This window comes from Hetaerina americana, unplaced genomic scaffold (assembly GCF_022747635.1).
Source record: "Hetaerina americana unplaced genomic scaffold, ioHetAmer1.1.p SCAF_16, whole genome shotgun sequence".
Lineage (NCBI taxonomy): Eukaryota > Metazoa > Arthropoda > Insecta > Odonata > Calopterygidae > Hetaerina > Hetaerina americana.
The window spans coordinates 548,392-620,480 of NW_027286719.1; the positions used below are offsets into that span (position 1 = coordinate 548,392).

Sequence of the window (72,089 nt, forward strand, 5' to 3'; positions counted from 1 at the left end):
CTGTCAGCGATGCAATTGCTACAGATAATGCCATAGATGGACACCAGATATTGCATGAATACAGGATGAGTATACTGTCACACTAGCATGATGGGATCCATGCACTTTAATTCCCCTCATGCCTCTCTACATGCTTTATGCACCTATTCATAAGGCTCTCACAAAGTCATTGAATGGCAAGTATATATTATTGAGGAATTATTCCACGATTTCAAGTGTTGTTAAAGATGACACCAATGAAAGTTTGGACTGTTCTGAAGACAAATGTCACAATAATTCAGGTGAAAAAAATCATTTGTAAAAATACCTCTGTTTGGATTTTTTTCCATTTTCATTACATAACACGCATTGTCATTTTTTTGATCATCTGAACGTATTTGTATAGATAACGCGTGCGTTATCGATGGGAAAATACAGTCCTCGTGTGTATATTTTATTGACTTGTCTACATCATTTTGTGTCTCTCTCACAATGTGTTACTCTTTTGTCTGAAGGTATTTCTGAATTACTCACAGACTTACTTTTTGAGAATATCAGGGATACATTTTATTTCCATTATTTTTTCACTATTGAATGTGATTCTTTACGCTTTTGGGCTCTAATTCATCATTCGTAGTCATTGTAAGTCATCAGCTACTAGTAGGGCACAACATTAGAGGTGAAAAATGTTCCATTGTGTTAAGTGCAGTCTAGAATATATATTTAATGTGAACATATACTATGTCATATATTTATATTATGATCTCGTATTAACAGTTTTACAGATTAGGGTTTATATAATAATGTCAGATACTTGCAGCATTAGGTACTTAAAACACATGAGAGTAAACACATAATTGGGCAAAGGATGTTTCAAGAAGTGAACAACTAATACTTTAACTACACATCACTTTAAATGGACGCTCCTGTAATGCAGATACAGTTAAGTGTCCGGACAAATGACATGAATAAATCATTGAGGCACTGTTCATGATGAGAGCAATTCCAGGTTTAGTTACTCATGAAGAACAATGTTTAACTGTATCATGATAAAATATCGAGAGCCTCCTTTTTGTAATTTAGTATAGAAAAGGGGGTATTTCACAAATAATAAAGAGGAATCGATGAAAATATTTTCACATATACATTACCAGTACTTTTTTTCACCTTTAACTTCTGTGATCGGAGAAGTCTATAAGTCAACAACTGCATCACTTCTTGGGAGTTTTTAAAATTCACATTAAACCATGGATAAAATCGTAATTTCCAAAAAAATATTCAGTGGTTTGATGCATTTCACCATATGATAGTACTTTCCCACAAATGTCTCCTGGTACGATGCATTTCACACATTACAATACCATCAGGCACAGTGAATGAACATGGAGTATGGGTGAGTATTATTCATATACGTGTATATATTCACACATCAGGGTAGGGGGGCCAGTTCCTTTCCCTGTGCCGGTTATGTTTTGCCAGGAAGATCTGGTACCCGAAAAATCACGTAGCTTGGGTGGAGCTGCAGTTGCCCAGAGAGGCTTGCCCAGGAATCGAACCTGAGCCCTCTGGTCATTAGTCCAACTCTCTACCCCTGGACTACTGCAACCTACATACATACATATATATATGAAACATTGTGTATACATACATAACATTGGATATCTTCAAACAGAAATAGTTCGAGTTCCATCCAACTCAACTGTGACACACTGCAATGGGCACATTTTTCCTCATCCCGCCCCATTACTCACTCCACAGATTTGAATCCGAGAAATAACCAATGACCCCACCCCCCTGCAATTGCCTCATCATCCCACCACCCCTCATTCACCAACACTCCATTCCCCACATTTTACCGCCCCCTGATTCCATGCAGTCTTCCCATCGTCCACCCCTCCCTCTGAATCACGACAATTTTTCCTGCTTGGCCACTGGTTCCCATGAAATAACCAATACCATTTTTCAACCACTCCCACCCATCAAACTGTCTATGCATACCCAATTTTTATCATATTACAAATGTATACCTGATGATGCCATATCCAGTGAAACGCATGGTACCATACCAAAAAATTATGTGGAAAATTACACTCTTTTATTTGATGGATACTTAAATATTTCAACATTTTGAACATATTCAACGATATACCTTGTACAAACACTATGGTCGAGGGAATTACTAAAAGCCAGTCTCAATAAATGAGAAAATACTTGAATACTCTACTGATAAGTAGTCCCATGCTTCATAACTAAGATAAAAACCAAACCTCCATCCAGGAAAGGATTTGTTCTCTCAAATCTTATTTTAACAAATCCTTTCCTGGTCCCACCTCTGGCTTTCCCAGTAAATCAAGAGTCATCCAACAATTATGAAAATCATATTTGTATTATCACTATGTGGTCAGTAAATAGGTACTCCTAAAATTCCATACAATAGTTACTTAGCTACAGGGAGTTAGTACATCACAATGAAAATAGCACAAGTTTGTCGTCAACGTTTTGTTAAAAATATTCCTGAATTTTGGGAAGTTTGGCTGGGAGACACATACTAGCGCATTCCATATTACAGAGATGACAATAAATGTAATTAAATTTGTTGCTAATTAATTAGGCAAGAAGAGCTTTGAGGATCCAGTATCACCCATTGGTAAGGATCCAATGGCAAATACAATAAGGGGGCTTAGTGGTATTTCAGCTCCTCAAATCAGAAATATGTCCATTTTATACGACAGTAAGGCAGTAATGTCAACACAAAAATGATAAACATCCACACATTTGCATTTACTGGTGTATTACTCTTCAGTAGATGTAGTATTAGTCCTTGTAAGGATTGAACTGTTAACGCAATATTTATCACTTCTTAGGCACACGATTTCTTCAATTTCAGTATGTTTTAATGGCAAAAACTATCTCACAAAGAGGTATGCAACAGAAATGCCAAAAGGAAATAGGAATGAAATTAGTGCGCCTCTTAAGATTGAGTTTAATTCTCTTTCAGCCCAGGTGCTCGTTAATCCAATGGCAATACTAGTCAATCCCAAGAGGAAAGTTATCACTCCAAAGAATTTATGCATTCTCCTCAGTCTATAGGGCTTTATGACCTGAGTCAATTTTGCTTTATATAAGTTGACTATACCACCAAGTGTAGAACAGGCGACACATGCACAAGAGGCAACTCCGATAGTCCCATGCCATGTAGTAAAATGATTCTTTCCATTAGACACCTTGACTACGTAGATACAAATAAAACCTAACGCTACGGCCAGGCATGTAGCTACTTGTATAATGAAATGCAAATTTATCTTTCTTTCCCTAGGTAACGACTGGAAGTAGGTAACTGGACTGTGAAAAATTTGCATTCCTTCGGCCATCAAAACAACAAACTGAAATAAAGAAAAATCCATTGCATTTAATGACACCTATAACATGACACCATTTACCACTGTCTTATTAATAATGCCGTATTGACTTTTGAACACTTGCATACTCAAGTAATGCTAATTATCACTCAAATTCCGCACTATGGATGTAAATTATTCATGAATAGCCGAAACAAATGCATCCTTTTATAAACATAAGAATAATGGGGTGGAGTACGGCTACTTACGGCTATTGTCATCAGAAATGGGTGAAGAGCGAATAATGATGCATTGTATATTAGAATATAAACCGCGACAACGGAATAGAGGATGGAAAAAATGCGGGGTAAGAGTTGCCACGTCTCCATCTCGAACATATTAGACTACAATCTACGCACACAACATCAGAGGTTATCTGAAAGCCATGCACTCTGATGGCATTGACGAATTTCGATATTGCTCAGGATAAGGGGAACATGTACTTCTTTTGGTAAAAATATTGCTATCAGATATCTTATTCTGGTAAATAAAAAAAACTATTTTTTTCCTTAGGGAATTATACTTTCCGTGAAACTACCTTCCACGGTTGGCGATTTATGAGCATTTCCCTGAGTTATAGCCGCTAACTCCCGGGCTTCCATAAATCAAAACGTATCAACAAAGACATGAGGTTGACATTCTTTGGTATTACATTGAACCGCCCAGATGACGCCAATCACTTGAGGGTCATGTCAAGCGAGCGCGGTGTTTGTAGCGGTAGTGGATGTAACTAAGGTCCAAACGCAGAATCACCTCTCCTAAACCATTTCCCCTCCTCACTCCCGTAACTCATAAAATGCCGCACATTTGAAATGAAATAGGGATTCCTTTGAATGGAAACATATGAACGCACGCAAAATATTTCATTAAAGTCTATTGTGACACTACCGTATACCATAGATAAAAATGGTGACAAAAGCAATCAAACTGCCCCAAAAATGAAAAAAGAAGAGCCCTCTAAATTCTGTTTAGTTTGGAATTCCTAACGCCTAATGTTGAAATCAATTAACTTACCAATGTTTTACCGCTGAAATGGCTAGTGCAACTTTCTTCATTGACCCATATCTTGCTATCAAAACATGGTATATTGCACTCAAGTAGTGCACTCATCAAAAGGTCTCAAATGCATTACTTCCATTTTCTTCCTCAACTCCATTCCATTCAACTTCCATTAATATACATTTAAACTCCTCACTCTCAGCAAGAAATTACATTAAATCCAATTGGTACCAGGCTATCAAAACATATGTGTCTGCTTTATGACATGAAATTCATTCATTCTCTTAGATTTTTAAATACATTTAAAAAGTAGCTGGAGGATTGCCTTAAAATGTCCTAAATGATCATGTATTACACCTTGCGATGCACCATGTAAACCTCTCTTCAAAAGACTTGGTTTATTACCAGTCCCTTGCATATATATATTTAATGCCTCCTTGTCTGCAAAGGGTAATATTTCTCAGTATAAGTCCAGCCATAGTCACCATACAAGGACCTGTAGTGACCTTCACCAGCTATTTGTCAGAACACACAACACTGCTCATGGGCCCAAAGCAATGGCCCATGGTGGTTATTCAATAAACTTACCCATGAAATCAAATATGAAAGTTCCCATTTTCAAGAAAAAGCTGATCAGCAAATTAAGAAATGATATGCTTTATTCATATATTTCATATATATATATATATATATATATATATATATATATATATATATATATATATATATATATATATATATAGTATATATATATATATATATATAAACACACACACACATATATATATATATATATATATATAAATATATAAACACACACACACACACACACATATATATATATATATATGTGTGTGTGTACTACAGTAATAATATATATATAAGATACCGCCCACCGAGAAGAAGTCCAGGCCTTAAAGAATATGTCGGTTTAGGTTTATATAGGTTTGTTCGGTACAAGGTGTAAGGGGGGATAGAGTGTACTGGTGCCCCAACTGCAATGCAGGCCTATATTTAAAGGATTTTTTCAAATTATATCATACAAAACTGAAATTTTTGAACGGAGGTTCGAAACTTAAAGGTGAATGAAGCGCTGAAAATATGAAATATTACATACAAAAAGTTTTTACTAAATATAATAAGCAATTTAACACAAAGTTAATTGTTTTTTAAATTTTAGAATAAATATTTGAGAAGGATGTATTATTCTCTGCAATGCTGCAGACATAGAGATTTTAAAAAATAAATACCTCGAGTAGGGACCAAGCATTTAAATTCCTATATCGGCTTGAAGGGTTAAGGATGAATGCCTGTAGACTCCAAGTTTATCAGGTGAGATTCAATATATGCTTGCATATTTGTGTTTAGTAGAGGGGCAGTATCCTCGTTAGCCCAACATGCATTAAGTTTCACAGCAGCACCACATGTGAAATGAAATTAAATGCACTGCATTATTTAAATCTACATTTATTTGAAATTTTTTAAGGAAGTACTTTCAATGAAATATATAAACTCTATTTCTTACTACTGGCTGAAAACAACCCTGTTATCGAAATTTGCACCAAAACCAACCATTTTCTTTGGCTGATGTGGGGAAAAATACTTAATAGTAAGTAATTTCTAGTGAAAAGGCTGGCGCTTATATGTAACAGTTATACTCATCATTCCATGGCACATAAGATGCAGACTGATTTTAGAGCACATTTTGGAGCAGCAAGTACATCTAATGACCCTGGAATTATGGTAATTGTAGTAAGGCATTAAGGAGAGCATTATAGTCAGAACGTTGGAATATAAATCCAACAGCATCACTGGATACATTTCATTTTGGAAAAAATACTCTCTAGCCAAGTTATCTGTGACCCATATTATCTGAATATATAGTTTCTTTGCCATTCATATTAGCGATGCTGCACCACATTTTAACAATGCTTTGCACCACAACAGTACAGAGCATTGTTCTATATGTGGTAAGGTGGCCATAAAAACCCATTGACAATAAGCTAAAAGTGTTTTTCAATATACTTCTGTGGTGAGTCTCCAGACCTATTCCCCAGGATGATGAAGGCCAATTTTTTTTTTAAGCTTATGGATGTACTCAGGGAAATGTATGTGACCTACTTTCTGGAACATACCACTGCTCACTATGCTCTGACTTACATGCTAGCTAGTCCTTCATCTTGAAAGGATCTGATCTCCTTTAGTGCCTCAAGTTCATAATCCCCTGAAGCATTAAGGATCTCACATAGGTGAAGAGAAGGTGTGGTTCTCGATGAAAAAGGTTTAATTCGTTAGAAGGAACTATAATGTCCACATATTCCTCCCAGTTCAGCCCTAGTTCATAATGGAAAGTGTCTCACTATCGTTTACTTCTTCACCATCCATGGACTCCTGGAGTCTTACTTCCAAAGACTAGAACTCCATGCACCCAAAAGAAGATGTTGCAAAATGCAAGCAAAGCAAATGATATAAAATATTTATTAATATCAATTTATGCCAAAGTAAATAAATGTAAATTTGGTGCCACTGAAAGTATATTTTTTCTGGTCATTGACGATAATATGGAGGAAAGACGCATGGCTGAACACCTTGAGGAAGTACTTTAATCCTTCTTCATCTTTTCTGGGACAACTTGATATTTCATTACGTTAGCGGAGAAAATCTCTAATGAAGTGAAAATATATCTAATATAAATATTTTCCTGCCAATAATGAACAGAAGGTAGTTATGAATGAAACCACTAGAATAACTTATGCTTGATGGGAAAAATAAAATGGATGGATTGTACTAAGTCAATTAGAAAACAATATTTTCTAAGAGAATGAATATATGGTACTACTTAATTGAAAGCACAATCAAAGACAGGACAAATATTTGATCAAATGAGGTCATTGTGAACAGATTGAGGGAGGAGACTGAATTAGGAGGATGTTGATCTAAATTGATCTTTCTTCACATTCTACATTAGAAATAATCTTTAGACTAGTAGACAACCCAAAAACACACTAAAATGATCGTTACCGATGTACGTTAGCATCTTTTGTCATTAATAAGCGAATTACATTGAAAAGAATGCAAAAAACTGACATAAATAGGGGACAACACAGGTCCTCAGCATTACCTAAAGTTTCATTCCAAATACTGATGGCCTTTTTCTCAGGCATCACCCGAATTGAGGATACGGGGAAACGCATGTCATATGACAGTTTGTTTCACTTCGTAAAATGTAAATCATCCAATATCAATCAGTTCCTTTCTATGCACTCGATTCATTAAAAAATTTCGATATACGAAGCACCAAAGGGTGTGCAGAGAAAGTAAATACTTTCACCAAACTATTTTATATGTTTTCGAAGCAAAAATGACAGTATTCTTAAAATATGTTTCATTAATACTATGCTTAGTCAAAGACTTTGATTTGAAGATTATTTGTGCCTTCAAAATTTCAACTCGGCTGCCTATTGGTCGAATCACCTAACAGTGCCCCGCTTTGATTGGTCAATATAAAAAAAAGTTGATGTATATTTTATTTACCATAATTACAATCATGCAATCACTTAGTTTAATTTAATCATTTAAAATTTTTTAAATATTCAATAGAATATATTTGTCGATAATTAGAATTTTAAAAATAGTTTAGTTTACTACCGTTGCAATCGCTACATTCTAAAAGCGGGTATGGCAGTTCACTCTGTCCCGAGTCAAGTGCCAACCCTGACCAACGCTACTCAAAGGGAGATAAGTAAACTACATTTAAATTCGAGGCGTTTGGCAACACCTAGCGGGTTGTACTCAAACTTCATTATTTATAATCTTTGCGTCTTCGTATGGGAGTAGTTCATCGCATATTCTGAAGGAAGCTGGCGCTATTATTTAGAGAAGTTCAATCCAATTGCTGCCGTAATGATAACAATCGGGTCCTGAAGTATATTATGGTAAAATTAAAATATTGTGGTTCATTAAATATGGCGGGAATAATTACGTGTAGAAATTATTACACGCGTTGATCCTTAGTGGCTAAATGACGTGTGCTTACATCAAATGGCATTTTTGTAGAATGTCGTAAAATTTTTCCGGAAATGCGTTATTTATTTTTGGTTAACGTTTTTCCATTGTTAAAATGGTCGTTTTGTTTACCACCCCGGTAATGCTTACTGTCTGTTTGAGAAGTGATTTGGGTCGATGGAAGATTTTATCCATTTATCGGCCGTGCATATGTATTTTATGGAAGAATAGATTTTTAATTTGATAGATTGTTGCGACCTTTGTTATGACCTACATAGATTAAGTTATATTTCAGTAAACTATTTTGTACACTGGCGGACGATGCCGGAGTGAACCGATTGTTTACATTAAAACAATATGGGCCATTTCCCTAAGGTTCTGTGTAAATTTGCTGTGGTAAACGTCAAAAGTATATGTACCTTCCCATTGTAATTAATCAGTTAAACTACACCATGTTATTCCTAGGTTCCGTTTCGTCAATTTCGTCAGGTGTCAGTTAACATTATGCTTTGCGGGGATTTCAAACTGAAGTAATAATTGAAAGCATTTTCACCTGGTAACCTAATTGATGTAATCATAAGTTGTAGACATCAGTCGATATTTAGTTAGCGAGTGAAATTTTGAATGCAACTAAGTAATATTCCTATTTTTCAGAAAATGGTGCCTAACAAGGGAAAGCAGACATTGAGGAAGGCAAACGGAAAGCCTAAGGAGCAATCGAAAAACAGTCTTACCAAGCAGACTCCTGTTATGAAAAAAGAGGGGGCAGAACCAGTTGAAATTAAGGAAAACACGCTCACTTTTCCACTTCTTAAAACCGTAGATAATGGCCGGCTTATGCCTCGATATACATCAAGTAAGTTATGTACTTAGCAGTGCAGTGTTCAAGCGTTTCACTAACGTTTATCATTGGCATACCTGGCAAATTATGTATATTTTCAATTTAAATGAAACATCAGACAATACTTTAGAAAGGCTACTGTCAAACTTCTGTATTAAAACCCCTTTACGTGGGGATTATGTTCAGCTGGACAGCAGTACAGCACAAGTGTATCAAATGTTTATTCGATATGTATGCCACCTTGAATATTGAGATTTTATGTACTGTGTACCCACTTCATCCAAATGCCCTACTAATATTCAAGCATGGGTTTAAGTAAACTTGTAGATACGGTTGATATACATGATACCTCCTTTTAGAGCCAAATTGAATGCAATTATACATGCAATATTATAGGTTATTCCACAGTATCAATATTGATAAAAAAAAGTCATTCCCACCCCAGATTTTCATCTCTTGTACACCGTATTGTTTTTATGGTGTTCATGGCATGTACAAAATTTTACCAGCTCTGAGCAATTTGTTGTGGACACCTTTGCGACAATTCATTAAGCTTTCGTACTTAACCCATCCCCACTAATGTTTTCCATTTTGTGTTACCCATTTCCAAATGCCAGGGGATGTATGGTGATGTTGTCAATTCACCAGGATGCATTTGTTGGACCTTAAGTCAATAGGATTAGTGTTATACAATGAATTGTCACCGGCATATAAAAAACTTAGTAATATACTGAAATTTGAAAATGCTGTAAGGAAACGGTTTTGTTAATTCCACTTAATGTTTCAGTATTACAGCCTGGGTTTCAATATATGTATTGAAAGTCGTAAGATTAAAACATTAAGTGGAATGAATAAAGCTGTAGTTTTCTCTCTGTTATAGCTTTGTTCCATTAAGTCAAGTCTGAAACTACAATTTTTATGCTGTACAGATGTTTGTTGCTAAGAAAAATTACTGCATATTTATTTATATATAATAGTGCATTTAATTATGTATCATATAGTAATATATAATTATAAAAATCGGTTATCTTCTAGTCAAGGTAGGTTTTGGATGGACCCAAGCGATATTGTGACAATGTGGGAAGTGCCGAAGACTCATACTAGTTAAATGATTAAAGGTTGCCCCATTCTTGGCTGTGTTCGCCCGAGTTTCTACAATCTCATTGCCATCTGATGTCTTTCTGTTGTCGTTACTCATTTCCCATAATTATCATTTTCATTAATTACGTTTTCATTCCGTACCTACCCCTTTTCCTGTGTAATCACTGCACTTTCCGATTCCCATTGTATTAGCTTTGGTGGGTTCACATTGACCTCTAAGTCCACGTACTTTGATGGGAAATCTATTTGTCGGGTTTGGGCAATTTAGAGGAGTTTGCTCATTGAATAGAGAGATTGTGAGGAGCTTTGTTTGCGATGTGGACGATCCATTCGATTTCTTTCGGGACAGTGAGTTTCGGCAGTGATCCAAATTCCTGAAGGAAGTTGTGATGGGGCGAATGCTGCAATTTTTCAAACTCAACTGTTGAGAGGAATTCAGAATGAGGACCTGCATTGATACCACCAGTCATAGAGCTACTGATAGATTTGAGATATTTTGCTACCAGCTGTCATCAAGTGAGTATTTCCATTCTGTTAATTGTAATAATATCAGAAAATTTGCCTCATCATATTGTCTGTCTTGCTTGAGAATATTCTAATTTCACAATTTTCAATCCCATGCTACACACTAAAATCTATTAGGATGTGTCCAATATATATTTCTTTGTATGGTATAGTATACATAGTCTCACCGCACTTGACATTGGTGACAATGTTATCGAACCTTAACCTAATCTATTGCCTCTTGATAGTCGTTGAATAATTGCAGGATAAATGTTTTTACTTATCTTTTAAAGTACCTAACAATATTTGTTGTCCAGATTTTTTGAAAAAATTAACATTTATTACATGTACTTGAGCAACAGAAAAAATATTCACTCTATTCCTTTTGTACCATAGCAGTACATGATTTTAAGGCTACATTCATGTTTCTAATAACATTGAGTAACACCCAATGACTCCAAATAACACACTATCAAGTGGTTACTTGGAGAAGGCAATAGGTCATGCATTATGTTTTCCAATGCAAACTTTTTCTTTAGCATAGTTGATGCTCAGAATTAAAACGTGAACATATTTAAACTCGACAGTTTTAAAATTTGTGCATTTAAAACATTTCTCTGACATTGTTTATGTATGAAATATACAGTGGAACCTCATGCAACAAGCATAATTAATTTTTGGAACTTCCACATAAAGCGAAACACCCATAAAGTGAAACAATTTTTTCCTTATAAATTAATGTAAAATACGTTAATGCAATCCAGGCCAAAAAAGAATGTATAAGAAAAATTCGATGAAGTGTATATACAGGGTATGGCTGTTAAATGCGAACTAATAAAACTTTTGTTTAAAAGCAGATGTATTTTTAAAAATTACAAATAAAAATTAAAATCCTTGTGCATACAAGTAGTGGTATCTGTCAAGAATAATATTACTCAATGTAACCCCCTTCAGCTGCAATGACCACCGTCTTGTCCTGAATTGAAGGTGCACACTAAACAGCGCTGTCCATATTCGCAAATGCTGCTACAATAATGGTGCGTAGACATGCAACATTAGGGTGCCTCGTCTTATTGGTAACTCTGCCAACTACGCTACAAACATAATAGTCGTGGGGGTTCAAGTCCGGGCTATTCGGGGGCCAAAACTCCTTTGGCCAGAGCATGTCATTGTTATCTGAGAGCCAGTTTTGGACTAAATGACTCGTATGAGCTGGTGCACCATCCTGTTGAAAGATATATTGTCTCCCCGAGGCCAAAGATACCATCCATAGTTTCACGACATTCTTCAAAATTTGCAAAATTTCTCTGAAATCAGCACCTGAGTATTTCCTCGAATGTGGTTTCCTTGCTGGGTTAGGCAAACCCTCCTCAGATTTCTCGGAAGCATCATATTTAGCCACACTATCGTAAACAGTTGATCTGGGGTACCTGAGGAATCAAACTATTTTACTGGGCGAATACTCAGCACCAACACTTTCAATAATATCCGCTCTTTGATTTTACTCCGCACTCGTGCGGAACATCTTTGCCATTTTGTGGTCATGACTGTTTACTAGATGCCTATAGCTTTCAAGAACGTCAATCGCATCCTCCATGGGAACTGCAAGGGATCAAGATGGTGCGGGGGCTAACGTACTGGCTTCCCACCCTGAGGGCGTGGGTTCAAATCCCAGCGGTGTTGAATATTTTTCAGAGGTATCTCGATCCCTACTTGAGGTGCCTTGTGGAGGGCACTTTGAGTGAGTATGCCGTCTGTCGGATGGGACATTAAACTGCGGACCCCTTGGCACCTTTCTTCAAGAGTAGGCTAATGCCGATGCCGGGTATCCCTCCACCCTTCATCCTTTCCCGTCCATCCCCTATGGCACAAATGACCTTAGCTGTCGGTCGCCTCCCCTAAAAACTACTACTACATGGGAACTGCAGTATGGGCGGAAATTGAAATTTGTCCGGAGACAACCACCACACCCAGTACATTGTTTATGATCATAGACCATATATGTCTTTTCTTCTATTGTTGAATGAACCGACCTGATGGTCACTGACGAATTATGACAATGGTTTGTACACATGGAACAATGCAGCAGTTTCCCATGACCTCCCCACCTTATTTTGCCTGCCCTTCTAGACTTAATACTACCTGAAGACCCATAAGAGTTCCTGAATGGTAAACAAGGAGGGTTTTTTTTTAATTAATCTTTGTGTTGGAGTAAAATAGCAGCGTGAGACAGCCCTTCATTAGCTGTGGCCAGGCAATGCATTCTCCGCCATAGTTACATGAGAATAGAAAAGTTAAACTCTCCGCTTGCATTTGCACAAAGTAGCATTGTGAGATGGCCTTTCATTGACTTGTGGCTGGGCAATGCATTCTCTTCTACCGCTACGTGTATAAATATAGATTCATCTTTGTATCTTCTTCCAGAAGAGACCCATCTTGTTCCAATTAAATGGCAGCAGGTATCCCTGAAAATCTAGAAGCTTCTTGAAGTCACCAATGGTCTCTGTTGCATTCGATTACTGTTCTCCTCCTAAACTCTTCAATCCACTCATTTTTTCTGAAATCCTTCTTCGACCGCTAATAATCCTGGCATCTTCTTAATGAGGTTGCTGAAAATTACTTTTGCCTTCTCACAAATGAAATTCTTGTGAATAGCATGGCCTTGCAATTTCATTTATCCATAGGAGTCCTTAAAGGTTGTTGAGAGTATATAAATGTTGCATAGGTACTCTTGTCCCTCCTTTTGAAGCATATATTTACTTAAATTTGCCCTTGCACCTGAGGACAGTGCGAAATGCTGATGTAGACAGACCGTACGTATGTACATGCTAGATCAGACACACTCACACCTTACTCTCTCTCTTCAATGAATTTACTTGCCATTTCTACTGTTACGTTTATTCACTTATGGCTGTATTCTTTCAGCTTTGTCTTTGGAATATTTTCCAAACTATGTACAAAATATTATAATATAATGCAATAAGAAATCACAAATAATATGTTTGAACACAAGTTTGGAAAAATTTGAAATTCCCAGAAACTGCTGAAGATGTTGCAGCAGTAACTTTTAATGGAGTCATCCAATAATATGCATTATCGGAACCCAGATCCCTCGATGTAAGGTGAATGATTTGAAATTGTTGCATTAAAATGTGTGATGACTAAAAACCCTAAGATGCTAGCGGAATGAATGCTTGCCACAAGCAGAAGGAGCAGGCACTCAATTATTCCAGGGAATTCTCCTCTCCCCATCACTTATGTGAAAAGTCAGTCATTAAGTGCGTCCTTTTCGGGAAAATGTAGAATGTTTTCGCTTTTTAAAGGACTCCAGAAAAGGTGTAAAATGCAGGTAAATGCGAACAGTGGAATAAGGAGGATTTTCACTTTTATATGCTTTATCATTGTCTCTAGCCTCATCATAATCACCACAAATAACATCAATTGGAATGACTTCATTTCAGTCAACATAAAATCTACCTTTAAAAAGCAGTTATATAATGTAGAATCCTAAATTTACATCAGGGCTGATTATATGTAGTGTAAAGAATCCAGTACCAGTTGATACACCAACCTCTAGTGGCTGAAGCTTCTCACTTCCATCTGCATTTGTGATTAATAAGACAGTAAGCCTTTGTTTGCCAAGCACCCTTCTATAACATTGTTCGACTCTGAAGCACAGTGTTTTTGCTGGCTGTACATTAAAAAATAAACCTGTCTCATTTGCATTTAAAACATCTTTTGGGCTATTTCCCAAACAGGAAGTTTATTCAAATCTGACACCATCCATGGAGTGGTAGTCCTGACGTCAACGTTTCTGCTTTGATCAAACACAACCTTGTGCACAAGATTGTGCCCATTTTCAAGCCTATAAAGCCAACAATGGACTGAAAATCTTCAATCCCCGATATCATGGGAATTAGCAATACTGCTTCTCATATGATGACACCGTTCACTGTGATATTCAATGATTTATCAATTAAAAACCGCTCTTTCAGTAATTCTTCATACTTGGAATTCTTTACATATTTTTATCTTTTTTTAGAAATGTCCACCCTGGTTTGCATTTTTCAGAATCAAATCAATTGTTCACTATTTTATTTTGTATTGGGCCGGCAATGATAGATATTTTGCCAGAACAATATAGATTTGATCATGAGAATCAACTTGCTCAAGATTTTTTATTTGCTCTCAATTGAAAATGTTATTTTTCACCTTGCTTCTTATTGTCTAAGGGGATTTTGTCAACAATTTGCATTCCTCAGAAATTAAGGAAAACTTGACACATGAGAGTCTGAGTTACTTCTCCATTTCGCTGTTGCTAACAGTTGTCGAACTTTTAAATTGTTTGAAGAAAGTATAATTATTTTTGATTCAGTGTAGTTTTGATGCGATGGAACTAGTTTCAGTACTTTTTATTATTCAGGAGACCATCACTGTTTAATGTTTTACATCATGACAATACAAATGAACCAAATGATGCAAGTCAATAGTTATCGTGTTTTTCATGTTTCATCATGTTAAGGTAACAGTCATTTTCATCCCTCATATTTTCAACTTACATGTGATATGAATAGTTTCCCTGTGATATAATTACAATTCATAAATTGCATAGTTAACACCTAGTCAGGCAATATTCATTTCATTGCATGACTCTTTTCCTGGCAAACTGTGATTATGAGTTCAAGCAGTTCTCATTTTGTCACTAGTGCCACCATATTCACATTACTAAGGAAAATCATTCACAATGCTGCTCTCTCCCGTGATTTCAGCTGAATATGATTAAAAAACGTTTCTTTTACAAAGACTGATGCAAATAAGTTACTGTTTTAGGAAGTGAAATTTTTTATTCCGGCACGTTGTAATGCAAATAGTGGGAACCTGAAAATGAAATCACGTAGATACAGGGTTCTAGCGCCGAGGCATTGCAAATGATCCCAGTCGCCAGTTCTTGCATTGTTCTCGCTTCAATGTGTTGGCATCAGAAGTCATTTTGATTCCTCATAATTTCAACTTATATGAGAAATGAATTGTCTTCCATATGTGTCCCGATGTGTAAATTATGTTGTTAACTCCTAGGGTGTTATTCTGTGATTCGTAAGTTGCCCTTGCCATTCTTCAAACAGCATCTGAAAATGGCATTGGTAGTTATGTCATAAAAGCCACCAGCATTGGTGATGACTGATCCATGACTGATGCCACAGTGGAATTAGGGATAAGTTAATGCCTTATGCATGATGATTCAAGGTGATAGAAGGTTGACAAAAGAAAGCATATTCTTTCGCCATTGTTTGCAATGATAGTTCCCTGCAATCGAAAAACAGCAGGTTTGGATTGTTAATGTTCACTGAATAACTATGTAGTTCTGTTTGCGTATTCATGGGTTGGCAAATTTGTCTTATAACTTATCCTTATGTGGTATTTCATGATCAGTATTTTTATATCGTGAATAGCTTGTGGTAGGTAATACAGTCTGATATGAAATTGTGAAACGAGAAATCTTTGGTAATATTTTGTAAAGTATTGTTATCATTGGCAATTCATATCCAATTGCCTCTGCAAACGTCACTCGTGGTACAAGGAATTACAGAAATCATTACAGGAAACTGCGGGAGATGCCGCGACAGTAACTTTTTGACGGGAGTCATGCGCTAATATATTACAAAGCAACAATTGCAGAGTGTAAAAATCATTGGCCTTGACTGGGATCCCGGTCAAGGCGAATGATTTTTACACTCTGCAATTGTTTTGTTACAGAAATTATATTTAAATTCAGAATTGCATCAAAAAGTAAAAGCAACTGAAGTCAAACGTGAAGTATAGTGATTTTCTTTCCAATTGAAATTCCACAGCCTTCTAATGTTGTGTTGTTATTCATTGAATGAGTTTTTAAACCGTAAGCAATTGTAGTGTATTGTGTTTTTATTACTCTAATGTATGTGTTCTTTTTTAAGCATGTACATAGTGTTGAAATGCAGCTGTATTTTGTACTTTACTGTGTGGCTGATGACTCTTTTACCTGCATGATGCATATGATCAGTGGACAAAAAAAATATTATTAATATTATGGCTTTGAAAGTTAATGACTAGCTCCCTGCTACAGAAATTCTGTCCCAAAACTTGCTGGCAGCTATTTTCAGCCATAAATTTTAGTTTGCGCAATATCTATATTTTAAAAATTATCAAACGATATTGGAATTTGAAATGTATTCCGCAAAAATTTGAAATGGGTATGATATCAAGCTATATTTCAGTTAACATTGTAAACAAAGTTTGTTTAATTAAGATTTGTCTAATAATAATCTTATGTAGTGATAATGTTGCAAGTTGGCATGTGTGATGAAATTTCTTTATTAGGCGTGTTTTTGAGTTAAAAAGTTGAATTCAAGGTGTGCTTCAAATTGCTGATGGGGGTATATTGTTATACAGTGTGAGGATAGTTAATATTTATGATAATCCACCGGTAGAGTTTTGGATGGACTGCCTTGGTAACAGTAGAATGATATATTTATTTGCCTCTTTTACCAAAACAACCTCACATTTGACACAACAATAAGCACCTCTTCAATGATGCATACCTCATTCATTTCATCCAAAATCCCAATTCTTTTCATTTCCTTACTTTGTTTTCTTCACAGTCTTCAATATTTGTAGAGGACTCAAGAACAACGGACAAAATCTTGGTCACATAATGCAAATTTTTTTGATTGATCCCATTGCCCACACTTAAGAATTAACAGAACTCATAATTTAACAACCTGTTGCAAGCGGATAAAAATAGTCACATCAACTCCGTGAATTTAAAAAAAAAAATTTATGTTCACAGTGCGTATATGACAATTTTGACAAATTACTGCCACAAATAATGCATTTGACGATGATATTTCAGTGGCATCATTATTTCATGGGCTCTACAGCCTGACACTCAATTGGCATCCAGAAATGACATCTGCAACATTTACGGAATAGCTTCTGATGCCATAATGGCATCCTCGAACAAGTAGTAATGGGCACCGTCATGAGGGAGTACCCCCCTAGTCATGCAGACTGAGCGAATGATTTTAAGTTCCAATGTCCATCACTGTAGCCCTCGTACCAGTGCACACTGTCATTTTTAAATTATTCCCTAAAAATGTTCACATCCCTGCTCTCTATCATCATTTGTAAGTGTGTATGCAAAAAACAGAATGAATCAAGTTTTTAAGTTAAGACTCATGTGTATGAGTAACTGTTTTAGAATGTGAAATTGTTGTACTCTGGCACATGGTGATGCAAATATTGGGAAAACTGCAAATGAAATTGTGTAAATATAGGGTTTACCATGTTTGAATAATAGGAAATCATATGGGATGGGGTCAAAATGTTGTAAATTGTAGGGACATTTAAATTCCGATGAGGCAAATATGGGGTTTCACTGTAAATTGCTATACATTAGCAACTAATTTAACATTGCCATAGCAAAGTTGATGATTTCTTGAACATTTTTATTGTGTTTGTTCTTTCTGTTTCCTTGTCTTATTGTTACATCCTTTCTATATGTGAAACTAAACTTGTGATATTATAACTGTACAAATTTTTTCATGTTGTAAAGATTAATTATTTTATTATCTATGCAGGTTGTGTCTGTTATCGTCAGAGGACTCGCTTATGTTTGCCAGCCATTTGCAAAAATTCATCATGATGTCCACTGCTGAAATTGATGGAGCTGTTCATGGCATAGCAGATTTCCTTAGCGTTAAGGAGCAATTGATGGTACCTACGCCGTGTGGTTTATAAGTTCCCTGACTAAGGCAATGAAAATCAAAAATAGAAAGCATATGATTTTTGACTCTCTATGTAGGGGTCGCGATAGTTTAGGGGTATCGCTTTGGACTACTGACCATAGGGCCCAGGTTCGATTCCCGAGCAAGCCTCTCTGGGCACCCTCAGCTCCACCCATGCTCTATGATTTTTCGGGTTACAGATCTTCGTGGGAAACCACAACCGGCACAGGGAAAGGAACTGGCCCCCCTCCCCTGATGTGTGAATTTCACACATCACCGGGATTAGTACTGGGTGAACTCTACCATGACCTACCAAACCAACCTTCGAGTTGATTACTGTGTAAATGGTACTCAAATTAGGATCCATGTGACCCAGTGCATTGCCCAGTTTAAGTTATCAATCTCTTCGTGGCTTAAGAGAAGTCAGAATCGTCTTGAGTTGGCTGTTAATAACCTTCTGGATCTCCTTAGCCGAGCTGATTCTTCAACTCTCCCGGTGAATATTTGCTTTTGGGATGAGGGTATATGGTCAATAGGTGACAAATTTTGCGTTTAAGTAAGATTGTGCAAAATTGATACTTGCTTTTTGGTGAGGAACTGGTGGTTAATTGCTGCCAAGATGTGTGGTGTCATGCCTTAGGAAAGTATGATGAGAGTTTAGGGAGGGAATTGTCTGGGTGAACTTGTTTGATGTGAGCTGGCAAGCATTTCAACTCTTCCTAGTATCATTCCTTACTTACTGTTCTGTCTGGAGGTGCGAATTCCTTGTGAATGGCACCACTCACTATAATAACAAACACTATAAACATCAACTCCCCATGATTTTTGGGCACAGTTGTTTTTGTCTTGAGGAGGATACACCAACTCATTTGGATCTCTGTTTTGTGTCAGGATCTTAGGCAAAACAGTTTGTTGTTCACTGTTTGTTTAACAAGTTGTTGTTTTCTTCACTCATGATCTGCAAATCCACTGTTTTGGGGATGTTGGGCATTTCTTATATCATCTGGGATGTCACTTTCAGATCCTCTCTAATCAATACAGCACGCCCTGTAACGCTTTCATTTGTCTGAGTTATTATCAGTCGGCCACTGAGTTTGTCTTCCTTCTCTTCCTCCAAGCCCTCGCAAAGGTATCATGCCACTCAAAAACATTGCCCAAATCAATGTCTTATATGTTACTCAAGTGACCCTCCATACACTTAATGACATACATCTGAATACAGTCATCTGAATCAGTCCAAATTTCTTTTGTTGCTGAAATATCAGCTTTGCAGCAAAGTGCTGGTCCTCCTCAGCCATCTCCTGAGTCTGACACACAGCACCAGGTTATGTTAGACTCAATATTCACCACTGTGACTAGACCGTGCGACTCGACTCAAGTTTTAGAATGGGTTCAAACCGTGTGGTTCAGCAGTCATCTGCTGGTTGGGTGTCATTGGGAAGGTTGCGGGAACTTATGGTCCGTACTGTGAATGTGCTAATGAAAAATTAGTTATGTTTTCTGAAATAGAAAAGGCTACTTCTTGATAAGTGTATGGATTCGTCTTTGGAATATTGGTTTCGCTTCAAATTTGGCATGATACGATGGCGGTTCAATAAGTACCTGTGTTAGAAATGAAGAAACCATTTTTTCAAAAACATTTTTTTTATTTTTCAACATAGTCGTCCCCTATTAGAAACATGCACTTCTCCCAACGTTCCGACCATTTTTTTAACCCCTCCATAAAATAGGATTTGTCTAACTCTCCAAAATATGCCTCTGTCTCGGCGATAACTTCCTCGTTTGAGCTAAATTTTTTACCTGCGAGCCATTTCTTCATGTTAGGGAATAGTGAAAAGTCGCAGGGAGCCAGATCGGGTGAATACGGGGGTTGTGGGAATTCTTAACGTAGTTCATGCAGTTAGGCGGCGACAACTCCAGATCAGCCTGTTTTCCACGTGAGCAATCGCGGCACCCATCAGGCCGACAATTTTTTCATCGCTAACTTATCATGTAAAATATTAATTGCCATTCTGGTCGACACACCCACGGCCTCTGCTACTTCGCGCACTTTCGTTCGTCGGTCAGCGAGAATCATGGCAATGACTTTTTCAATGATTTCCTCGGAAACCACGTCTGCCAGGCATTCTGGTCACTCCTCATCAAAAACAGATGTTCGCCCACGTTTAAATTTGCTGAACCAGTATCTAACTGTGGTCATAGATGGCGAAGTATTCCCATAAACAGCATCCAATTTTGCTTGCTGTGGAATGAACATATTGCTAACATATTTTATCAATGCATTCTTCATTATAAAAATCATAACATTAATGATGTGCATTTTGTGTTAGATTTCTGAAGTCATCTGTTTTCATGAACACTTGGCTTTCTGTTTACTTCAGTTACTCTCAATATTTTACCAGGATCTCCTAGAACTTCGTGGTGGATGCTGCACTGATTTGATTATTATCTCACCAAGTATGTACGGTGTCATAAAAATGGATTTTAAAAATAAAATAATTTTTATGCACTCATTCTGTTTAAAATATCGGATTCAGGTTCAAATCCTGATAAAGGCGAATAATTTTTACACTCTGAAATTGTTGCATTGAATTGGGCCTTTTAGTAATTGTGTTTGGCAACACTAGACCTTTGGCATTTAATGTGATGATATTGAATGACACAAGGAAAACGTTTGTATAGTCCTCCAGTCCCTACTGTATTATATTGTTGGGGTTCACATCCTCATTATTTCACAAATTTTTCTTATTTCATTTATGTGGAAATTTCAGTGTGAAAATCATTTGCTTTTGAGTGAGCACCAGTTTCGGTGTAAAGAGAATGGTTGTTGGGCACTGAAATGGATGCATTTCAGTTCACATCAGTGGATGGCATGGTTAAAGGAACTGTCTTTGGCAATCATGCACAAGTCTTGGCTTTAATTTTGGTATTGTCTCATGTAATTTATGTACAGTAATGTAATTTTTAGTTCTGTGTATCCTATGTTTGTACACAAAAATAAATTGAGCAAAATAAAATATTATTATTAATAATTTAAAACTACGATTATTATTCTCATCTAGCATAGTCCATGCATATAAATGTTTTGTACAAGAACTATGTTTAGTGTGATTATGCATATTGTTATAAATTATGTGCATGGGATTGTGAATAAATTTTATCAACTGTCTGGTATTCAGTATTGATTTCACTCGACTGAATAAAATTCCGTTAATTAGCACATACAATGCATTTGACCGTAAATTGTTAGCACCACAACACTGGTGCTCTTGGTAGGATGCAAATGTCGAGTTGTATTTTTGAAAATTAGTTTCAAAGAAAGTGCTTCATAGTGACATTTAACCAGGTGCTATTGTAAGGGATTTTATTACGTATTATCCTAAAATTTCATTATTGTTTCTCATAAAGTCTAGGCCTAATTTTTTTTAGTTTAATGAAATTATAAATCAGAATGGTCATCTGAACTCAATCCATTGATAAAAGTGACTTCGTAGGAAGTGCACAATCCTGTATGTGGCTTCATGGAAACCACCTGCACATCAAGTTCAGGATGGCCAAAAGGTGGATTTTCCCTTGCTGTACTCTGAAACTTATGAAGTCTGGCTTCAGCAAGTTTCTACTTAACTACTGCTCATTGTACTTGCTGTGTAACTACATAACTCTTCATAAAAGATCCCTTCAACATCCTTTGTTGAATTTCAAAATTTTCATAATCGACAACCTTGCCTTTGGCACTCTTTAGCAACTCTTGATGCTTTGTCCAAACATTTAATAATGCCAAAGAAAGGAGGAAGTGGCTATTAAACTTTCCACAAGTTATAAAATATCAAATACTCCACTTTTCTAGCTGAAATTCATTACAAAATGAAAGGTGATAGCAATGGAGATGCAAAGTATTGAATGGGAAGGGCACATCTCAACCTTCATATCCATAAAATGACTAGTGCTCTACCAAATATAGATAAACATGTAGTTTTTGTGAGAACACTCGTCGAAACTTAATGCATGTGAAAACATAACATATTTTAGGCTAATAATGTCAACAGTTTTTTAAAACTGTGATGTATGCTTTTCTCTCAATTGCCAGAAAACTTTCCTATGTATGAGGGTGGCATCTTCTGCTGAGGCTGCAAGGGAAGGACAATTTGGAATGACTGAGGACGTGGTCCCAGGAGTGGGCGTGAGATGAAGCAAAAATTGGAATGGGAAGGGATAGGCATAGGTTCAGATGATGATGGGCAAGTTTCTTAAGGTTTCTTGTATCACTGTGTTCAAGCAGAGAACTTAGCATTTCCACTTGGGGATTCCTTCTTGACACTTCAATGGTAGCCTTCCTCCATCCTGTGGTGCAACTTCTCTCAGTCCTCCCTATCGTAATGTCCCCCTTCATCTTTTCATAGCGTCGATTTTAATATCCATGGCAATATTAATTAATTGTACCACTAGAAATCAATAATGTTCACTGTATTGCCATATATATATATATGTATATATATATATATATGTATATATATATGTATATATATATGTACATATATGTGTATATATATATATATATATATATATATATATGTATATAAAATAAAACCATAAACACAGCAATCACCCCGAAGATCGGTTGGTTTGGTAGGTGGTGATAGAGTTCACCCAGTACTAAGCCCCACTCTGTGTGAACTTCACACATCAGGAAAGAAACCTCTGTTGATGCATTTCTGTGCATGTCTTATATATACTCCTCCCAACGCTCACTTTCTGATGGGGTGGGGGGGCAACTTCTCACCTGCAGTTCCCAATTGGATTTCTTCATTCATCAAGGAGCACTATTCCGACACAAAATATGTAAAAAATACCCCCTGCAGTATTAGCAGAAGATTAATCGATTGGAAGGGTTTATTTTACATATTTTCTTTTTATATAGTTAAGTAATAATAATGTTGGCTCTGTTTTTAATTGCCATTTTTTTAGTTACATTGTGGTGGGCTCAAGAATGTGTTAATTTAAGTACATTGTCCTGGAGAAGCAACTACTAAATCTGATTTCCTTTTTGTAGTAATAAACCGCACTGAAGAGGAAGGAGTAAGGTTTGAAGACTTGGATATTCTGAAGATTGAGCTGAAGGGTTTACTTGCCAATGTGTCTGTACGGGTTAGAGTGTTGCAAGGGGAACTGAGGAACCTTGCCAATGCTGCTGAGGATAAGAAGGAAAAGAAACGCCAACTGTTGGACAAAGCGGTACGTATCAATGTTGAATATTGTTTTTTCTTGTGTATTCACAAGATACCACACAGTTTTATTATGTAATATTTAGTGAATTCCTCCCCATTGAACAACTTTTCAGTGACTGAATCAGTTCAATTCCCTAAATGTCTAATTTTGCTCCATAGCCAGCTTCGCCTGCAAAAAGAGGAAAATATGATGACAAGCCAATCAAAAAGCTGAAAGAGGCACCCGTAAGGGGTCGTGATATAATTTCATCACCACCTTCTATCAAAATCACCAGAGTAAAGAGTATAACTGTCCATGGGCCTGTGCCTCCATCTGTGGTAAGTATTTCTCGATGCATAATGGAGCAAATAGAATGACTAGGGGGCAGTTCATCTCTGTCATAACAAATAACAAAGTAATTGATTCAAATCTTTTCTACTTGTTCATCTAGCAGGCTCTTCCTCCAGAACCTGAGCCTCCTCGAATTGTTACACCCAGAAATGACAATCCTAGTAAATTCTGGCAAAGTTTGGAACAATATTGCAGTGACATTACACCTATGGATATTAAGGTATATGTTTTACTAATGATGCCACTAGAATGATATATGTGTGTATGTGAATATTATATACACACTTGGTGTTTTCTCAATTGGTTTTGTCTAACAATTGTGAATTGTCTCTCATGGGCCAAGATAATGTGTATTTATGGAATTTTTAAAATCTAGTATAGAATGTTGCATTCATATAATTCGATCTACTTGGTTTAATAGTTTCTGGAGGAATCCATAAAGTGCCGTGAGAAAGGCCCTGACCTGCCTCCAATCCCGCGAATAGGTGAACATTTTGCAAATCGTTGGGCAAAGGAGGACCTCAAATCGGAGCAGGAGGCCTCCAGTTCAAATGACAAGAAGTTGACCACGCCGAGCACCTCAGCACTCATGGGGAAGCGGGTGATGCCCAAGGGGTATGTGGAACCTCTCTGGTTCTCAGTCGCAGTCTTGGAGGAGCCTCAGTCAAAGTTTCCCCTGTTTGAAATTGAACCTGAATCAAATGCTGTCATTTCACCTTCGACTCTAGTGTTTATGGAGTAGAAACTTTTTGTTAAGTTTAATTTTGGAGGTGGGATCTGGATAATGCATTCACTGCCTGCCCCACGTGTATGAATTGACTATGTGTGGGTACCCACAATTGTTTATGCTTTGTCCTGTGAATTTTAAAAAATATTCATTAGTGAACATGTCATTGAATAATTATTTCAATTTTGAATGGCTTAAAAATTGAAAATGAATAATAATTATAACATGGAGTGCATTGTGGGTACCTGATGCTCAATGAATATATTCCTACAGATGGTAAGGGAAGATCAGGTGACATCTTCCAGGGGTGAGGAAGAGATGGTTAGAGAATCTCAAGTATGTAGAAGGGATGTAAACATGGCGAGGGAATACATGCAGAATTTGATGGGCTGGGGGAGGAGGATATGGTTGAGTTAGATGATCATGAAGGAAGAGGTAGGGTGTGAGAATCAGTTTCATGATTGGTTGATGAGATAGTTGGGCATTGTGAATGTCATAAAAACAATGTTACGTGTGTGTCATCCTCTTCTTCCCATCCCTGTCATATGTTTGGTTTCTTTATGTTCAAAGAGCAATAAACTAATCATTATTATGGCTAGTGAAAATTATGATGTTCACCCTTGTGATGAATTGAAAATTGTAATGTTTAGTTGTCAATGAAATAATCAGTTTCATTGAAAACTCTAATAATACCGTGATACAAAATTCACATCATTGGTGATCATTGGCCAGATCCACCATGCCATTTACTAGTTACCCATGTGTCATGATTCCATCAAAATTATTAGTTTAAAAATTAATACTTCCATACCGATACTATTTCAAGTTTCAGGTTGGTAGGAGACTTGTATCATCTGGGGCACTTTAAAAACAGGAAATCCTACAAGTAGCACTTAGGAAGTTAGATGCAAATAATCTACTTTGAGTACCTGCCACATTTAATATTTAAATTATTTTAATAACACTGCAATTATTTCTGCATACATTTTTAATGTATTTATACACATTTATGATACATTATGTATCATAAATACCATATATATATATATATATATATATATATATATATATATATATACATATATATATACATATATATATACATATATATATACATATATATATACATATATATATACATATATATATACATATATATATACATATATATATATATATATATATATATATATATATATATATATATATATATATGTATGTATATATATGTATATAAATGTGTGTGTATATATATATATATATATAGGTGTATATTTATATATATATTTTTCCCGCTATTTTTGTAATTTTTGACAGTAAACTGTAGGCATCTGTTACTCCAGAATGAGGGGATTGCATTTTTTCTCCTTTAATTATTGTTCACATGTACACAGAACAGGTACTATTCTAGTATTTACCTATTGGCATTTCAAAGTTATAAAATTGTTGGCATTGGATATTAAACTGCAAGGGAATTCTTGCTATAATTAGTCTTGTGTCTGTTCACAAGTTCCTACTTTATTTTGTTTTAAATGCTGGTACTTTTTAAAATTTAAAATGTAAATTTTCTTATTATATTCATTTTAGATTATTTTTCAATTATGACATGTGTGATGCAGTTATTTTTGGTGTTTTTTTTTCATTCTTAGTCTTTCTTCTAGGTCGGATGCCAATGGACCATTTACTCAGAGATTGGTGTCTGCCTTGATAGAGGAGAACATTTTATCCCCCAAAGAAATGAAAACAGATTCATTGAGCAAAGGTAAATTTGTAGATTATTCCATGCTGTTGGCAGTAATTTATAAATATTCATTGCAAATGTCATGTACTTGTTTAGTAAAGAAAATGTTAATGAAAATATTGCTTTTATGATGTTAACCAAATCAATTTACCCTTTGTTGTTGTGGGGATAAAATTTATTATCTTATTGATCAAACTTTGATCATTTGAAATCAAATTCAATTCAAATTATTTGAAAAACCCTAACCCCCTCATCCCTTACTCTTTCCTCATTGTGCTGCACCCCCTGCCACACACCTTTTTGGTAGCTCTGAGGGTATTGATGTAGAATGTTGCAACTCATTATATTGGTGGAATAAATAAATTAATTCAGGTGAAATGAAAAGGGACACGTACAAGTAGAAAGTGGTGTTTACTTCTTTTGCATTACGTACTTGCCATTTACAAAAATGAAAATGTGGTTTGTTTTAAGGAAGCTCTCACATTGTATCCCTCCCGAATTGCGCCCCAGTGTTGTCAACATCCTCTGAGCTTGAGGAAAATGTTCCCTTTCCCTAGCATGAGGGAGGGAGTAAGCAGTTGAAATATGGTCTCCGTTGTCTTTGCTTTGGTTTGACTGCTAGAGGAGGGGAGAGACTTGCTCATTAATAACGAGAAAGGGTAACTAAGGCTTGGGACGTTCCATTGACTGTATATCAATGATGCTATAATGCAAACTCCACTTCAGCCTGAAGGGCAGAAATTTTTAGGGAGAGCTTGTCTAATAATAAACATAAAAATCAGATAAGCAAATATTTCTCCTCATTGATATCATACTATTGTGAAAATGGAAGAATTTCTGGTTGACAGTGGAATAAAAATAAACATTATTTAATTTTTGCTGTTTTCAGTTTTTGGAATATTGTTGTAATAATATATTTTATATATTTATTTATGGGTATTAAGTCCATTTAAAAATATTATTCATTAGTCTTGCAACTAAATTACTCAGTTAAAAAGGTAAAACAATATTACATTTTTTTAAATGATTAACATTATTTCATACCTAGATTCAAATTCCACTCAGAAAATAGTAAAAAATTGAAATAGCAGCAATATACTAGCAACTAGTCCAAAATCAGACCTTTTAATTTAGATCTAACATTTGTTATTGCATACTATTAAATAAATATATTTAAATGAATTAAAGAAACCATAGCAATTGCAATACTAGTTCCAATACTGCATTGCTGGATACATTGGGTTATACTTTGGGTTATATTACTCTAAGAGAAAGTTACTTGACAAGGGGCCTAGGAGTGATCCTTGGGGAACCACAGATATTGCTGCAAAGATTGATGATTTTTAGTTATTGGTTTGTGTAACATGCTTTCTCCCAGGGAGATAACTTCTTAACCAGGGTAAATAGGTCTAGAGATAAAAGAGGCTTCTTAAATTTTGTAGTAATAGGGCATGGCTCATCATAGGAAAGGTTGTGGTAAAGTCAAAATAGATGGTTTCAAACTGGTAGTGACATTGTAAAAGTAATATAATAACATGCTGAAATATAGCCAGAGAAGTAACGGTGAACTTGCCTTTCCTGAAGTCATGTTTTTCTTTGGCTAAGAAATCATCGGTAGACGATTTGGCTTTTCAGATATTGGTGACTAAACTAATAATTTTAGCAATTTCAAATTGAATAGTAATTGGACAATAGTTTCTTACATCATGTTTGTCCCCATTTTATTGCACAGGAATTATGAATTCTACGAGTTTGAACAGCTGCCTCACACAGATAGTTGCTTATAATGCAGTTTTGTTTTTAATTGAACCACTTAGATGCTTAGTGGCAGTGTAGCAATTCTAGTGCAACTCTAATGCTTATTTTTCTCCGAGTACATGTATGAATTATGCTTGTTTTTTTTCGGACTCATGTTATAGTATTGTCTTGTTTCCACTGTAAGACTAATTAGTGGTTCTCTGAGTTTTATTTATCAATCTCTTACACATTTTATGCAGATGTGACCTCTTTAATTTGTAGAAAATTTAAATCATATTCTGGTTAAATTTTGTTTCAGATGGTGAAAATATTACTCCTGTAAAGCCTAATAAAATAGTAAATAATGGAAATACAAATATTGCAAATAGTGTGAGCTTGGAAAAAATAGTCATTAAAGAGCTGGAAGAGCAAGGTTTAATAGAAAAAGATGGTCAACCCAAGGTGAGTGCCATCAGTTTACCTTCATGCTTGTCAGCGGGGAAATACCCGTGTGATCTTGAAAATAATCTTTCTATTTAGAATTGTGTGGGATGGTAGCATTATTTTTGTTGAACGAATTAATGTTTTTATTTTTTTTAAACTTTGATTTGACATACATTGCATCACAAAGATTATCATGTGCTTTCATACTTTCAATGAGAGAGACTTCTGGGTGGGAGCCATCTAATATGACACACCATGCCAAGTGTTTTCTTTCACTGAGAGTCATCAACACCTGAATTATAGTTGTCATGAAAGTTTTACTAAAATGAAATATAATCGCAAAATACCTTGTGGAGTTGAAAGGCACGGTGTAGCACATTGGCTTATTTAAAAGAAAGTAACCCATTTCACATTACCCATTTGTTTGAAAATGTCGTACCATTTCACTGGATTGAGTGGGAAATTTCAACATAGGCTTGCAAATGTTTTATGCTATTATGTTACCGGATTATATATAATACCAGTCATAATATGGACAATATGAAGAGTCTATTTGTTGATCAAAATTAGCAAATAATTTCTGAATTACTTCTGCTTTAGTTCAAAAATAATTCCGATGTGCATTTTGTGATTTTTTGTTAGATTGCCAGACTTAAATTTCAAGTTTTTCAAAGTAATTTATTATTTTTCCTTTATTTATTGGTATGAATACTTAGCTATAAATGATGGGTAGTAATAAGGAATATTTTTGTGGACCCGGAAATATGTATCAGGTGTGGACACAATGCTTAGCAGTCATACTTTATTGAAAAAAATCCTTTTTTACATATATCTTTGGCACTCAACGAAATCTCATTTTGTCAAGGCGATTATTTGATGTGCTTCGTCTTTTGCAACCACATTTTAATTGAATCCCAAACTGTGTTTCATAATATGGACAATTCAAGCAAACCTCTTATGAACTCCCCTCTGAAAAAGTGAAACACAGCAGAAAATGGAAGAAGTTATGATTTTTCTCCCATAGTGTTGCATTTCTTTACTTTCTCTGTTGAATTAACTTCCAATCGACAAATATTAAATTGAATGAAATAAGTTCTCAATCCAAAGGTGTTTTTGACCTTTCTGTTGCAATAATGAAAAAGGTAAATGTCATTTCTGACTGTCTTGTTTCTTTGCATAAAATTCTGGGAAACCCATGATCACGTGCAAATGCATATTTCTTTCAATCATGACTATCAAAATGGTCAAAGATATTGACTTATATTAAAATACTAAAATACATTTTATTGAAATTTCAAAAGTTGTAGTCATTATTTACTCTAATATATGAAGTTTAAACCAAATGAGGGGATCAAGATGGTTCGGGGGCTAATGTACTGGCTTCCCACCCAGAGGGCGCGGGTTCAAATCCCGGCGGTGTTGAATATTTTTCAGAGATATCTCGATCCCTACTTGAGGTGCTTTGTGGAGGGCACTTAGAGTGAGTGCGCCGTCCATCGGATGGGACGTTAAACTGCGGACCCCTTGGCGACTTTCTTTAAGAGTAGGCTAATGCCGACGCCGGGTTTCTCTCCACCCTTCATCCTTTCCTGTCCATCCCCTATGCCGCAAATGACCTCGGCAGTCGTCTCCTCCCCTAAAAACTACTACCTAAACCAAATGAGAGTGAAAAGGCATTAGTATGTCTTGAAAAAGTTTTATGTCAGTACTTCAGTATTTTGGAGTGTTTCCTTTATTGCAGGGCTCAGGTGCATGGTTTTTGTTGGTGTGCGTGGGTGCATGAGTTTTGTGCTATTTTTAAATAGAATTCCTAAATTACTGTTCCTAAAATAAGCTGTTATGGAATGGAAATGGCAATTGATGCATGAACAACTCATGTAAATATTTTTTGCAGAACAACAGACATGGCATATATTTAGTCATATTCCTGATGCAACATTACCTACATTTGCTATTGTGACAACAATAACATTAAACATGGAAAAATTATTTCACAGAAACTGTTGGACTAATAAGCTCACACTAGCTAATTAAAATGCTCAAATTATTTTAATCACAGCCACCATTTCTTAATATGCTCATCATTAATAGCGTTTGGGAGAAAATCTAGTTATCGTTAATTGTTTTGCTGCAAATAGCCTTTGAGTGAAAATGTAAATATAAATCCTTAGGGAGAGATCTTTTTTTGTTGCCAATTCAATAATCCTCTGTGTCCACCACCGAGCATTGGCACGATATGGTTTTTGAGTGGTCTTCATGAGTAGGTTATTTTTTGAGTTGTGAGGTCCTTAGGTAATCAGAGAAGAGAGATGGCTGCTACCAAAAAGATGGTCACTTATGACTGATAGATACAATCCCTGGGAATCTTTCTGGCAAGTTTTGCCATGCTTAGCCGTGCTGGCAGATTACCAGCAAGATAGAGGCTGAATGATCTCATATAATTTCACGTCATAACGTTTTCATATAATTCATAAAAAATGGAGGACATTTTTATAAAATTGATGGAATGGTGAAGGGCCACTGCCTGGAGTATATCCGCAACAGAGTAGTCCTCTGTACAGCATGCCGAGAGATGAATGACATCGCCTCTTGGTTCTAGTGAAATAATGGGAGTGTGCTGGCATAGGGGCATTCTCATTCCAGTTGGGAACGCTCTTGGTTTCAGACAGCAGTTCCATCTCATCTCTGAAGGCACAGACATTCTCCAGCTCAAAATAGAGGGAGCCCGGTGGGAGATGTTGTTCAAGAGACATGCTGATAAGTCCATGCATGGAAGTTTGAGTGGAAAGGTTAAGAAGCGTGAGCTATCGTGGAAGGGGACATTTGCATAGTTTCAATTATGATATGGTGGAATTGGAATATAGAAGTGATCGAATGATAGCACTTCCACTGTTTAAAGTAGAATAATATCTATTATTTGGCCATTATTAAGATCTTACATGCCATTCTGTCATCAATGTAGGTATTATTAGTTGACATATTAAACCATCATTTTGTCTTATCAACCAAATTTTTGTGACCATGTTTCAATGCCATGTAATATATTTTTAGCGACTATGAAGTTTTAGATTTGAAATCACAGAATACCAGTTTTAGTTTGGCTAATGAATCCCTAATTTCATGAGTGAGTAGCCCACGGGTTCTTATTCTTGATGCATGATTTCATTACTTCATGAGGAAAAGTGACATCAAAGCAATATTAAGTTGTCAATTTAGCATTAAATGTGGCATTTAGAAAAAAAAACAATTCTAGGATTGGTGCTGGAGTGAACTGTTGTAATGAGAATTGTAGCTGAGTGTGAGAAGTACAATCTGTGTGGATTCACAGTTGACAAAAGGTTAGGGCTACAATGAGTATGTAGCAAAGTATGTATGCTGAGGTTTGCAATTGGAGGGATGTATATCCAAAATGAAATTGACAGAGGAGGAGATGTTGGAGAAAATTTCATTGATAACTGTGGAAGAAGATTACTCTGATGAGATTACCTTTTTGTTGGTGCAATATTAAATGTGATGTAAATGAAGTAATGGATACTTCTGGGTGGAATTTTAGCTTAAGTTCAAATTGAAATTGCCAAAATTAATTTATTCATCACATTATTCTTTAAATTCAGAGCAGCATTAATTAACAGATCTGTCATAACAAAAAAATTGCCGCTAGAAAATGATAACTACACACAGGTAGGTGGGTCCGACATCTTTCAACATCCAGCTCCTTACTGTGGGTTTTGAACCTAACATTGCAAACATATGTATCATTTTCAACTGAAATCTAAATACCGCCATCCTTAATTTGTGTTCTACAAAGGGAGGAAACAAGATTAAAGCCCTCAGAGTTTATCTGATTGGAATTTATCCAGTGTTAATTGATCCTTACAACATCTAGTTTATGTTCGTTAATAAATGAATCAATAACAGTTACTTTGGAATGCAAAAGAATGTGTAAATTTAATATCCTTCATTTTTTTTATCATTGTACGCACAAATAGAGCTAATGAAATTAGGTTTTGGAAATGAGGATAGTAGCACAGAATTGGGTAAATGGTTCCTGCCACCTAAGTCTTTGGTCTACGTAGAATTGTAAGGATCAGTTTTCACAGTTTTGTAATACACGATCTCCTTGTTGTCAGTCAAAACCATTTGTTGTGGTTCATTTGATGTGGTATCGTTTTTATACACTGGACTCACATTGACCATTTTTGGCCTTTTAGAAAGGAAAAATTTCCCCACGGACATCTCATCCAGCCAAAGATTTCCATTGAGAAGTTCATTGCTTAATTTCAGTGGAGCATTAAGTTTGAAGGAGTGATATTTCATACCTATGGTTAAGTCATCACATGAAAAGTCTCCATTCAGGAAATTCTCTGTCAGGTATTTGACGATGTCCTTAGATGTTGTGTCGCCATGAGCACGTCTCGCAAAAGAGAAGTGTACAACGTGGAATGCTGGAGAGAATGCATGATTCAATTGCCTTTATGTTACACTCAATATGACTCTTCAATTCATTGTTAGCATAATATTGATTGCTACCATATTATTGCCTCCTTCAATATTTAATGATTTTGTTAAATATAATTCAATTTGCTAATACATGTGCATTTTTAGATTCAAATGGATTGCTCAAAATTAATCGCATGAAAGCAGTTCATTATTGGTTCACTTATCGTTTGGTTCTTTGAAATGTATTAATACCATAAAGTAATGAGTTCCTGAAGTCACAAATATTGTGAATCCACTATATGTTTTAATGATCAAATTGTTTTATTCAAGGAATCTTTGCCATTTTATATTTTTGCAACAAAAGTAAGTTTTTTTTTAATGGCAAAAGATGTGAAATTTATTTACTATGTATATGTGCCCTCAATTTTCAGCAAGTGCAGACATCTATCCATGGAAATGGGTTTTCCTCTCCGCACTCATTCTTTCCCCCACTCCCTGGCGGCCCCATTTCCATCAAATGACCCACAATTATCCCCACAATAATGATGGAATACCTCTCTCTTAATCACTCTCTCTCTCTCTCCCCGACTACACCCACCTCTCAAATAACCACAGTCAATACTTTGTGAAAATCATTATGTTTCTGTTTTATTTTTTTTTGCAGGACTTCCTTGGAAACTTTTCTATAAATATCAGATAATTATTTTTGGTTCGTAAAATGGGTGTAATTTGGACTCATGTGTGTCTGTTCTTCACAGGCCCCACCAGGTGATGAAATTATGCGTGAAATTACTCGGGTACAGTCTGAGGTGACAGCAATCACAGCATACAATTGTAAAATGCTAAAACAAATACTGCATATGGCCAGGGAACAGTTGCCCAGACAAGAACTGAAAAAGAAGCTGAAAATAGTTGATAGTGAGGTAAGATTGGTATTTTGGCCTCTAGAAATCACAAAGGATCTGAAATTCACCTCAAAATGATGCCTTTTTTGCTTGGCATGTGTCATGTGCAACTTCATGATTGCACTTTTGAGGTTACAGTGTTACATATTCAGTTGTTAATGCGTTTCTTTGAAGGTCTACGTAATGACTCCCTGGTAGAGTCACTGTTAAGTTTGAACTATCTGATTTGCGTATTCTGACATTCCCATAAGGTCTTCAGTTCTGATCAAATCTCAGTTTATTTAGTTTTAGGGTAAAACTACAATAATAAATCATAGGTGTTAACTCTAATGCAGTAGAAATCACCACAGGCAGTCCACAGGGAAGTGTTATTGAAATACATTTATTTCTTCATTGCATTAACTACATTAACTCAGCGGGTAACAGTAAAATACATTTATTTGCTGATGATGCAGTGATTCTCAGAGAAATATGTAGTTCTGAGGACAAAGTAGCAGTAGCAGATGACCTAAATACTCTACAATGCTGGTTTGAGTTGGTCGGAATTTAGGAAAAATACTTGGATCGGACAGAAATGATCATATTGTTTTATGTTTACACTTAATACAGAGATAATTGATTTGTTACATTAAACAATTATCAGCTACACATGTATCAATGTTTATTCATTGCAGAATCCTGAAAATTTGTCATCGCTATGCCATAATGTCTTTTAGCTTCATTGTTTCAAACGGAAATTTTTTCAGGAAGTACTTTCAACAAAATATTAACTCAAAGCAGTGGTATTATCAACATTTGTAATAACAGCAACCATTTTCTATACCTGATACTGGAAAAAAATATGTAATATTAATTATTTTTCCGGTGAACTGGCTTACTATTAGGTCAAAATTATACACTTGTAGCCCTGGCTCATAAGATGCAGGCTGGTCTAAGAGCGCAGTTTAGGGAAAAAGTTCATCTTATGGGCCAGGAAAAATGGTAATTGACTTTTTTTATAAATCAAATCATTGAGTGGATTTGCAAATCGAATTGAATCGTAATGATTTGCCCATCTCTACCTGAAACCTAAGATAATGCTGTGCTCTGCCATAGCCTTTCTTGAGCAGGTGGCCTCCCACTTGCTGAAGAAGATGCCTGTTAACCCCTGTGAGGCAAAAGTTCTCAGCCTAGATTAGGTCAGCAGTGATTGCCAATTGGAATCAGTTTCATTTTATGGCTTATGGAATTACTTTGTTTGACAGGTCCGTGATGTGTACAAAAAATTTGCTGCTGCAAAATTGAAAAAGCGAGTGCCTTCGAAGCGGGAAAAGGAGCAGGCATGGCGGGTACTGAAGGAGAGGGATTATTTACTGCGTCAGCTCTATGGCAACTCCGTGAAATGTGGCCGGGGCATTGTGAGGCCTCCGAGTACCCAGGTAAGGCCCCCACCGGAGAAAACAACCATGTTAAAACCACCAATGGGCAAAGGGCCAGTGGACAAGTCACGGCTTACAATGCAGGAGAAACCAGGTTTGGACAAGATGAGTGTAGAGAGGCAGTTGGGTGATGGCGGTGAAAGGAAGAGTTTTGAGAGACCATCGGAGAAGTTGCAGCGCTCTGAGACCTGCTTTGGAAAACCAAATACATTTCCTACAGTGAAGCCACCTCTGGAAAATCCTCCTATGGATTCTTTAATGCCTTGAACTATTGTTAGTGATATTTCCTCTATCCTTTGGAAAGAGTGTAAAAATAGGGCTTTACATTCCTATACTTAATTTTAATAATATGTTCAATATTTTTTGTCTTTCTCTGGAATAATTTATGGAATTAACATAGCATATTGAAATGACAATATTGACTTTGTAATTCCGCACTCTTAACTTTAATCATGAGCAAGGTTTTGACGTTGAACATCATCATCAGGATGATCTCATCATGACATTCATTTGTCAAGTTTTAAATAAAGTGTGTGGAGTTACAAAGTCAGTAACTTCATTTCAATATTTGATTAATCATGTGTGAGACATTTTTGTCCAAGTTATGATTTCTATATTGATTTAATAATATTTGAGACTTCATTGTCTCCCCACAGCCCATTTTTGGTTCGTTGGGTATAGTTGAAGCAGTGAGTCGCGGTAGTCCAGTGGTAGAGAATTGGACTACTCACCAGAGGGCCCGGGTTAGATTCCCGGGCAAGCCTCTCTGGGGACCCTCAGCTCCACCCAAGCTATGCGATTTTTCGGGTACCAGGTCTTCCTGGAAAACCATAACTGGCACAGGGAAAGGAACTGGCCCCCCTACCCTGATGTGTGAATTTCACACGCCGTCAGGCTTAGTACTGGGTGAACTCTACCATTGCCCACCAAACCAAGCTGCGGGTTGATTACTGTGTTTACGGTTTTTATATTTGCTACAAACTTTGTCTCGTGCTGAAGAGTGGTTTATGTGTCATTCATCACCGTTTTTGATATTAATCATGGATTTTTGTCATTCACTGTGGATAAAATGACAAAATACTCCCAATATTGGGTTTTACATTGAAAATTAATCAAAATTTTCCCTTGTTTGAAGCTAGTGAAATCTGGGACAATTTTTTCCGGAGCAGGTGACACACTCGTGTTGCAGTCTTAAAAATTATGAAGAATACATTAAGTTTGTTATAATTTTAAATTAACAAAAAATTGTTGTTGCAACATTCTTTTATTCAATTTTTTACATATTTATTGCTATGTTTCACCTTATATTCTTACAGCAATAAAGCATTAATTTTTTATGCCATTTGTTATTGTCATATAGTCAGTGATGACATTGTTTCATAAGAATATTTTTTACAAGAAATAGCATCTGGTGTTCAAAAAAGTCCAACTATATGTACGTATTCTTTTCAGTGTTATGCATATTTCGGGCCCTGAAAATGCTAACAAATAGTACTTTCAGACAAAAAGGGGTAATGTCTTGTTCGTTCATCTATCGGGGAAGACACAGTAGTTGTGAGGGATTTTTCTCTTGTGGTAGAAGAGGAAGACAATTCTGAACTATACCTGTACAAGGGCTATTTTTTAAGTTAGGTCCATTTGCTCATGAAAAAAAATGTTTTATTGAAGTTTTCGTTTCCCACAAACCTATGATTGGCATCTGAAAAGTTTTCAGCTTCACCCATAGATGGCATCACTACTTGCATGAGTTTTTTCTCTCATGTTGGCACTACTTGGGAGTAGTTGCAGTGTGAAATTGCAAGCCACTGGGGAGTACCATTCTAACCTTCTAGCAAAAATGGATGCAAAAATTCGTGAAAGCAGACCCGGCTTGCAGAGGAAAAATTGCTTTCCATCAGGACAATGCACCTGGCCACAAAAGTGTCTTGAGGATGGGAAAATTGAGGGATTTGCACTGAGAAGTGCTGGAGCATCTAACCTATTCCTGCTTGATGCCTCCCTCCGACTCCCACCTTTTCCAAAATCACAAATTTTCCTCACTGGTCAATGCTTCTCATCCCAAGCAATGATAGTGGCTGTAAACTAGTACTTTACAGCACTTGCAGAAGAGCACTTCAGAGATGATTTAAAGGCACTGGAACACCGCTGGATGAAATGTAATAATATAAAAAGTGATTATGTTGAAAAATAAAACTTTTTGAAAGTATGAATTGTCATTTTTATTACCAGGCCCCAAACTTATAAGATCACCCTTGTACGTCACTTTTTTACCTAATCGCCATTCACTTCTATGCACTTGTTGTAATGCTGCACCAGCTTCTTTAATACATCAGCATAGACGTTTACCACCTAGGCTTTGAACCAGTTTACGGTGATGGTCTAAATTTCCTTGTCATTTTCAAATGATTGTCCACCAAGCCACTGCTTCAAGTGCAAGAAGAGGAAATAATCGTCAGGTGCAAGGATGAGATCATTGATAGTGGTCCAAAAATGCACATCCACTCAGCACTCTTTGCCCTTTGTTTTGGACGGTAAACATTTTTACTGCCCACGTGATACATCATTTGTGATATCAAAGTATTTCCGTAACAATCGTATAAATTATGGTCTGTCCAACAAGAGGAAATTTATTGTTTAGAGCACCAAATCATCGATCATATCACAGTTCCTGGTCTACTTGTTGAATGGTTTCATTGGTCTGAATATTGGGCCTGCTACTCCACTCTTTATGAACATTGGTGTGGCCATTTGTGAAGCCTCGACACAATTCTCTAAACTTCAATCATTACCTTAGGAGCATGAACTAGGCACATCTCCCAATGAATTTGGGTGGCTGATGATTCTTTAGTGTGCAATAATTGAATCATAGCGTGCACCTCAAAACTCTTTGGTGCAGTGATTGAACATTGACATTGATGGCTGCATTCACCGGGAGAAATTCCCAATTACTTAGTCAAGGCATTAACTTCAGTGGCTTTGGAAACAATCAGTATATGTTTCTGCATGCATTCAACTTTGTTCTGACCCATCAATATTTAAATATAAGAAAACGGCCCTTCCTTATCAAATATGCCTCATTCCCTCAAATGTTGAAGAAGAAAGACCATTATTGTGTCCCTTTGGGTTCGACCCATAACCTACTAGTTGGTTGCCAGCAAGATTGCGTTCATGGCTGAGAGGTTTTGCTTTGCATCCGTGTGCAACTTTTGGCTCAAGCCAAGATCCATTTGAAGTTAATCCACAATTGCAAGATTGCCAATATTCAGGAAGGCTGTTCATTGCATGAGCAGCACTTACCCTCATTCTCTCTCCTGCCTCTTCTGCCAGCCGGTGCACCCAGAGTAGCTACGTGCCCAGAGTCATCAAAGGCAAAGAATGCTTTTTCCTCATTGAAACATGGTCTTTGTAATGTTGTTGAATCTGGAGTCAAAGAGCTAGAATCCACAACTAAACACTCCCATAAGTACAATCACAAGGCCAAGACCCATTCTGTGGTCATAAGCATGTAAATAGACAAAACATGTCATTTCTTAATCCGGTGCACCTATAAATATTTCTGGCTGGTAGTCTTTATTTATTTTGCATTAGTCCAAAAGCAGCTCTTTGACCTTTACATAGGACTTTGAATATTGATATTACAATTTGACAGTTACATACACCCAAGCCCTAACCCTAGGTGGAAGTAAAACCACCCAGGCAGGAATTGAACCTGCAACCTCTGGGTTGGGAGATGAGGACGTTACCTCGCTGCCACCGGGGCCGGAAAATGTTGTTCTTGTTGATTTTTACAAGAGAAAATATACTTAGTTGAAGGACCCAGACTTTAAACCCCATAACAATATGAACAAATAAAATAATGTGCAGAACATTGAAGAGAAAACATGGATCATTACAATAAGAGCAAAAAGTGAATTTCTCACATTGATGCAACACTTTGGTACATGGATTCTTTCTCGACTCCTTTTTAACAAAATTGCCTTGTTTCAGAAAATAGCATGGTAAACGTTTAAAACTGGAAAGACTAGATTTATGAGGGAGATAGGTAAAATGTCCAAATGTATATCACTTCGATTTGGCCCAAGGAGAACAGAGACCAGCTGGCTACAGAGGGAATCAATTGTCTCCCTTAATCTTATTTTTCAGCATAGTTGCTTAAAGTCTCTTTTATAGTCTTCAAAGTTTTATTTTTCTGGTCAATGCACACGCATTTATTTCATGATAGAAGCTTTGTTGAAATGGCACTCCATATTTTTTGGGGAGCACTTGATATTACTAGGTGGAGTATTTCAAATCTTTGTCCACAGTTGAGACGGTTTGAATCTTTCAAATCACATGTCCCTACATACATTCAACTGTTGGTCACCCACAGGCATGCTACCTGATGGTGAATTTTGGCCAAAATATGGCTGCGGGTGGAGAATCCATGGTAAATATTTGGAATAAATGGGACTATGGGCATTTTTTTGCTGTTGCTTAGCTATGTTTCTTTTGCTCATGCAGAAGGTTGGCTATCATTTAAATCCCTTAACACTGGGCTGTTGGCAGACGTGAAGTCTTAGGCTGTAGGAGGTGGAGGAGAGCCCTAGAGCGGAGCTAATAAATCACCCAACCAGCAGGATGTGTTCACTGTTCCAAACCTTTTTCCATTAACCTTTTAAACCCCTGATGTCACATGACACCCTGGCTCAAAAGATGGATTGTGTGGGTTCTGGAGACAAGCCAGTAATTTCATTCTGAGGACTTTACTGGCAAAGATCCTCAGGACAAATGTCGGTTCGAAATTGAGTGATTGGTATGTTTTTTATTATTATGGTAAATTTCCCTTAATTTTGTGATGTCTTCACCCTTAATCTGGAAGTTCACCTTGAAGTGTCCCTCATTTACATTCATATCTCACTTTCCTCCATTCTGTGATAAATGATTGGTGGGCCAATTTAATTTCCTACCTGACAGAGGGCGTACTTCCTGAAAGTGCTCTCTACAAAGCACCCGAAATAGTGATCTGGATACCGATGGAAAATCCGACCTCCATCAGGATTCAAACCTGGGCCCTTGAGGTGGGAAGCCTGTACCTTAGCCACCACAGCATCCCAATCCCCATGTTGAATGGAAGGAAGGAAGGAATAATGATAAACTGAAGAAAAGTTTAACATAGTTTCAGACGTGAGTTCGAGTTTAATTAGGAGAGGCAAATAAATGTATTGTTGTTCAGAGTATGTCCATCAAAAATCTACCTGAATTGGTAGAATAACAATGATGATTTTTTAAACGGGGAATAAGGGCAGAATAAAAGCAATTTGAAAGTAAAAGAGTTTTATGATTGTGGTTTAGGTTAAAATGTGAAATTGTATTTCCACCTTTGTCATACATAGATAATGATCCTCTATGTACAATAAATATTGACCTAATTACTTACCCTCCACATTTCAGAGGAGTAGGGCTTATTTTAGAATACTTTTTGTTCATAAAACGTTAAGATTCCTATATTTCCACATAATCAATTTTCCACCTTGGCCAGATTTCACTGTATATGGAATTGATTTTTCCCATTACCATTCAGGAACGGTGAAGAAAATTACATACCACATTTCAAAAACTTTATAAAAAGTAACTTATTGCTTCTGCAAGATAAAATGACGGAAGTAACTGAATGGCCAATGGTCATAACACCCTCTGCCATAAACCTAAGTGGCAGCTTGTAGGATGTAACATGCATATGTCACGTGACACTCGCATCATAATCTGCCGAGTCTCAACATTACAGTCACTATATTTCCTTCAAATTTCTAAGTCATTTTTCACTAATTTCAACAATTAATATGTGAATGTCCATTACATTAGTGCCTGTATGACCAATTTCCAGGAGATCTTCTCCATTATTGATATTTAAATAGAAATTTGTAGAATCATTATTATTCAAGTACGTCAATGGGTCAATGCCTCTCGATTTTGAGAAAGATATTTGCTGAGGGTAGGAAATAGCTCCTGCATATGTGGTTGGGCCATCAATGCCATCAGTTCCCCCACTCAGCAGAAGAATGTTGCACATTTCGCAGCAAGGATATTTTTTCATTAAATCAGAAACCTCTAAGGAAAAAGCAAGGGCAAGTTCCTGATTCCTGCCCCCAAGGCCACTTCCTTTAACCTCCACTGTGGTTTCACCCCCTGATATCAAGCAAAACCGCCTGCATTCATAGGGGAAATCTGCTTGAGTGACTGCATTGAAATTTTTCAGTGGGATACTTTGTGTATGGCAAGCATTGTTTAAATTTGCAAGGAGGGATTCCCCAGTAATTTCACCACAAATGAACCTACAAATTTCTACAGCAAAACTTGAGTAAAGTTTTGCTACTTTCCGAGCATTCCCTTCAAGAGCCGAGGACAAGATGAGTGGGACGTAGCCAGCATTTTTGGCTTGTTCTGCTATGTTTTCAAGAGCAACACCATTATTTCCAATTACATAATTGCAAACATGACTGAACTGACCATTGACAACGGGGACTTCTACACTCATTGTATTGCTGCTTAAAGGGCCCTTCAGTTGATTCAGTACTACTTGGGGAACTTTGGTTTCCAATGAGTATTTATTTAAAATATGGAGCGCTAAAAATTTACTGTCGGTATTATACACAGTCGGGCCACTAGCAATGATATCTAATGGATCATCTACGACATCTGAGAGTATAAGAGCAATAACTTTTGCAGGATATGCAAGCATAGCTAATCCTCCTCCTTTCAGCATAGAGAGGCTTTTCCTCACAGCATTTAGTTCTTGAATGCTGGCACCAGCAGAAGACAAGAGTTTAGTGACAGCTAACTTATCAGAAAGGCTAATTGGAGGCATTGGTGAGGGCAGGAGAGCTGAGCCACCCCCTGAAAAGAAATCAGCAGCTCAATCGGGCAAATAAAGTGATTGGAATACAAAAATATGACATTTTTAAGCATAAGACTAATCTATTGCTTTTGATAGAATGTAAATAAACTTCACCAAGATGTATTCGTTGATAAAAAATATAAACCTATATATACCAATCATTTTTTAACTATGAACAATTCTCATATCTATTCCTTCACATCTTCCAAATTTATTTGGTTTATGTGATGATGTTATGAGGGTAGGCTGAGTAGTAATGCACACTTGTTTGTAGACCGCAAACAAAAACAAATAGCAAGATTGAGCAAAAATACATTAAAGAACAATGTTTAAGTTTCAAATCATGTATTTATTTTTCAGCGCAGTTTGCCGTTACGGATAACGCATGTCTCCTAACGTGTAACAAGTTGTTTCATTCCATCCCTGAAACACTCTCCAACTTTTCTCGAATCCAGGACTTGACAGCCGGCCTTCACCTCATCATCCAAGGTGTAATGATTACCCTTTAGGTGTCTCTTGAGTTGAGGAAAAAATAAATATTGCAAGGCACAAGATTGGGGGAATAAGGAGGGTGTGGAATCGGTTCAAATTTCAGGTTTCGCACAGCCTCTCGAGTTACCCGCGAGGTGTGTGGACGAGCTTTGTCATGTTGCAAGATTATTGGTGCCAGGCTGCCTTTAACCTGACAAACTCGATGTTGGAGGTGTTTTAGAGTTTGTATGTACTGAGAAGAATTTACCGTAGCCCCTTGTTTCAGAAAATCAGTCACATAAACTTGGTGAGCATCCCAAAACAAAGGAAAACCATCAAAAGACAACCAACCCCAAAAAAAAAAGAAGTTTTCCTGCAGATGGTTGTCTTTTGATCTTTTTCGCCTGAGGAAAAGATGAAATTTTACTACCCATCGATTTACAGTAGACCCAACAATAGTATCGCTCCCATAAAAAGCCTTTTAAGGACGATGAATCTCAGTAGGAGTCACTTTTTCAGCTGCTAACAATTCGATAACAGCACGCTGTTTAACTCGCGTTGACATGGCACTAGAATGCATCTCCATACTTTTGCTTCTCGAAATACACTGGATGAATGAAATGACCTCAAACCTGCACATGCGTGTTGAGGGGGAATGTTACTTCGACAGGCCACCAGGAAAGCTTCTGAAGGTCATTTTGTTTGTGGTTTACAAGCATGTGTGCATTAGTTTTCAGCCTATCCTCGTATATTGGTTAAATTTATGCCTCTATATGGATGAGTTAGCTCAAAAACTTCTTAAACAACATAAATTTAGGGAGAAGGAATGTATGTGGAATACCATTTTTTGTTAGAAAAAATACCCTCACAGCAAACCTTATTTCAAAGAATTAAAAATTCTAACTTGACTTTGTCCATATCTTTATTGCTTATGTATTTATATGGAGGATAATATGAAACAACAACATCACCAATGCTCAAGTACATGGGCATAACCCCTCAACAGAGTACTGACTGTACATTTATTCTACCACTCTTCTGCTATGTATAGTTAGAGTCCCTTTTATGTGGCCATCAAAATGTTCACCTATCTGCCACCAGGCATAAAATATACTCCTTCTAGGGGTACACTTAAGAAATATCTTAAGCATTTTCTGATAGATAAATGCTATTATAGAGTGCAAGAGTTCCTGGAGTGTTCGGAACACTGAAACAGCTGACTGTTCTCTGATTTGTCCTATATTTTACTTTGTTAAGTCCTGGGACCAATAAATATTATTATTTTAATTTCTACATCTGCACATTTTTGCATAACCATAAAATGACAAAATATAATATCCAAAAGAAGGAAACTTATTAAGTGATATCAATAGCTGACATTTTCAAGCAGTTTGAGTAGCCATGCCCCATTTCTTGTTACTTCTGTCATAAAAAATTGTGCATGGTAGAAATCAATACTCATAAAAATTGCTTGTTCCAAGATTCTTTTTCCTTTTGGTTTCCTTTTGATCTCTTTGTGGTATCATCAAGACTGTTTGAATTTAACACTCCTTGTAAGATTTGAATTAGTCCTGAAGTCATGGAAAAAAAATTGAGGAAGACAATGGGAAACCACCTAAATTAATTATCCAATGAAACCATAATGGACATATATTGAGTATGAGTTCTGAAAACTTCAGGACTTGGCCGAATAAGCCATGTGTCATGCCTAGCAGCAGGTGAAGCTAGGTCTTCTCATCTGATAAAATCCTTGGAAAGCAAAGGCGAGCGTAGTTAGAAAGTTATTAGTTAAATAAAAAATTAGTTAAAATAAAGACATAGTAAGTTAGGACAATGTTGAGTGTAGGTCAATTTAAAAATATAGAGTGAGATGGAGAAAGGAAATGTAGGTGTTTTAGAGCTATGCGAGTTGAGATGGAAGGATAGTGGGGACTAATTGAGTGATAGTTACAGCGAGTTGAGGGATAGTTACAGTGGAAGGGAAGAGGTCAGCAAGGAGGAACCAGCAAGGGGTGGCATTCAAATGCAACTAAAAAGTAGGAAGAAGCATAGTAAACATAAGAGCAAGCGACTGTTAGAATTTGAATAGTGCAAGTAATAACTGAACCAACATTCAAGGCGATTGTTCAGGCCTAACTGCCACCATGCAATAATAGTGAGGATGATGTTAATGGGGAATATGATCAGTTGGAGGACATAATGATGCTGGTGTTCCTTGAAGTTAGGTACCATTCAGGGATAAGAAATAACTGTGGGGAGAAAGAAATAGTTCCGCAGGAGACTGTGTTAAATTCTAATGAACACTTGATTCAAACACCACAAAACGCATAGGTGCACATGAAAAAAGCCCAGAGGGATTCAGAAAGATATCAAACTGAATGATTGTTTGGCACAAACATAGGAACAGCATTATCAGTTAACAGTTTGCCTGGGGAGGGTGCTGATTTTGATTATCATTTAGTTTTAAGGAAGTTCAACGTCAGATTCAAGAGGACTAAATAGGGAAGAGGGTATAGAAAACTGAATGAAGAAGTATTAAGCAGAACAACAAGGAAAGAATGATAGGTGGCTGCAGAGAAAAGCATGAGTGAGGAAAGGGAAACAGTTACTATGGAAGAAAACTGGAATTTTGAAAGCTACAGAAAACTTAAAGAACAGTAAAAAGGGCTAGGCAACTACGGTTTACAGGAGAGATAACTAGAAAACTAGAACTTAAAGAGGCTTCCCAGTCCCTTACATAATCTACATGCATTGTGTGTCTCCAATTTCTCCAGCACTCTTATGATACTTCCTGCTATTTTTTTACCTATCAAGTCAATTCCCTTTGTACTTGGTTTTGGTTTGCAAATGAAACCTTTCTGTATGGTGTTCCAAATGCTTGAAACAATTTCATCATGAAGTGAGCACCTGATTTTACATCAAATATTTCCTGATTGCTCAAATGATGAAGCAAGCTTTTTAATGCAAGTATGCTGGTAAACTAACATATTCTCCCTGTGTTTCGTCTGATGTTAATATTCACCAAATATTCTAATAGACTGTATTAAGTCTATGACTAGCGAGTGATAAATTATACAGGTGATTTAACTCTACCCAGAAAGTTACTGAAGTACATTTTTCCAAATTCAATTACCAAAGACTGCATACTGGTAACCAAGCAACAATATTGCTGGGATCACTTGCAGGCCACTGTATTATTTATGTCTTAGGCAATTACCAATGCTATTTGTGAATAACCTCGTGTTACTATTTATTTTCAAAGTATTATCACTGAAGTGCATGATTACATAGACAAGACAATCATTCATTTCTGGATGGGTCAATATGACCTACAACGTCCATCAAGTCTTCATTTAACCATGGACTTTGGACCCAATTATTGGAAGTAAGGATATGAAATTAACTAGCCATTAGTGTACGAACCCTGGCCTGCTACCACTATTCTAACCTACAAGTAGCGAGCCAAAAATCTAGGATCCATTTAGGAATGTAACAACTCCCTTCTAGTTCTTTGGCATCTTACCTTCTACGTAAAAACTAACTGAATATCTCAACTAACTGATGTCACCTCATGGCATTTCCTTACAGGGTATCAAATTATTCCATTAACTCTACATTTAGGTCATCATGCTTCAGTACCTGAAATAGTAACAAATAATATTGCACTGTTGTCCAAGTTTGACACCAGATCAGCAATGCAGGAAGCAGCATTCTGAGCATTTAGATCAGGCAAATTGTTTTTTGCTCCTTCCATCACTTTCAGCACACTGTTTGCTTTGGGCAGCATTTCTTTTGCATTCTGAAATGTATTCCGTATGCCATCAGGCACACTAATTATACCACCCACCAGGTGCTCCCCCAGGATTTTTTCTAGTTCACTGGACATGGCAAGAACTGCTTTCCCAAATCCTGAGTGAGCAGTAAAGAGAAATTTGATAGCATTTATTTTATTTTTAAAATGTTCATAAGAAGTGTTGCATTACCAGTCAACTGAAAAGGTATAACACCAATTTTACATGATAATTAATGTATGGTAATCGCTCCAACATGCCTACATAAATGCATACCTCCTTTGCCATTCAGCAGCTTTGTAACATTTTATATTAGCCTTCCTATTAAAATCTAATGTTTTAATTTAAGCACCACTTTTGAAGGAATTATACGCCAAGTGAAGGAAAGTAATGCAATGGAATATGGCACGCTATTTTACCAATCTTAGAAATTTAAAGTTGTACATTTTCTCACACAATGAGTGGCAAATATTTAAGGAACAGAGGCATAATATTCTAATGCAATAATTTCAGTGTAAAAATCATTTGCCTTGACCGGGATTTGAACCCGGATCCCTCAATGTCCGCTCGAGTGCTTTAGTCAGTTGAGCTATTGAGGCATCCTCTTAAACTCACATTGAAATGCATATTAGCGGATGACTCCATTAAAAGTTACAGTTGCGGCATCTCTTGCAGTTTCTTTGGAATTTGCATAATATTCTGTTCAAACAACCATCATCAAAACAAAGGCAAGTTGAAAGGAGGGAGAACACAGATGGGAGAAATTCCTCTCGCACTGCTCTTGGATGTTTCCTCTCTTTGGCTGACGCTGTGCTCCTTAACGCAATTCCTCCCAGGAAAAAAATTCCATCGATGCTTTCATTTAAATACAGCCTAAAAAATGCTTCAGAGGCTCTAATTCTGGTCCTCCGCCCCTGACTTAACTTGTACTTCCTACTCCATGAGTAGTGCATATTGTACATAGGTACGCTCCTTTGATCTTATTCACACATTTACATTTTGCAAAAATCTTGATCTGGTTAAATTTCCAACTTTTGGGATTGCCTCTGATAGCATAATTGCTGTGATATTTACAAACACTTCTGACATCATAATTATACCTATAGCATTAAATGGGCGGACTGAGTCAAAAGGCAGTCAAATTAACAAAAACGTATGGAAATAACATAAACAGTAAAAAATAGGCAAGTTCCACTAATAAACGTTAGCCTGAGAATTCTCTTAGGGCATGGGAATGGGAAACTATTGTATGAGTTGGGGAATGGAAAATGGCTTCACAAACGGTTTGCTTGAGGATCCTCCCTTCACAGGTAAAAACAAACCAATGATCATCTTGGGTGAATCCCTGCAGAGATATACTGGTGATGTATGTGTTGGAAAAGGTGTGGTAGTGGAATGCCTGCCTGGTATAAGAACTGAGCAATTAGAAAGGAAATGCATGAATGTAAGTGCGGAGCATGACGAAGAGGTAGCACTGATTTGCGTGGGGACAAAGGAGGTAAAAGGACAAACAATATGTGGTGGGCCTTATTCAGGATCTGTGCACAACGGCAAGGAAGTAGTTCAATATGCTGAAGCTATAGTTGTGGTAAATCAAGGAGAGAAAACACACATTTAAAAAAATGATTAGAAATGATGGTAGGCATTGGGTGAGCAGAAAATAAGGACAGCTACTTGTCCACGTAAACTGTTAGATTGATGAAACTGACCTGGCCAGAGAGGGTATGAATCTAAATAGGAAAGGATCAATGAAAACTGGAATACTACTATATTGACATCACATTTGACAATGAAACTGAAACTTTTGAAAGGCATTGATGATGGAAAGAATATAAAACCCAAAGCCGTACACTTAAGGGCACTTATAGGTGGAATAAAGAAGGTGGAATAAAGAGTGATTGCTATAACTTTCCCACTCCCTGTAAACCCCCTTCTTTATTCCACCTATAAGTGCCCTTAAGTGTACGGCTTTGGGTTTTATATTCTTTCCATTCACTCGGCCGTAGTACGTTCTTTATCTATTTATTTAGGCATTGATGATGTTTTGCCTATTGGATTGATAAAAAGTAAATGCCTCAAAGTTAAAAAAAATTGTTCATTATGTGAAACTTATGAAGAAAGAGAGTGCCTTATCATGGAAGAGATTTTCAATTGCAACTTTTTTCTCTACTTCAGAAACTGTTAGATATGGAAGTAACTTAAGTCTACTGCATGTCAAATTCAGTTGCATTGTGGTAAAATCTGTGGAATTTAGCTCACTAATTGATAATTACTCCCCAGGTATGATAATTGTGATGGAATCCTGGTGAAAGAGGATATGCATGGCACAGGGATTTTTCCTGATTGGCTTATGGTGTACAAATGAGACTGAAAAGAGTGAGGGGGAAGAAGTTTTTCAATGTGAAAAAAACTCTATATCAAGCCAAATGAGAATATGTGATGAAGTGTTTGAGCTACTTAAACTAACTCATTTAAACAGTAAAATGGTCATCACTTGGAGATTATCATGGTGTACAGGCACACCTCTGTGAGTTATTTTGTGTTGGTGAGGAAAAGATTCTGGGAAAGACAGTGATTATTGATTAAGACTTGAAACCTTTCCCAAGTGAGGGTGAAGCAAGACCCTTGGCTGCTTGTTTGGGGTAATCAAGTGATGGTATTACCTCATTCTATGCTTCGCATAACTTACCCATTAGTTACCACTCACTCTAATGCTGGAATGTTTCGTCTGTCAATGTGTATCTCTTGATGTCTCAACAATTATATCCACTTAACTGTGCAATACCAATTTCTGACCTGTGCCAGGATTGGTCTTCTGTTTGTAATATGCCCTACTTCCTGTACTCTTGCTAATTTTGAGGGAATCCATTCTCAATTGATGACCCTAATGTGGGGGATGGTGAACCTGGGGCATTCGTGCCCAAAGTGGCACGCTGAGCAAATATTTTGGCAAGCTGATTTTGTGAGTAAAACAATGATTATTAAAAGAAGGAATTTTGAAAAATAGTGGTGACAAATTGTACAATACATTGCCATCTTGCAAAGCGTGAAAAACCTCGTGTGTCTTTTGTGAGTGAATCCACTTGAATCGTCTAAGTAAACCATCAGCTTTTCAAAACATGTGAGACTTCATGATCAGTGCGCCAGGCTTGAATATCTTATTTAAACGCACAGATGGGATTTTCACTTCATTTCAATGATTTGGTTCATACCAATGACTCAATCATTAAAATTTTTCATAATGAACCACATAATTACAATGAAACAAAGTTTATGGACTTGGTTCATTAAGAACCAATTCCATGGCCAGGACCAAGATTGGCAAATAGCAATGAACCGGCACATAGTTGGCAAAGTATTAAATGATTACGTGAAAGATAAATTTCCTTTGTAATGAAAATTTATTATAACATATTTGATTTTTGTAGTGACTAGTTGTTTGCATGAAAAATTAATATTCCTTTCCCTCTATTAAAACCAGTTAATTAATGCCTACATAATTATGTAAATTTATACCTGTATTTGGTGTACATACCATTAATGCAGTGTGTTTAGTATAAATGCACTATTATAATTTGCAAATGTTTCCCTCATGATTTAGAGTTATACTTTGGGTTAGAAGGGTCACGGTAGTTCAGCGGCAGAGCGTTGGACTACTGACCAGAGGGCCTGGGCTCAATTCCTGGGCAAGCCTATCTCGGCACCCTCAGCTCCATCCATGCTGTATGTTTTTCAGGTACCAGATCTTCCTGAGAAACCATAGCTGGCAGAGAGAAGAACTGCCCCCCCCTACCCTGATGTGTGAATTTTACATGCCGTCAGGCATAGTACTGGGAGAACTCTACCATCACCTACCAAACTGACTTTCAGGCTGATTGCTGTGTTTATGGTTTTTGAGTTAGAAACCATGGCATGATATTGGATATCTTAGCAACAGGTATGAGGCCATACAAACCACTTTCATGATTAAAAATGACAATGCATAATAAAAAGAGCTATTTCTCAGCTAATTTTTGTCCTAACTTTTACAAATACTGTAGGCGTTTGATCCTGATTAAGTTCTTCTATCTAGTATGTGGGTACTTCTATTCAGTCACTGACTTCAGAAATGCTGAATATCAATAAAGCTCAACTTTCAGCCATGAATTAACTATTATCGACTATTTCCTCCATGCACATCAAAGGCATACTAGATTATAAATTTTAATGAATCAATGTGAACCTTATTTAATATGTTAAAATAAATGTTCTTTTAAGAAACTTGAAAATATATTTAAGTTAATAAGTATACATATTATATAATCACATAAAACCACGCGCCCAAAAATTTATTTGTTTATTAAATCTATTAGCACACTGTATTATTTACTGGTAATACTTGCAATCTGACTGACCACATTAAATGACGCTTCTTACAGACACGAAAGGGTTTTGGAGGTTGACATGTATTGACATGAACCTGCATGGTTGTTACATTCTGAAGACACATTTACCTAAGAAATAATTTAAACCTATCATTATATCATTTATTCCTCCACCATCTTGTCACCGAGTATCAACATTTAGATTTATTACAATATCTCATTGTTTGCAAGCATTTCAGTAAATTTTTTGTGGGTTTTCGCCTTTAAATAAGACACCCTCTACCACAGTATGCGCGGAAGGAGATGAAATGTCATCGTATTTCACGATTGTTTTAAAACTAAGTTAATATGCGATCCCATACAAAAATTGATTTGTCAAAAATGAAAACAGAAGTATCAATCTCCGAAGAAACAACTTTTAGAATATGAAAAAGGAGAATTAATGTTGACCCTACACAGTCAACTTAAAAATTATTTCGCTTTTCACAAATTTGAACATTTTTAACAGCGATAGAAAACATCGGCAAACATTGGGAGTAACTTTCTAAGCATGTGCATCTGCCTTCTGAGATTGATTTAGTTTGGTGGAAATGAATATCAAACTTTAGTTGCCGTATATTTGCCCTTTATTAAAAACTATCAACAAAAATTTAAGACAAAGTTTCCCGAATTACAACATACCATTGGTACAAGAGTGGAAGTCTTAGTAATAGTACAAATGGTCAGCCTTAACACAACTGATACTCACCTACGACGTAACAGTTTTGCTGAAGACGGTACGTATCTTCCATTACCATGAGATGGGGACCTTTTCTACTAACATGTTTTCTAACTAGCGTTTGTGGTAGAACGGATGAAACTCCTGAACGGAACAGTTTCAAGGATATAAACTTAATGATTTCCTTATTTGATGACATTGCTGGTACTGTTTTCCTGACTTGGTTATCTCTCCTTAAATTAGGATGTTACCACTAACAACTTGCAAATAGTAACATTGTTTACAAGCAGCATTATAAAGTGGAATCCACAGTATCAATCACAAATAGAGATCGTTAATCCCCGGTCGCAATTGATTCCAAGCTGTTGTCAATATATGCATGCAGCGTCCTTCGCTGTAGCGAAGACCATAAATATTAGAGCATACATTTTTTTTATAAGACTGATTACAGAGATACCGAACGTTACCCTCATTCACATACGTGCCTTGCCCTCAAACACATCAGTGTTGCTCTCTCTAACTGGTGTCACGAACAAATGAAGACCGCGCGGCCAATGTCGGATGTGTTGAATGGCTAACGGCGGAATTTTATTTTGACAGTCGGAGATGACGTAAGGTACAATTGTACTGGAAGGGAGCTATCTGAATAACATAACGGATACTGTAGTCATACATGTGAACATTAAAGAAATACGTATCGTCCTGATGGTATGGGCAAAGGAAGGGAATTGGTCAATTTTCATTGAAAATATTGTAGACCACCTGAGCATATTACTTAAATTAAAAATCGCAAATTGTGCCTTGGAAGTATAATGACCACAAATCAAATTAAATGTTCAGAAACTTAATTATTTTCAAAGAAAAGAGACTTATAGCATCTAAAGTCATGAATACTCATACTTTTATGATGCTGGAATTTTAATTAATCGCATTTACACCAAACAAAAATATTAATTAAGGATTATTGCAATATTTATGTTAAGGCAGTTTTTAATGGACGCAGCGATGCAAGGGTCTATTTATTTGCATATCTTAAAAAACAAAACTAAAATCCGACCCTACGATAAGCCCCTCTTCAGTTCTGCATATTTCCTTAATTCCGTCGAACATTCCTATCCTATTCCTGTCCCTTTCTCGTAGCCTAACATTCTCCCCTCTATCACAGTCTTCAACATCCCATTGCCAATGAAAATGTTCTGCATTCATCTTTGCTACCTCCTGGGTTTCTGCCAGGAATTCTCTCTCCTCCTCCACCTTGTCTTACACTTCCTTGTTCGTTTTCCTTTCTGTTCACCTCACCTTTTACTTCCTTCTGCACCCGCATTTCAAAAGCATCCAATGTTCGCTTATTGCCTTGCTTCAATGACCATCTTTCCATACCTTACAAAAATATGCGTCATATTTCAGTTTTGACAAGCTGTTTCTTAACCTCATAACTCAACATTCCTGTCCTCAATTCTCTCCTCTTTGAGAATGCTTCTTTGCATCATGCAATTCTTCATGAACTTGTCTCAGGTGTGCCACCGGGTCAGGAGTTCCATATTGGCCGATGTTGCGATGCCCGACTCATGCATCATCCTCAGGGTAGATAGCATATACCCTATGGACAATGCACAAGTCGAGCAGCGAAACGATGGCCAATATGGAAACCCTGACCCGGTAGAAGACCCAAGAAAACATCATGTAGCAAATGCGCCGGGAAAGCACCAGATCTTACTTCAATTAAATTCTTCTACTTATTCCCCTAATACTTTTACTAATTTTTCTAAAACACATATGGGAAAAGTAAACATCCATCTTCTTTAGTCCAAAATCCTTATTTTTATGTCTAACTTAGCTTTTCTCATTCACCAAAACTATGCAGTCTTAGTTAACATTGATTCTTATGCCATATATATTGCACTCACTTCCCACTACAGTCTTAAAGGTCAATAATCTCTTGGCTGACTAGACATCCGTCTTTCCCCACTTCCCAACACAGCCTATCCCGAATCTAAATCTGCCACATGGATATGAGCAGTTGGAGACATATACAGGTAGATTATTTGCAAATGATGCAACCCATGCTCTTTGCTTAAGGATGCTATTTTGACATTGGCTATGTGAAATAATATCAGAAGTTATCCCTTAAAAGTCATTAATGCCATTTCTGGATGCTAAATGAGTGTTAGGGTGCTAAGCCTATGACATAATGGCATTATTGAAATAGTTGTGACAAATGCATTGCTTTGTGGTAGTCATTTGCCAAAACAAAAAAATGTAATTTATCAACTTAATTTTCCCTGACCACAACATTGCAACAAATATTTGACAACAACATTGCAGTGATACTCCACTTAATGCATCCCTGACCCCTTTGGAAGTTTTGTTTTACATACCCCACCTATTTAGGGAGGGGAAACCTTTTACTTGACTGTTTCAAACATATTTTGGCAACTTTCATCCTTTCATTAAGGATTATTGCTAGCAAGAAAAGCTTCTTACTGTTTGCCATGTGACTTTTCCATATTCCTCCTATCATAGAACTTCTTAAAATTCTGAGCTCTAAACCAATTTCAACATTGGTAGAGTGAGGTGTGTGAATGCGAAAAGAATCGGAGAGCAACATCTTTTTGAGAATAATGGCAGTGATTTTATATACAATCTTGTGAATTTATGCCAAAACCCACAACCAAAAAGAAATTCCACTTAATCTAAAAATGCAGAGTAAGTGGTTATCACAAGTGATAGTATCAAAACTGACATCTGCAAAGTTTTGAATAACAAGCAACAATGAAATTTATGAAAAATTAACAATTTATTTGAGAAAGCAAGTTTGAACTGTTACGGAAGTGTTTGAATGCATCAAAATGTGATGACTTGGATGATGGGGGTAGTAGTAGTTTTGAGTGGAGGCGACCGACAGCTGAGGTCATTTGCTCCATAGGGGATGGATAGGAAAGGATGAAGGGTGGAGAGAAAACCCGGCGTCGGCATTAGCCTACTCTTAACGAAAGGCACCAAGGGGTCCGCAGCTTAACTTCCCATCCGACGGACGGCGTACTCACTCAAAGTGCCCTCCACAAAGCACCTCAAGTGGGGATCGAGATACCTCTGAAAAATATTCCGGGAAAACACCGCCGGGATTTGAACCCGGGCCCTCTGGGTGGGAAGCCAGTACGTTAGCCCCCGCACCATCTCGATCCCCTTGGATGATGGGCCTCAGCAAAATAAGTAACGACTGAGAATTCTCAAGTCAAACTTTTTTGGAACTTGGGGATGAGAAATGATTCCAATGTGATGACTATGCTTAGTTTCCAGGTGATATCCACACATATGTGGCCTTTATCACGGTGTTGAGAATCAGAATTGATATTGGCACTGTCCAACATGACCAAGAGTAAGTAAAGACAGTTATTTTAGTTCTTGCACAGGAGCTTGGGCACAAATTTTGTATAAACTTTGCATATGACCAGGTTCTGTAAAATTAAATGTGTAGAATATACTATAATGTCAAATAATGATCTGTCATTATCAAATTTCAATCTTTCTCGATGAGAGTTACATTCTGAGCTCTTTGTCACCTCCCAGAATGCTGCTCAAAGATTCACAGTTGTGTGCCCATTTCTAAATCAGTTCAAACACCCCTTTACTTGAGTTTCCCACATGGGATCGTCTCCTGAAGCCTGCCAAATCGTATTGTTTTAGCTTAACAATTACCAAGCTTCTGATGAAATTGGTGCAGAATACCTGACTAACATGCCCTACCATGCAACAATTTCAGAGCGTAAAAATCATTCGCCTTGACTGGGACTCGAACCCAGATCCCTCAATATCCGGTCGAGTGCTTTAGCCACTTAAGCTACCGAGGCGTCCTCTTAAACTTTGAAATTTTGGGGCTTTTAAAGGAACTAGATGTTATGACGAAATACCGTACATACAATGTCACATGTATTCGTAGTCGTGCGCGAGGCGCCACTGTCCACGAGGTTAAAGCCAACTTTAAACACGTATGGTGTTTTCCCTTTGACAAATTCCAAAGAAACTGCGGGAGATGCCGCAACAGTAACTTTTAACGGAGTCATCCGCTAATGTGCATTTCAATTTCTGAAATTGTTGCATTGAAATGCACATTAGCGGATGACTCCGTTAAAAGTTACTGTTGCGGCATCTCCCGCAGTTTCTTTGGAATATGCCCTACCATCTCAAGCAAACATAAAATCCAATGAACATATAGTGCAGCACCTCACAAAATTACTAGAAGAAATTTCTGGGGAAGATCAGGTGTGTACGCAAAAGTATCACTCTTCAGTATGAATGAGATCTAATATGCGCTTTGAATGGCTGGGCTGAGACTTGCAAGTAGGTTGCCTCAGACTGCAGCAGAGTTCTTCCCCTCACGTGTGGTTCAACGGCATGCAAATGTCTACCATGAGGGAGTTCCATGGTATCGAACTCCGTTTCCCAGACATCACATGTCCTCAAACTCTACGATCTCTTTTCCCAGAAAATTTATGGGACAAAGCATTATAAATCATGCTGATGACCATGATAAGCAAAAAAACTTGCTCATAAAATGGGAATGATTCCATTCAAATTTCAAATGGCATGTATGCAGCAATTGGCATTGCATGCCTGCTCTTTTTTTAGTAAGTCAACCTTTAAAGTCAAACTTTTTTAGTAAGTTTAGTATCAAAGGTTTTTTTGCTCAAAACAACCACTTTGAACCTTGCTTGAAAATTACTTCTAGTTTAACATTTCTGTATATTACTCGATAATTTAAGAAAAACAGCTTCATTGATGGAAACTGTGTCAAAGAGCTAAATTCTTAATGATTTAAAAAGTTCAAAGAACTGCGGGAGATGCCGCGTCAGTAACTTTTAACGTAGCCATTCCATAATATGCGTTAGCATGCATACATTTCAAAGTGTAAAAAATCATTCGCCTTGTCCCGGATTTGGATCCGGATCCCTCGACGTTAAGCCGAGCGCTTCATCCAGTTAAGCCAACGAGGTGTTTTATTACGCTCCGAAATTTCAAATTTTTGTTCGATAAATTTAACGAAAGAGCATTTTTCACTAAATCTAATATTTCTCAGCCTAAAATGAATGGCTACGGTGATGACTGACCAAGCGAGTTGAGAGAAACAAATCCGTCCCAGGAAGCAAGGAGTTAACTTTAAAACCGTAATGATAATATTTTTGTCCACTGAACATACAATTTCATGTAGGTAAGAAGTCGTTGAACATGGAGAAAAGTGCAAAAATCAGGTACATGTCAGCACGATGAACATGCATGAAAAAGAACATCTACTATAGAAACTTTTGTTTAAAAGCAAATTTATTGCAAAAAATACAAATGAAAATCCTTTTACATACAATTAATGGTATTTGCCAAGAGTAACATTACTCAATTTAACCCCCTTCAGCTGCAATGACCGCCTCCAATCTTGTCATGAATCGATCGCACGCACTCTTTAAAACAGCGCTGTCCATATTCGCGAATGCTGCTACGATAGCGGTGCGTAGAGATGCAATAATAATAATAATATTTTTATTCATCCAAGTGACACAGTGCATAGTAGCTCTAGCAAGTGTATAGGACATGTCATGGTTTACAAAAAATAGAAAATATTACAAGAAACAAGTGTTACAAGGATAAAAGGAAGGAATGAACATTTATGAATTAGGTCTCAGGTATTCTTTGATGCTGTAAAAACACTTATCAGAGAGGTATTCTCGGACCATTTTCTTGAATACTGGTTCACGCTCTTCTTTTTTAATACATATAGGTAGGTTATTGTATAATTTTATACACATTGACTTAGGACCATTTGCAGCCATGGTTAAGTTTGTTGATTTTACATGCAGGTTGTTGCATTGTCTTGTATTGTACAGGTGAATGCTATTGTTCGTTTCAAAATCTGTACTATAATTTTTAACAAGCATTATAGATTGATAGATATATACACAGGGAGCAGTTAACAATTTTAACTTTCTAAAGAGAGGTCGACAGTGTGCATAATAATTTTCATTGCACATAATTCTCACCATCTTTTTCTGTATCTTTAGAACACTGAGAAGGTGAGAGGGCAGTCCCCACAATACAATTCCATAAGATTATTACACAATATTAGCTAATAACAGCAATATTAACTAAAATACACAATATTAGGGCGCCTGGTCTTATTGGTCACTTTCGACTACGCTGCAAATATAATACTCGCGGGGGTTCAAGTCCGAGCTTTTCGGGGGTCAGAACTCCTTGGACCAGAACATGTTAATGTTATCTGAGAGCCAGTTTTGGACTAAATGACTCGTATGGGCTGGTGCACTGTCCCGTTGAAAGACATATTGTCTTCCCGAGGCCTCAGTTACTATCCACGGTTTCACGACATTCTTCAAAATTTGCCGATAGACTTCTTTCGTGTTAGAGTGTCGGCATGATATCACCCTGACCCCTAATGTGGCGGCATGATATCACCCTAACTGGACACAGCACCCAAGACGTGAACACTAGCCGGAAATTTTGTTCGAGCAACAATCGGGCTCGCAGGCGAGCCAGATATCATTTCTCCGGTTGATCTTCACGTCAACGGTGAACATTTTTTCAGCAGAAAATAATCTGATTTGCCCCGCAGCTTCATTTTTTAGAGAACACAATGGGAGGTTGCAGCAAGCAATCCGCTATGCTATGGCATTCTCAGACAGCATTTGTCGAACCATTATTGTATACGGCTTGTAAAATAGGTCCTCCTCTGCCATCCGACGCATTGTTCGCTCGCTAACAATCAATTCTAACGCCAAATTCCAATTTCTCGACGACTGCCGCAGTTCGTGACACGCGTTTCCTCGAATAAGGTTTCCTAGCCGGGTTAGCGTCACCTTCCCCAGACATCTCCGGAGCGTTATACTTTGCCGCAATATCCTAAACAGTTGATCTGGAGTACCCGAAGAATCGAACTATTTCACTAGGGGAAGGCCCAGCGCGAACACTTTCGATAATAGCGGCTCTTCGATTGTACCCCGGAATTTTACATAACATTTTGCGGCAATGACTGGTTACTATATGCCTATAGCTTTCAAGAACGCCAAACGCGCCTTCCAGAGGAACTACGATATGGTGGGAAATTCAAATCTGTCCGGAGATAACCTCCTCACCCTGTAGAGTATGCAATGCAAACATTGCAATACAATTGCCATTTAGTAATTCATTCAATGAATATTAATACTAAATTAGGAGATTCTTGGGTTACAATTTAAAAGAAAATTACTACACTTTAAGTAGCTTTTACTTTTTGATGCAATACCGTATCGCAATCTTAGTTCATTCATGACTTGTGACACAAGTGTTGTTTGCCGAGGTAAAAGGTTATTAATGGCTAATGATAATACCTGATAAAATAGTACTAAGATTTATTGTTTCACATCACACTGCATTGCCTACCACAAGCTTCCAATACTATATATAAATTCTAATCATAAAACATGAGGTATTCGACGAACAAAGTGAACTCATGAATAATAGATAAAATATAGTTATTCAGTGAACATAATTAATTCGCGCCTGCTGTTTTAGACTCGCAGGAAGCTGTCATTTTAACCAAAGGTATTGATTGAAAGAAAATGTTTTTCTTTGGTCAACCTTCGATCAACTTAAATCGACAGGTACAAGACAACTTCTTCATTCTTCCATAACTCTTCTGTGGATTCGAAAATAGCATCGGTCGTTACCAACGTTGATGCCGGCGTCTTTTACAGAATAACCGATGCAATTTAAAATGTTGTCAGAGGAATAGCATCGGGCGACTTACTAAATACGAAATATCCCCTAGGTGTGAATTCGTAGGTAGGCTCAAACGTCTTTAAAGAATCCCGAAGTTTAAAGCCCGTTTTTCTGATGTTATGAAATGCAATATGCAAGACTCGTAACACGAGATAGAAATAAGATTGTACGAAGAGAATGAATACAGACAAAATTAGTAAATATTATATGTAACAGAAAGATTACTGCACATTGCGAGAAATATAATATTCAATATGATGTTTCAGTGAAAAAGTGGAAATGTTCCTGCACACTATACGGGGTAATTTTATAAAACGTCATCGCTAATGAGAAAAAACTGTATGAAATCCTTCGTGAGTGTACTCCTCTTGTGTAAACAAAACATCGACCTCCCCGTTCACATCTAACGTTTGTTTTGATTTCTTATTTGTGGCAGAAGCACGGATAAAACCATGAAAACATTCGACCTTCAAATTCAAGAAATCTCTTCTCTACGTTCCCTTCCTTTCTAATAGCTGAAAAAACATTTCTGTTAGACGCAAGACAATTGGTCCCGCCAAGTAGGAAGAATATGAAAACAATGAAAAGACGGTATGCGCTCTTTTTAAACATGGAAAACAAGTTCGCTCCAGTAGTAATGCAATCCTCAGACGCGAGCTAACATATAACGATCCCCGCGGTCGAGCTATTATTATTTTGACGTCGCTATATAATTGCGACCTCCGGTTAATATTTCGGCACTCAGAACAACATATAGCATCTGGTGACCAAGGGTGGTAATATGCGGGCATAGGGGAGCGCTATTTCGTTTAGAATGGCAGCCCACGAGCTCTATGGGACAGTAAGACGGTTTGGTAGAGGATAATACTATTATTTCTCGGAATTTTTTTTGCACCGTTTCGGATAGGCATGTATCATGCTAAGTTCTTTCGTGAGTTTCAGCTTTGAGAGTACATAGTGATTGTTGATCTTGATATCGGGATTCCCATAAATTCGGTGTTTGAAACAAGAACACCGCGATTATAATCGCAAATTCCAAAATTTTTAGAAACTGGTTCCCACAATAGTACAAGTCCATCAATATTAATAACTTGCCCATTGATTTACCGTTTTTTGAGTACGCAATACGTCATTCACAATGCCAAGTTATCAAGGATACCTAGCTGTAAATGAAATGTTCTTTGGTCCGCGGCCCTTCTGAATATAATAACATTAACCACATCGGCACGCCTCTCTTCGTGAGGGCTTTTCTATACCTAAGGGAAATGACTGCCTATGGTGTCAGTATATGGTCAGCAAAAATCAATAGGCTACTGTTACTTTAGTAGGGGTAGGGCAGCTTCTGAGGAGCTCACAACTAGCGTTGTTGGTTCATGGCGAAGCCACTGGATGCGTAATTCGAATGGAAGGAGGACAGGTAATTACTCAAGATTAGATTACGTTTGAAACGATGGGCAAATTTTATAAAAACTTATTGGCGCGGAAGGGGCATTGAAGACTAGCGAATCATACCAAAATTCAATCGAGCTTGGGAAGTATTAACACTGGTACCTATATATATGCGCACTTGATACTGATTAACCTGAACCCAATTTGATGAAGTGAATAATAATATATACATTAATGGTGTGTTTCTCGGTTGCATGACGGTACTGCACCTTTCGATGAAGAGTGCATGCCATCCGATATTATTTAAGTCGCTGAAAGTGGCTGATAACCTGGGTTGTTGCTGCTGGGAAAAAATGTTTTATCAAGAAACTACCAAGTAATACGTAAAATCATTCAAGGACTAGAACTTTGGGGAATATATGATGCTATAAAGATTTGAACTTAAAATTACAGTTACATCCTCTTAAAATGCCGAGTGATTTCTGGTACCTTTTCCATTGCCATATAGCTTCGAACACTTAATTGATTCCAAACCTGAGACAATGCATTTTCTTTCCACCCCTGCCTGTTTAGATTAAGGAAAACTTAATAAAACCAACAAAATTTCTAGCATATTACATATATACGCAGTTACATCAAAGAAAACAATCATGGCTAACGCTCCTATCACTTTAGGAGAGAATGGATATAAGCCATCGTCCAAAACCAAACATAGCAGTCCTCCATACCGCCCAAAACACTCACGTTTCTTCATAAGAACGACCAATTTACTGATGATGGCAGCAAGCTACGTATGCACTAACATATTCCCTCTTAAGAGCCACTACGAGACATAATATTGATGGTTAGGATTCTTATTTAACCTTCCGTATGGTTTTCATCAATGTTAGTAGACTTCGTAAATGACCGACGGATATCTGAGATTTTTGCTCCCCTCTTGTGGTGGATATCTGTACCAAAATGTTCCGATAATGATAATTAGCTGTGGGTGGAGCCTATATGACTCTACCTGGCTAACAAATGTGTTCAAAGTATACATCCTGGTACATTTTTCAATCAGTCTTGCTTGAAGTAATGCTCTTAAAATAAATCAACATAATTGCGTTTGTGACTCTATGAACCACAAATGCTATGTTGCTTCTATTAGCCAATCACGAGTCAGGTCTCAAACCCTGCGCCTCTTCTTGGGAAATTATAATTCAATATGGCGTCATGCTGACCTAGTCGTAGGGTTGAAGGTGCCTGACAAATTCAGATTTGGGAATGGTTTTAGTATGTGTAAGAATAAGCTCTTATTTAGTGTGCGAGATATAAATTTATGCATTAGTGCGAGTTTGCTTGGTACGGAATACGAAATAGTGTTTGGCGTGTGAGGGATACCATCAGGACGAATAGCAATATTACTCATACCTTCATTTTTGCACTGTGGAGTAGATTGAAGGATGTGTGAAATTAATAATAGAGGGAACCGTGAGGTAAGTAAAACTTCTTGTTCACATTTCGCCCTTAGAGTTATATTCGGAAGCATTTAGTTCGGTATTGCAGTATGGTGTAATTGTCTTCACGGATTTCAATCTGTAAGGGTGATTACATCCACTTGGTCATCTAATTGGCAACTGTGCAGAAGAACTTAAGGTCTAGTATACATTTGAAATGACGGAGTGGCCTGTGTCCTGTCTTATTTTGAAAGTACATGAGAAATTGAGACGGGTGGTCATGTGACATTTCCATTCCGTCCCTTTTTGTGAGCATGTTTCTCAGCTTTCTAAGCTTCTAAGGGACACGAGAATGAACTGACTTCTATCAATTCAATGCTCATTTTACCGATGATTCATTATTGCTCACTTTGTGCCGATCGTACGTCTGCCGGAAGCGTAACTGTTCGCTTAAACTATCCCATTCTAGGGGTCTGGCGGACGTTGTGTTTAGATGTATTAGTAATTTTGAAATATTTGGCTACATTTATCCATCTACCGTCATAAATCTTGCATCGTTTTCATGATTTTGTCCCAAGAAACGATAATGCCAAGTAGCTTAGGCGAACGGGGTAGCGGCCTCCTTTTTCGTAACCATGTATCTGCTTTATATTGTCCACTACTAGCCGTGTGAAATTATTGCACGTCGTAAAAATGTGTTATGGATAAGAAATAATTCACCAAAATATATTTTTGAAATGTTACATCTAATTTAGTTGTGGAATGCCAATTGGAGTAATTGTAATTGACCAATAGTCAATGGTACGTCATGTTACTCATTCAATAGGAAGCACTTTTTAGCTGTAATTTCTTATTTATATTTCTGGTGCTCCCATGCAATACGAGGTTGTAACAGCTCCTACGGTTCTATAGTTGAATTTGGCCGATGTGCAGTACTTTGATTGGAGAAGTAAAGACGTATGGTGTATATATGTGGTTGTTAGGCTATTCATATTCCATTTTGGATGTAGTTCCACGTACAGGTTATTTTCTTGATTTATTTCCATAACCGAGTGTACCTTAGTGCCACAATGATCCGTTATTTAGCTCTCCATTGATGTGATTTTATGGTTACATCGCATTTGTTTGTCAATTACTCTGAAATTTTATATTTTCATCATTTTTAGAGCCTTCTCCTTGTTGTTTTCAGGGTGGAAGTACTTTTGCATCGGACATGCGTAACATGATTGTAGTGAATCAGCATGTGAAGTGATACTTGGTTTTTCATCAAAAAATTATATACATTTTTTAAATCCATGCCTTGGAAGCCTGCAAGATGTTAAGCAGTTATTCTTTAATGCAGTTCATGTCTCAAACATCTCAAATGCCAGTTTTTATTTTCGTGTTGGGAAGCCTGAGGGCTGAACTTCATTGATGGGGTAGTATCAGTATGGCCAGAAAGAGTGACACCATGCGCACGTTTAATGTGGCCGTTGTGGGGCTCTCTGGCACCGAAAAGGAGAAAGGCCAGGCTGGGGTTGGCAAATCTTGCCTTTGCAATAGATTTATTCGGTCACTAGCGGATGACTACAATGTGGACCACATCTCTGTTCTCAGTCAGGTAAGCTTGTGAAACACATTTAAATGTTGTTAGTGGATCTAATTTATTTTTAATTATCCAAATGAATGTTTTAAAAGGATATATAAATAACTTTATTCTACTGACAGAAAAATGGGGAAGTTAGTATTCCAAGTTTCTTAATGTTTTGGCACGTATAAGTTACCTTTTCTTTGGATGCCGAAGTCATGATATCTGGCACTCTAGGATAGAGATCATTTAATGACCTCTGTAGCAATAGTTTCATTGCCATTGCTTATTAAAATAATTTTGCCACCTCCTTATCTTCACACTGGGAGAAGCATTCTTCCTTTGACTCTTCATTGTTCTTTTGTCAATAGTTTGTAACTTGAGTTCTTATCATTATTTTGCAAAATACCTTGGTAAATCAATTTATATTTCCATTTTACAGACTGATTTTAGTGGCCGTGTTGTGAATAATGACCACTTTTTGTACTGGGGAGAAGTTACTAAATCATCTGAAGAGGGCATAGAATTTCAGTTCCAAGTGATTGAACAGACAGAGTTCATTGATGATGCATCATTCCAGCCATTTAAAGGTAAGCAGATGTGTTTAAAAATTTTTATTTTGAGTGCTTAGAGATCTGCCTTGGAGATCTGTCGTTGTCTTTAAGCCATTGCTTTCGAAAAGACTTGGCAACAATAAGCTTTTTTCGTCTATAGAAATTCTAGCTCTAATCGGAATATGAGTTGAATTTATTGAAGTTTCTGGTTACGTATGGTAAGTGGTTTATCAAATTGGCTTGGGTATTGTTTTACCAAATTATTTATTATTGGGTAGGTCTGAGGGAGTCATGAGGGCAGGGACAAATAGCAGGATATCAGGGTCACATGGGCATCCATCGAGCTAAATTAATTATCTGTCATTCATCGCTCGGATATTATGTTGTATCTATAATGTCAGAATAATGCCGTAATAGTTTCTGAGAAATCAAAATGCCAAATTTTGCCTTAAACTCAAATTTTATGCAAGGCATGGTTATTCATGATTTTCCAAAAGCTGTGTAGTGTTAAGAAAGACGTTTTCCCAAAACATTTTTGCAATAATTCTCTACTTTGGTAGAGGTTTCTAACATAAATTACAAAAAAGTAATAGAATATGGTTGCCCAACACATTCGTGGTAGCTGCCTGATTTAAGATGGAAAATATCTCTGCATATCCGCAGTTGTGTGAAAAAAAGCTTATCATATTTTTCTGCAGTTGAAAGACTATTGTGACTTTCAAAGATACAGTGAGATGTCTTTTGACATATTACAGTCAATTTTTAAATGTTTTAAACTTGAACTGTAACATGATCTCTTCAATCCTGTTGTTTTCTTAATGGTCGTCCAATGGTTCCTGCAACCTGCCTCATTATGGCTCACAGGTTGTTCTGCTTAAGTAAGCTTTTTGCTCAAATTGGGATTAAGGAGGAGGGGACAGGGGTAGAGGTGTGCTGTACAATGTAACGCACAATTTCATGTTAAGGGTTGGCCATAGGAAGAGAAATTTTGAGCATGGTCAGCTAGGATGCCACTCTGTTTATTTTCTTTCACCCGTTTCCCCTCATTTAGTAACGTTGATTTCAGTGTTTGGAAAAATGTCATGGAATTAATATTGTTTAAGGTAGAAATTTACATTTCTAAAAACTATGTTTAGTTAAGTCTTAAATGCTAATTGTTGGGCAAAAATGCTTAGAATTTCTTTAATTCGTTAGTTTTTGGTGGAATAACATGTTGTTTTTCTTTCCTCAGGTGGGAAGATGGAGCCATATATTAAAAGAAGTAGTGCTACAAAACTCACCTCTGCTGAAAAGTTGATGTATATTTGTAAAAATCAATTAGGTAAGTTCTTAAATATTTGGTTATAGTGTAGTAATGCTTTACTAATGTTTGGTTGAAATGCCTTATGCTATTGAATCATTTATATCTTTGCTGACTTGGAGGAAAGCTAGACGTAGTGAGTGATTTACCCTGAGGTGTATGTCAGGTCCAATTCAAGTCTCATTCGGTGTGAGGGCTGGGGAAAGTAATAGAATCATTTTGTATTAATTATCTGGCTTAGGAATTTGAAGAAAACAAGCACCTTCGATGTTAAAATGGTTGCCTCATGGTTCCAATTGAAGAGAGCTCAGTGGTGGAGAGGTGTCTGTCTGACTTATTCAGGAAAGTTCCCAAATGTATCCCAATCAAGTTTCATGGCATGAAGAAAACAAAAATTCATTTGACATATTTTCAGGAGAACATCCATTTAACACTGTCTTTGAGGATATTTGCAGCTAAAGAATTTTATGAAAACCCGAAAGTGATGATCCCACCCATGGCTTCAGTTTGAATACTGCCTCTCCTTTTGATGCATCTCTTTAGCCTCCTGTTGAGAGTATGGGTCTGGGGAAATTTTTCATCCAAATAAATGGTTTCTAAAAATATGTGCATCCATCAAATATCAATGGGGAGGGGTGTGGGGTTAGTGACAGGAAAATGGGTCCTTCGGGAGTTCGGCACTCCGACAGGCCGTAGATGACTTGAGAAGAAAGAAGAATGATGACTCGTTGACTGTTGCTATATTTTCTTTTTGGCTTAGCTGTCTCTATCTTGCATCAGATGAATCTGGGCTTAGTGAATTTGCAAATGGACCGAATGTGCAAATAGCCTGAAAAAACTCATTAATTTAAATTAACAGCACTTACAAAAATCAGTTATCGGCATTTCTGGATTGGCTTTTGCAATGATGCATATTGATAGCGGCAGTGGGATCTGCTGTTTGCACTCACGGAGAGTAAACATTCTGTCATGATATTGTATCAATTCCTAAAAATATGAATTGTAAATTTTGATGGCATATTTCACTAATTTGCATTGTAACCCCCTGAGGTTAATTAGTGGCTGGCTCTGGGTCTGGTGTTTGGTTTTTGTATGTGTTCAGGCCTGTTGCTCTAGGCTGACGGGAAGGACTAGTACTGCTGGCTAACTGGAAGAACTTTGCTTTTGGCATCTGCTAATGACTGTCAATGAAGGTCTATGTAGGGAGTAAAGCAGGGTCAACTGATGCAGTCAACTGATGTTTTTCAGGCTCTGGATTGTTCTCTTTCATTTTGTTATCACTTGAAATCCACACCACCTGAATTAATTCAGCAGAGGGCAGTTCCTTTGCATGGGCCCTTCAACAATTTTTAACTCCCTTACTTCCATAGCTTCAAAAAGTTCACTCCTTATTCATTGTGCATTATTAATTCTTTCCCTAATTTTCTCTGTATCTGGAAAATATTTGAAGACAGCAAAAATGTCAGGCCAAATTGTTTTCCAGCAATAGTTCATGGTTTCACTTCATCCAAGGATTCCTATATTGTTTCAAGGACCTTTTTTTTCCAAGAAATGCCAACTTCCAAAGATTGATTTGCATTCAACTTCCTTAGAATGTTACCAAAACATCTGCCGGTTGTTGCTGAAGTTAGGATAGCATTCTTCCTTTGCGGCAATTCCTGCTGTATTTTTACAAAATAGGAAGGTAAATCTATCTTTCATTACTTTAAATCCAGGAGCCTTAAACCATCTTTAGCAGCCCATGTTTGTTGTGGCATTGTTCCCAGAATAAACTTTTCGTTGGTATTGATGACATATTCAGGCCTATTAGTATTGCTTTTTTAAGTATGAGCAACATGAATGGTTCTTTTATGATCAGTGAATGCAATTTTGCGAGAAATCTTCTCATTGAAGTTGATATCTCTACTTTAATTTGTCTAACCAACTTGTGTAGACTTGAAAATTAAAAGCCTCTTGACCTCCATCACTATCTTTCAATTTTGGTCCTCCTATATTCTATTTGATTTATTTCTGATATCAGGCTCACACCTGCCTCCTTCCCAATGGAGTATGTTTTTTTTGTCCGACCTTTAATCCAATTGGTTAGTATCTTCTAATTCTCTACCATGTGTTAACATAGGGAGTGGTAATTCCCTTATAGAACGTGGGGATTTTGATGGCAGTGGTGGTTGCAAAGTGAGCGAATGTAGCCCACTTTAATTCCTTAATAATGTGTGCATTCTGCCTACTTTTAGGCTTAATTTGGGATAGGCACTTCCTTAGGTATTTCTCGGATGCTTGTTTGCTTAACTTAGCAGAATTATCTCCATATTACCATTGAAAGCCAACCCCCCCATCCCAGTATAACTGCAGGGTATTGAATACAAACATTCATACTATGAAGGAAATTATCAGTTGAAGTTGTAATTATTTTTTTTAAACAGTGTAGACATTAGGGTTGAAGAGAGATGATATATTTCATAAATTACTCAAGTTCCGACGATTTGAAACTCACCCTGAGGAAAAATTGGGTGAAGAATTATGGCCAGATTAAAATTTTTACACAATTTGTTAAAAAATTTTCAGTGTATGAAGCAACCTATAAAATATTGTTAAAGAAATGAAAGTGCTTTTACCCAGATGGTCATGGAATGGTATCATCATCATTAGTATTCTGTTAGGCAGTCCCCAACAGCTTCAAGCAATCCCTTCTTTGTGCATGTCTAAGCATGTTCTTCTTCCTATTTATGCTGGCATCATTCATGGTTCTCTCTTCTTCATTTCTTTTCAGCATATCCGTGTTCCTTACCCTGTCTGACCACTTAATCAATAATGTTTTTCTGGGAATCTACTTTTATCAATTTTCCTACATATCTATGTCTCACGTCCATAAAGAATTAGTTACCACACAACATTTCACTAATCTGTTCCTCAGTTCCACTTCCATCCTCCTATTTAATAATCTTGAGTTTCTTGTCTGCCATTTTGGCCATTGCTTTACTTAATGCTATTCCATCTTCAACATTATGTTCTTCCAATATTTCCGTTCTTAAATACTATTTCACATAATCCAGTTTGCTTCATCTAAATGAATATTCAGTATTTTTGATTCATTGATTTACATCACATTGGTTTCCTTTGTGTTAAATCAGAAATAAATCAGGAAATGGATTGCAGAAGACTGGCGAAGTTTGGAATCCCATCAAGCACATTTTTGGTAATATTAAATTCATTTGAAGATAAAAGTTCCACCCCAGGGAGAAAAACTTGCCTTAGAAGACTCAGTGTTTCAACATGTGAAGAATATTAGGGACAAGAATACCCTTTCAAGGGCCTTTAGTTCTTGTGTTTACAAACAGAAATTTGCTGAGAGCTTGGGAATTGAATAATTCTAGGCATGGATGGATGCATAAATTTAAAAATTGAAATAAAATTTTTCAAAATATTGTTTCTGGAGAGAGTGCAAGTGTTTGTGGGGCTCTCTGTGAACATTGCCGCGATGTAGGGTGTAGTGCCACCAAATTTCTTGAAAGGTATATTGCAGGTGATGTGTTTAATATGGGGGTAATGGGTATTTTTTTATTCATATTGCTACCCAACAGGACTCGGGACTTCATGGGAGAAAATTTGCATGTGGGAAAAAGAATCCAAAGAAAGGATAACATAGTATTAACCTCTTTTTCATGAATTCATTCTTAGCTTGAGCGTAGCTTGGGTAAATGTGCAGAGTAGCCTTGCAATCACTTTTGTCTGAAGCTAGACGCAGCTCTTTTACAAGATGATGAAGTATGTGATGTGAAATGAATGATCTAAATATGCTTAGTATTCTGTTACTGTTAATAGTTTCATGATGACCTCTTAATTACTGCAGGGTCCCATCCCAAGTCAGTGTTTTGCTTTAGGTTGAATCCATGGTAGATTGTCTTTCTAGTTTTATTATTAACAACCAAATGAAGGGATACGGTAACATCTATAAAAAATGTAAATTTTTTGTTATTATAACTCATTTTTTACCAGTCAATATTTAAATTTTGATTCCAATTAATATTTGTTTAACCTTTGTGGCAATTTAATTATTTTAATTAATTTAAGAATGATTATAATTATTAAATTAGAAATTGCGAGCATATACTTGGCGATCTAACATTCATTGATTGCAGAATTTTGGGATGATCTTACAGCCTAGTGGCAGTGTAGTATAAGATATGGAGCCGTTGCTTTTGGTTGTATTTGGTGACATTTGTTTGTAAAAATAATCCTTTGTCATCATTTTTTGATGGCTGCTTAACTTTTTTTCACTTGACTGATGAGAAAGTTCCTTATGCCCACTACTCCACCATTCTCAAGTATGAATTTCCTTTTTGTTGGGAATTACTTGATGAAGATTTTGGCGAACGGTTTCAAGACTAGAAAGGGGATCAGACAAATTAGAAAGAGTATTGCTTCTCTTGAGCTCTGGGAAATCATGGACCACTATAAAGATTTTACTTAATTAAGGCAAAGGAATTGTTGACAAGGAATATAATCACAATGTTTTAATTTTTATCTAATTATTTAATATGTAATCTAATTACTGGAAAATTGAACTTTTCTTCTTCTCTTTTTTCCAGGAATTGAGAAAGAGTACGAGCAAAAGGTTTTACCTGATGGGAAGATCAATATTGATGGCTTTGTGTGTGTGTTTGACGTAAGTGTGGTACCCAGTAGGTCTATTGAGAAGCAGGTGGAATTTGCTGCAGGAGTTTTAAATAACTTAATGAAAACCAAGAAACCAATTGTGCTTGTTACTACCAAAAATGATGACGCTAATGAATCCTATGTAAAGGAAGCAGAAAAATTAGTGAGTAGGAAGGAGTATAAGGGAAGTATACTGATGATAGAAACGTCAGCACATGAAAATGTAAATGTGGACTTAGCTTTCATCATCCTAGCACAACTGATAGACCGTACTAAAGGCAGGACAAAAATTGTGCCTTTTGCTGAAGCTGCTAGGAGCAGGAAGGAACTGTTAGATTTGTCCACAGAGACCTACCTGAGACTCATCCGTTCACAGGTGACAGATTATCGAGCGTTATGGAGTCATACTTCCAAAAAGCTAGCTCAGCATCAAGACTTTATCCATCATGTTGAATTGTTTGGGTTGGATAGTGCTCAAAGGCTTTTTAGAAGGCATGTGAAGAAGTTGAAGGATGAGCACCTGGCCAAAAGAGTTCAAGGATACATGGAAATGCTTCCAGATGTCCTTCAGGAAATGGTTCCAGATCTGTCAAGCTTGAAAGATGGGTAAGCAGAATTTGTTTCCCTATCATTGCATGGTATATAGCCGTAGAAATATAAAACCTCTACCATCGGTGATTTAGCAAGGGGTCGCTTTAATTGTGTTGCCAAATCTAGCCGTCCTTGAGAAGTTGTGTGTAGCCCAAAAACACTGTATTTTTTGTTGTGGCAAACAGGCGAGGAGCTAAAGCAATTGAGTTTGCTTTGAGTCAGCTCTCGTTTTATTCAAATTTTGTTTGAAAATTGTGTGAAACGACAGCTCTTAATTGAGGGTTTATTATTTTTCTGACAGGTGCAAAATATGAAATTTATTGGGGCAGTAAAAATGTCCAGCATTACCATTAGTGAGACTGAGGAAATGCTGTAGCCCTCTTTTGCATTAGCTGTGTTATGCATATATATTCTTAACATGGTACATAACACAGATTTACTACAAACTTGGAGAATGAGGAACTCTGGTAATGTCACGGAAGTTCATACAGAGTTGACCATCTAAAGTCCGGAATTTCATTAGTATACCTTTAAAATCCTTGTGTTTATTATATTTACTATATTTCCCCTTAGTGGCCCCACATAAATTTTCATATGGTAATATTGACATTTTTTGTTGAGCAAAACCTGGAAAAGTGTGAGAAATTCATAAGTCAAAACCTGCAGCACCCAAAATAAGAATGCAAACATTTTCCTTTAGCTATCCCAATATCCTGCTTCATTGATAATTAGATATGCGTGAGAAATTCATTGGTCCATCCTGCAGTACCCATCTTGAGAATGCAACCATTTTTGTGTAACCATCTCAACTTCCTTGGTTCATGTATGGTAATTAGGCATGTTTGATGGGAATACTTCTGTTGACAATTTTTTCTCAATTTATAATACAGTGGACTCTTAAGTAAAACGTTTTTAAAAGGACCTGGAATTCTGAAGTTGCCAAAGAGTAGAGCATCAAACCAGGGTTAGACCCACTGAAAATTGCAGTTTTAATGCCTGTAATATAACTTCAGGGCAGTTAATTCATGACTCAATCACTTAATTATGTTCGTTTCGTAG

The 72,089-nt window shown here is 36.8% G+C and overlaps 3 protein-coding genes across 11 annotated transcripts in view; 2 read left to right on the top strand and 1 right to left on the bottom strand.

The window, feature by feature from the left end:
- The first annotated feature begins 8,182 nt into the window (after window positions 1-8,182).
- Window positions 8,183-37,724, top strand: Ada3 (transcriptional adaptor 3). 3 transcript variants are annotated; one of them, XM_071584007.1, is made up of 11 exons: window positions 8,547-8,756; window positions 8,847-8,937; window positions 9,036-9,237; window positions 23,638-23,819; window positions 23,972-24,130; window positions 24,244-24,363; window positions 24,565-24,758; window positions 26,532-26,632; window positions 28,668-28,810; window positions 33,991-34,155; window positions 35,382-37,724. In XM_071584007.1, the coding sequence occupies exons 3-11, from the start codon at window positions 9,039-9,041 to the stop codon at window positions 35,820-35,822; spliced, it is 1,704 nt and encodes a 567-aa protein (XP_071440108.1). In that variant the 5' UTR covers window positions 8,547-8,756; window positions 8,847-8,937; window positions 9,036-9,038; the 3' UTR covers window positions 35,823-37,724. The 3 variants fall into 3 exon arrangements, with proteins under 3 accessions (XP_071440106.1, XP_071440107.1, XP_071440108.1); XM_071584005.1 differs by lacking the exons at window positions 8,547-8,756; window positions 8,847-8,937 and adding an exon at window positions 8,183-8,311; XM_071584006.1 differs by lacking the exons at window positions 8,547-8,756; window positions 8,847-8,937 and adding an exon at window positions 8,184-8,311 and having other exon boundaries at window positions 24,247-24,363.
- A 3,238-nt stretch (window positions 37,725-40,962) lies between these two features.
- On the bottom strand, window positions 40,963-52,256 carry LOC139687024 (glycerate kinase). 2 transcript variants are annotated; one of them, XM_071584121.1, is made up of 3 exons: window positions 51,804-52,256; window positions 46,540-46,699; window positions 40,963-42,428 (listed from the first exon to the last, which is right to left on the bottom strand). In XM_071584121.1, exons 2-3 carry the CDS (start codon window positions 46,685-46,687, stop codon window positions 41,347-41,349), a joined length of 1,230 nt encoding a protein of 409 aa, XP_071440222.1. In that variant the 5' UTR covers window positions 46,688-46,699; window positions 51,804-52,256; the 3' UTR covers window positions 40,963-41,346. The 2 variants fall into 2 exon arrangements, with proteins under 2 accessions (XP_071440222.1, XP_071440221.1); XM_071584120.1 differs by having other exon boundaries at window positions 46,540-46,809.
- A 9,810-nt stretch (window positions 52,257-62,066) lies between these two features.
- The window catches only part of RhoGAPp190 (Rho GTPase-activating protein 190), a 179,826-nt gene continuing 169,803 nt past the window's right edge, over window positions 62,067-72,089 (top strand). For 5 of the 6 annotated variants that reach the window (XM_071584011.1, XM_071584014.1, XM_071584012.1 and 2 more), the window contains exons 1-5: window positions 62,068-62,401; window positions 63,552-63,962; window positions 64,372-64,519; window positions 65,715-65,804; window positions 70,373-71,045. In XM_071584011.1, the coding sequence (XP_071440112.1) occupies window positions 63,792-63,962; window positions 64,372-64,519; window positions 65,715-65,804; window positions 70,373-71,045 (1,082 nt within the window). In that variant the 5' untranslated portion in view covers window positions 62,068-62,401; window positions 63,552-63,791. Of the gene's footprint in view, window positions 62,402-63,551; window positions 63,963-64,371; window positions 64,520-65,714; window positions 65,805-70,372; window positions 71,046-72,089 lie in introns of all 6 variants that reach the window. The other variant, XM_071584008.1, reaches the window with a different exon arrangement.

Coding starts and splice junctions, on each gene's coding strand:
- Ada3 (XM_071584005.1), top strand. Junction 23,820..23,971: donor GCCAACTGTTGGACAAAGCG/GTACGTATCAAT, acceptor TTTGCTCCATAG/CCAGCTTCGCCTGCAAAAAG. Junction 26,633..28,667: donor AACAGATTCATTGAGCAAAG/GTAAATTTGTAG, acceptor ATTTTGTTTCAG/ATGGTGAAAATATTACTCCT.
- LOC139687024 (XM_071584120.1), bottom strand. CDS start 51,972: ATGTCATCAAATAAGGAAATCATTAAGTTTATATCCTTGAAACTGTTC. Junction 46,810..51,803: donor GCAAAACTGTTACGTCGTAG/GTGAGTATCAGT, acceptor CTGCTCACTCAG/GATTTGGGAAAGCAGTTCTT. Junction 42,429..46,539: donor ATTATTTGTTACTATTTCAG/GTACTGAAGCAT, acceptor ATTTCTTTTCAG/GGGGTGGCTCAGCTCTCCTG.